The sequence below is a fragment of the Lepidochelys kempii genome, chromosome 8, assembly GCF_965140285.1.
Source record: "Lepidochelys kempii isolate rLepKem1 chromosome 8, rLepKem1.hap1, whole genome shotgun sequence".
In the NCBI taxonomy this organism is placed as follows: Eukaryota; Metazoa; Chordata; order Testudines; family Cheloniidae; genus Lepidochelys; species Lepidochelys kempii.
Window position 1 is genome coordinate 46,048,683 of NC_136387.1, and position 53,095 is coordinate 46,101,777.

A 53,095-nucleotide genomic window follows, 5' to 3' on the forward strand; every position below is an offset into this window, starting at 1 on the left:
CATTCTTAAAACTATAATATCCACCTGGGGAAGTGAGAAAACAGACTGACAGAGCGAGACAGGCCCCAGAAGTCACCTACTACAGGACAGGCCCAACAAGGAAAACAACAAAACACCACTGGCCATCACGTACAGCCCCAGCTAAAATCTGTCCAGCACATCATCAATGATCTACAACCTATCTTGGAAAATGATCCCCTGCTCTCACAGGCCTTGGGAGGCAGGCCAATCCTCGCTTACAGACAGCCCCCCTACCTGAAGCAAATACTCACCAGCAACTACACACCACACCACAGAAATACTAACCCAGGAACAAATCCCTGTAACAAACCCTGTTGCCTTCTCTACCCCCGTATCTACACCAGCCACCGCATTGGGGCTCATTCACCTGCACATCTGATATATGCCATCATGTGCCAGCAATGCCCCTCTGCCACGTACACTGGCCAAACCGGACAGTCTTTATGTAAAAGGATAAATGGACACAAATCAGACATCAGGAATTCAAAAGCCAGTAGGAGAACACTTCAATCTCCCTAGACACTCAATAACAGATTTAAAAGTAGCCATTCTTTAATAAAAAAAACCTTCAAAAACAGACTTCAAAGAGAAACTGCAGAGCTACAATTCATTTGCAAACTTAATACCATAAGTTTGGGCTTAAATAGGGACTGGGAATGGCTGACTCACTACAAAAGCAATTTTCCCTCTCTTTGTACTGACACTTCCTTATCAGTTACTGGGAGTGGACCACATCCACCCTGACTGAATTGGCCCTGTCAACATTGGTTCTCCACTTGTAAGGCAACTCCTTTCTCTTCATGTGCCAATATATATTTATGCCTGTATCTATAATTTTCACTCCATGCATCTGAAGAAGTGGGTTTTTTGCCCACAAAAGCTTATGCCCAAATAAATCTGTTAGTCTTTAAGGTGCCACCGGACTCCTCGTTGTTTTTGTGGATACAGACTAACTCGGCTACCCCTCTGATACTTAAAAACATCGAATCATCAGAACTACTGAAATAGAAAAACGTAGCTCTTATTATCTATGATGTTACTTGACAAATTCCACATACATAATACGTGTTCACACAAACCAACTGCAGAATGACTAACTTTTATTCAAAGCCCGAGCTGTAGGACACAAGTCTCAGACCTTGTCTGTCTTTGCTGTAGTAGGATATGAGACATTTGTACCCTTCAGGATTGTAGCTAATTGCTTACAGAGCAATTTAGGGTTCCAACAGAGGGACTGCTTTCTCCGGTGTCAAACGTTAAGTTGCGCGAGGTAAAGCAACTCAACTTCTATATTATCCTGTAAGAAAGACTTCTTGGTGGCAGGGGCCTCTCTTTGGCCTGTACTGATGGGTCCACATAGGGTAAAAGCTAAGGCTTCAAGCTTGCAAACTTTTACATGTGTATTTAATTTAAGTATCCCGTCCTCTCCCCTGCCAGCTCCCCTCCCCTTCGCTCTCCAGGGCTCCGTTCCCGCCTCATCCGCCCCCGCTCCAGCCAGCCCCACAGGGCCGTGGCCCCAGACTCTCACCCTCCCAGCTGGGACGGAAGCCGGTAGGACTCAACCGGCTTGGAAGCGATCACTCGGCGCTCGCCTCCGCCTCTGCCGGGAGCGCCGAGTGCTCGATAGAGCAGCTGTGTCGCTGCTGGGCCCCTCCGCGCAGCCCCGGCCATTTCCCAGCCGGCCCGGAGCGGTGAGCGGGGCCGGGCAGGAGCGCGTCCTCCCAGCGGAGGGGCCCTTGGGGAGGGGGGCTGTCGGGGGCAGGGTTTGGGGGGGCGTGGGGGCCCTTGGAGAGGGGTTCTGGGGGGGCTATGGGGCAGGGTTTGGGGGGCCCCCGGAGAGGGGCTTTGGGGCCCCCCAGATAGGTGTGGCTGCAGAGCTGTTCTCCCTCTCTGCTGTTGCCTGGCGGCCCTGCGGGCGCTCACACTGCACAGGAGCTGGTATTAGGGTCTGCTGAGCGAAGCGGCTCCTTCCTCTGCTCCCAGGCTCTGTATTTTACATGGGGGTGGTGGGGTTAACCGGGGGGCGTTTCTGCAAGAGAAGCGTGGGGGAAAGCAGTTTCCTTGCACTGGGGGATCTCCACAAACATCTAGCTTCCTCCAGCCTGCGTCCATTGCACTTGTTTCTCCCCCGATAACTCCTGGCCTGGCCCATGGTATTCGCTGCTCCCTTGATAGCCAGCCTGTGCCTGTTGTGGTCTCTGCTTCTGTCCCAGCCAGCTAAGTGACACCCCCAACACTCCTAGCTTGTGACCATTGTACTCACTGGTCCCCGACAGCTGGCTGGGTGACTTCACCTAGAATCCCTAGCTTGTGCCTGTTGTGCTCCGGGGTCTGGAATGTTGTTCTTTACCTGCATTAGCAATCCCATCCTTCTGCTTGTGGATCACTAAATGGGGAGATATCTTGCTCTGTTTCTATATGACAGGCTGTGTTAAGGAGAGCAGACAGTGCTCACTTTGCTGGACCGTTTGCTAAATTTCCAGCATTTGTTGTATTGTCACAGCCTCTTGCTATCTGTGCAGTTTTCCCCATGTCCTGTCTCCAGGATGGAGGGTCCCTGGGATTTTAACTCTTAATCTCCACTAACTCCCTGGGTAGGGGAATGTGTTGGGGTTCAAACCAGCAAAGCCACACTCTGTCCACTTAGGGTGGAGCTGGGTGGCTCAGGGAACTACTGATAGTTGGATCCAGAACCTTTGACCTCTTGGTTATTGGGCCAAAGCCAATCTAGGTCAGTCATGCAAACTGTCATTATCTTTCAGTGATTGGTATGAAATGCGGTGTTTGGTCTCTGTGTACTTCTTAGCTGACTGAAATGTACACGGCAGAGCTCTCCACCACAGTCGGCATCTGTGTTACACTCCGGAGAGATGCTGAGGGCGGGCAGTCTGTCAGGTTAGGGTTGAAGCACATTGGTGGAGTAATGTTAGTGAATTTTGCACACTGCTGCTGCCTACATGTGAAGGATCTGTCCTGTGGATAAAAGGGGTTTAGCACTTCAGGGCTGCCAGCTGGGCACCTTATTGGCACTAACATTAGAATGGGGGACAAGGTGGAAAAGAGAGAGCAGACTGTACTCGGTCAAAAACCTTTGTCTCTCTTAGGGTTTTATTGCTCTTTTCTTTCCTGTTTCAGTTCCTCTTGTTTTTTTTTATAAAATTGGTTTCTGTTGTTTTTGTACCAAGGGACTTTCTGAAGCCATCCAGCTATGTGCCGGGTACTTTTCTACAAAGATGTAGAAAAACACAGTCCCTGCCCCATAAAGTTTAAAGGCCAAGGCCCTGATCATACAGACACTCACATGTGGCACTCAGAGTCACATGCTCAAAGATAAGCGTGTACCTTTAAGTGTTTCCAGGATCAAGGCCTAAGAAATTAGACTAAACTAAATAATCTGTTCCGTTAAGAAGTGTCTTTGGGTCCACGAAAGTATAATAATGCTGCTGTAGTTCATTGATTTTTCATTCTCTTGCCTGTGGCAGTTGTAGGTGGATTCTGTTTAACTTGTAAGTGTTTTCCTGAGCACTGGAGAAGGGGAGAGAGTGACTAACTCTTTGCATGATCTGATAGAAAATTGTATTCAGCACAGTTAGATCTCAGAGATGTTTGTTTCCCTCTCCCTTCTAGGTAGTGTATTTTTCTGCCACCTCCTTGTACAGGAAGATCAAGACCATTTTTGTGAATAGAAAACATGCCTCCAAAATTCAAGCGCCACCTAAATGATGATGATGTCACTGGCTCGGTGAAAAGCGAAAGGGTGAGTGCCTGACAGCCAGTAGCCTTCTGTGCATTTATTGATGTTTTGTACCTAGCCCCCCTTGTTTTGCCTTAATTAAGAGGGATGTATATTTACTAACTCCGCACTCCCTGGCGGCCTGAGAGCCATCTTGGAGTGAACTTAACCACACAGCTTCATCGTTGATGACTTCAATGCCATTGAAACAGTGGAGGGCATGTTTAAAGTGGACCGCAAATGGATGAAATCCACCAATGCTGAATAGCCCAACCAACAGCCTAAGGGGGGCAGTCAGTGTGTTAGGTGAAAAGGCACCTTTTCAAAAAGTGTGGTGGGGAGGACCCATTTAATTCTTCTGTCTAGCTCCACTCAATGCTGATTCCATAGAATGCATTACTCAGTGACTTCACAGCTATTGAATAACTCCATTGGAATGTGGAGCCAGCTTGGGACAGAGTGCTGTGTGTGTGTGCTAAATCATTTCCTTTTTGTAAATGATGTGTGTGTCAGTGTTTGTATTGAGGAGACACACCAAAGATTTAAATGCCAGAAAAGGGATTTATTTGATTTTCTTCCCCACCCTCAAAGGCTGCTTCATGTTCCATTAGGGGTCTCTTGTAACTGTGGTGTAACCCAGTGATATATTATGGAGTGCCACAGCTTCATGGACCTGGCTGGTGGGATATAAAAGGAATTAATGAAGTGACATTATTTTGAGATATGCTGAATAACTCCTCTTAGCCTGGCAGGTGGCGAACATTCAGTACGCTTGGTGAGGTAACTCGATTTATTTTTATTTTCAGGTCACTTGGTTTAGCCTGCTTATTTTGGAGGAAATATTAGATATAAATAATATGTAACAAAGATTGTAGGTTTCAGAGTAACAGCCGTGTTAGTCTGTATTCGCAAAAAGAAAAGGAGGACTTGTGGCACCTTAGAGACTAACCAATTTATTTGAGCATAAGCTTTCGTGAGCTACAGCTCACTTCATCGGATGCATTCCAATGAGGTGAGCTGTAGCTCACGAAAGCTTATGCTCAAATAAATTGGTTAGTCTCTAAGGTGCCACAAGTCCTCCTTTTCTTTTTAAAGATTGTAGGGTGGTTCTTACTTTTAAACAGATTAGCTGCATCTGTTAACTACATAGTGCTATAAGTGTGAATGGCTCTTTATAGATGGGGAGTGGGAAAAAGAGCTTGATATCAGAATGTCCCAGTCATCGATTATTTGATTGTGCAGAGTGCTGCTGCAATAAAAGAGTTACGGTATTTGCACCCCTCACCATGAAGTGTAGCATTAGACTAGTTCAAGGCAGGGTGTTCAGCAGTGCTTTTTATTACATTTCTCTTTGCAGCGGAATTGCTATACTATAGGATTCTCAACTTGCATATTTTCTTGTGTAATTTATTTGTAATCTGCATGCAGATTTCTTTTATTCTGGGCACTTGCACTGTAAATGAGCATTAAGGTAACTGAGATAACTAGGCTGGGAATTAATGACTTGTGCCATGGGAAGGGCAAATTGCAGCTTTCTTATCTGCAGCATCCTAATCGCATAGGTCCTTAAGATAAGAGACTCTGGTATAGCTTTGTTTTTAAATGAGTCTTGTAATTTGTGCATTCTCTGTTCAGTTAAACTAGTCTGTAAAAAGTGACACATTAGGGGTTTTTTTGCAGACTCAGTAATAATAATGTACAGTTGTCTCTCTCCTTTACTGGACCTAAACAGAATAGAAACAAAATAAGGTGCTTTACAAGTTCTTCTTTTTGTTGTTTGTTTTTTTGGTTGCTGTTGGGTTTTGTTTTGTTTTTTAAAAGACTTGCTAGCTAGTAAGTCTGCTCCTGTGAAAATTGATATTTGTAGGGGTGTTAATATTGCCTTTCACAGCAAACTTACTCAGCCTTGGCAAGCCAGGGGACAAATTAAGCTCTGAATAGAGAGGTGGGTAGGGAGGCAGTGGGGGCCAGGGGCAATGGAGGGCTAGTGATTACTATATCGCAGTGGAATTTACTTTCTGTATCAAAGGCCCATCTATGCTGAGCTTGGAAATATATGTGCTGAACTGGTTTAAATCGTTATTACATACAAAGTGGATTTGAACGTGATTTGTCTAGCCAGAGTGCAGGGTGTCAAACAGTATTTAAACCGAGCCTGGAAGCCAGGCTGTAGCCTCAAATACTGACTATTTTAGCTTATAATTACTCCTAGTGAGATGATTGACAACTTGGCTGCATGGGGAAGTGCTTTTGCACCACAAAAGTCCATACCTAGGCTAGAACACGATTTCTAGACTCTGTTTAAACTGGTTCAGCAAATGCAGTTTAAGCTGTAGTTTAGATGGGAATATGGGAATTTAAAACCAAACACAAGGGGAACAGCATCTCTTAGCATCATGAGGGTGGGGTGAGATCTGTGAGTCCAGTGCGGGACAGAGAACCCCAAAGGATTTTTTCCTTCTCAACTATTTTTTTAACCCTAAAAAAGGATATAGACCTGAAGATTTGGAGCATCTGTTATGGATATAAAGCATGCCAACAGCCCCTAAAAGGAGAACCAAGCCAATGTCTTATTTTTAAAGCAACCTTACAAGATTGTCATGGAAATTCTCAGCGCAGATGCCCACTCTACTTGGCTCTCCTTACTATGATGATGATAAAATCTAATGATGTTTTAGCTGTCAAATCAACTTTTGGTACAGTAGGATTTTTCAAGACTGACTTAGAAGGTCAGTCCAAGGATTATCCACTGATTTGTAATGGAGGCCAAAATGCATTACAAAAGAGTGTTGCGGTAACTGTGCAGCATGTAACATAAGAGAGTGTGAAAATAACTCCACTACCAGAAATGTACTCCCCTCACCAAGACCCTGTTGCTGAACAAGAGGAAAATCCAGCTGTCAAATTCAGCTCCACTCTGTGTATCTTCGTTGCAGTTACAGTATGGGATACTATAGGAACTAGTTGCTCAGTGCAGAACATTCTAGTCATAAAATCCATTAATAACCATAACCCCAATGTAAAAATTGAAAAGGTTCATCCTCTCTGTTAACAATCAAATCCTCTCTGCTGGCAGGGTGGGGGAGCAGATCCATTAACTTTAATCCTCATTCCCATTCTTTATATCATCAGGTGACAGTTTATTTAAAAACCACAGCATCTTCCGAGATGGAAATGCATATGGTCTTCCATGTAGGTAGGACAAAACAAAGTAATTACATGAGGTATAAGGTTTTGAAAGATTTTAATAGTTAGTGTGGTTTGAATTTAATGTTTTACAGATGGGCCCTTTGGGAACGGATTGGGATTTAATCTGTATATGGAAGTGCTTTAAGGACTGAAGTACCTAGGAGTTTTACATAGTCTTATTTTAAAGTGAATTTGGACCATACGTTACATAGAGAAACCGGAATTGATAGAAATCCTTTGTAACTGACTTCATTTTCACCATTAAAACTGGCCACAAGAGAGCTCAGCCAATGGCTTAGTAGCAGTTCTCTGTAGTGCCATGCATTCACTGAACTGGCAAATGTCTCTTGTTTACTGGTAATGGTGCAGAGACTTCCAGTTCAGCCTCTGGGAGGTGGGGTTGTGGCTGAAAAGAATACCCCCTCTGGTCATTTAACAAGGAGCATTGATGTGTTCCACAGTCATGTACAACCGGTGGTGAGAAGGATGGTGGGTATGAGAGTGGGAAACTCTGGTTTCTAATTGATTGAAGCTAACCTTTTTTCTGTGTTTGCAGAGAAACCTTTTAGAAGAAGATTCCGATGAGGAGGAGGACTTTTTCTTGTGAGTAGCTATATGGGTATTGTGTGGGTGTTGTACAAAGTGGGGGGATGTGCTATACCCTGGGCCAAATTGCTGTTCAAACCAGAACTGGGGAAATTGAAAATATAAGGCAGCTCCGTCTTACTAACAGGTAGAGCTGATTGGAATGAAACATTGCCATCTGTTTCTGATTCCTGTGGAATGATTGATTCAGCAGCTGTGAGATCAGGGGGAGCACTAGCAATGAATATAAATTAAGATTAAGGAAATAAAATAGGGGCAACCCACCCACCAGTTAGGGGTGGAAGAGACCCTCTGGTTGGGATCTGGTTTGCTGATGGAGGATCATTTCCTGTTGCACGTGCTTTGACTTAATTTGAAATGTCACCCCTTTGTGAACCCTGTGAAAGACCTAACCATTTGGGTCAGACAGGCTTTCCTGTGTGTATTGGATTCATTATCACTGTGTCTGTTCTGTGCTGGCAGGAGAGGACCTGCAGGACCAAGGTTTGGACCCAGGAATGACAAGATCAGGCAGTAAGTTCCTTAGAGTTTGGATCCATAGTCCAGATACCATTTTATTTATGTATTTTTAAATTGTGCTGCTTTGTTACCAGAAGGGTGACCAGATGTCCTGTTGTTATTGGGACTGTCCTAATATTAGGGGCTTTGTCTTATATATGCAACTATCCTCCCTTCCCGCCCGCCCGCCCCTCCCTCCCCCGAAAAAAAAATAAAAGGTGCCCGGATTTTTCACACTTGCTATCTGGTCACCCCTAGTTACCAACATGTTTCTGCTCAGTCTTACAATGGGAATGTAACTCCTACTTAATCTTTTCTCACTAGTATGCCCATCTGCCTTCAAGGAGAGGAAATTCAATTCCCAAGTTATCAAAGAGCTAATTGCGTTCTAGCATGGGTGCACAGATTGGTTTGTAGCACTATAGCCTGATGTGCTATTGAAAACTGTTGTTCCATTTGATGAGTAACCATTTAACATTCATAACAAAACTTCCTTACAGAATAGTAAAGACAGTGTTTTAAATTTGAGCCACTATTGTGCCTCCTCTGCTGTTGCCTTTCCCATCCATTCTTGTCCCATCTTTTGCCTTATTATTCCTTTCCTGTCCGCCCCTTGGTGTTCCAAGTAGATCCTTGTGCTCAGGAGTGCAGTGCTACCCAGATTTCTCATATACCTGGCAGTCCTTTGGACTTCAGTGTACCATACAGGGAGCAGATCCTTGTGACCTTTGGAGACCGGGAAAGATTTACTAGGATCAAAACAGCTGAACAAACAGGAAACAATTAAAATTTGGATTCTAACCATCCATTATACAGAACAAAAGGGAAGAAACTAACAAAACTAGATCCCTTCTCTGAGAGTAATTTCCTGGCAATGGTTTCAGTGCTTCTGTTTACTGCAAGTCCCAGTTTATTCGACTCTATAATGGTAGCATTTGTTGCACAGTGACTGAGGGGAAAGGTTGGCCGCAGCTGGAGAATGTGTGTCATAAATGGACCATCAGTTTGTTGAAATATATTTGTGTTTCCTGAACATTTCATTCTTGAGAGCTAGAACAGAAATTTCAGAGGGGAAATCTAGATGGCAATCAGCTTTGTGTAAACCAGATTAGATCATCTAGTTTGTGGCTTCAGAATCTATATTCTTCTTTGGTTTTATGTGAGGTAAAAGCCAGTGCATCTCTGAGATTAGTCTATATTAATCCCATGTGGTTAAAAGCAGTTCTGGTCAGACCCGAGTCATACACCTGCAGAGCACAGAAATTTTGACGGGATATGGTTCAGATTAGGAGCGATAGATAGATACTGGGAAGTTGGCTCTCCTTATAAGCTGTTCTTCTTGCAGACCATTGGAAAAGGTGACGTGATGTTCCATAGTGCTAATTACTTTGGGCTAGTCAATTAGAACTGAATAAGTAGGTAGAGTCACCTAATTGCCAGTCTTCAGTTACCATCATCTGTGCAGACAAGTGTGTATAGTCATGGTAGAAGCAGATTATAGTCACTGCAACAAGCTAATGTCACTAAATATAATAACTGAGATCTTACCTTCCCTGTCAGTGCTGTCTCTGATTATTAAATTAAAAGAACATCATCTGTTGTGCTCTTTCGTGAAAGTCCTAGTGTCTGGAAAGTGGCAAGTGTTAGTAAAAGGAGTGCTTCTGTGACAAAGGGAAGTAGCACCAAATCATCAATAGCCTCTAGAGGCAAGGGAACCAGGAATTGTCCTCTTCCTGGTATCTTTAACCGCTGGTCAGGAATGGGTGTTGAGCCAGACAGCAGCCAGGGGGTATCAAGTCTGTTCTCCCTGGCAGGAGTCTCCTTTGGGACATTCTGTGGGAGATGGAGGATAAAGACAGAGGTTGTGATGGGAAGAAAAATGAAACTGGGAAGAGTCTGTAGTGTTTGATGCACAAACACTACAGACTGGAAATAAGGTATAAATTTGTAACTGAGAGTATTCAGAGTAGCAGCTTATGCTCACATAAATTTGTTAGTCTCTAAGGTGCCACAAGTACTCCTTTTCTTTTAAAGGAGAGTAATTAACCACTGGGACAGTTTACAAAGGGTGGTGGTGGATTCTCCATCACTGGCAATTCAGAAAAACTTCCAAATTTGATTTTAAAAAGATCTGCGCTGGGAATTATTTTGGGGCAGTTCTCTGACCTGTGTTATACAGGAGGTCAGATTAGATGATCACAATGGTCCCTGCTGGTCTTGGAATCTATGATCTTGGAACAGTCACTGCTCCACCAGAACAGTTTAGATGCATACTCTACCTGCTGGCCAGAGGAAGGTGCAAGCTCACAATGGTGCAGATTTCCCCTTAGTTGTGTTTTTGGAGGGGCAGGAGGTGGGTGTTCAATTGTTACTGAAAGGCTGCAAGGGAAAGATGATTTTGGGCACACAGGAGAGCCTGTTTGAGGTAAAAGGGGCAGAATGAAAGAAGATGATAGAAGGATGCAAGGGGAATAGGTAAGAAGGAGTAATGGGGGAGTCGGAGCAGAGATGGAAGAAAGTTGTGGAGGGCCTTGAATGCGAGAGGTAGGGGGAATTGGTGAGGGCTCTCACAGAGGGGAAGGAGACGGTGCGAGTTGTCAGAATGGAGACTCGAGCAGCAGCCTGTAAGGTAGAGCAGAGAGGCAGGGAGGTCCTATTAGTTGAGGTGAGGGACATCAAAGGCATAAATATGTTGTCAGGTGTAGGCGAAAGGAGAGATTTAGGGCATCTGCTCACCCATGTGGAGCACGGGCGTGTTTGAGGTCATGCTTTACAATAAGAAGTGGCTGGTGGAGTCGCTTCTTTCCAGTCCAGTTTCCGGGTTCCTGAGGGGGAGTTCGTACCCTTTACACTGGGAAACAGCCCAGTTGGGCCTCTTAGATGCTCTCTGATATCTGCCTACGTTTGTAGGGTGGACCGAAGGAATTTCCTCCCATAGGGCTGTGGTTTGCTTCTCCTTATGTAACTGTTCGCTCCTTTGTATTCAGCACATTCCTAGTAGTTCTGGAAGAAACCTCCATGGAAATTGGCTTCTCACTACTGTTCAATGAGTTGGTGAATCTGACTGATGCTAGTAGGTGGGTGTCCACTTTGCATTTGCCTCTAACTGGTGGTTTTGGCAGAAAGGTGAAGGTGGAATGGGCTACATAGCCTAAGCTATACCCTTGCCCCTAGTGCTCAGAATTAAAGGTGACTGGCACGGGATTGTTTTTAAATTGAGTTTGTGCCCTTTTGCTGATATTTATGATGTACTTGTGAAGGAGGCCTGGAAGGTATTTTAAACCTCCAAAATATCAGGAATGTCTAGTGTAGTCTTCCCTAGTTTTGCTTGGAGAACTTTTGGGAGGTCTTGGAGTGACTACTGTGAGCTCTTAATGCCTGAGCTGAAGGAGCAAGGGTGTTGAATATTTAACACAGACTTCTTTTATGCGGAATGTTAACGAGTCATTGGCATTAAACTTTTGAGCGATCTGACTAAAAATCCCTTCCCCTCTCCATTGCTTAGCTCTCACTCTAGAAAGTCGTAGAGTCTAGACAAGAGTTTATGTTCCTGCTTTAACTTGAGTTAATTGTTCACTAATTTAACTCGCGTTAACAACACGATTATGAAGACTAGGCTAGACACTGCACAACCATTTGTTCCAAGAAATAAATGTGGTTTACCCTAGGACCTTGGCCCTCACGTTGTCGTCATTGTGCTAACTCTCCAATCATAAGAATGTATTCTAGCTAGCGAAGGGATGAATGTCTAATGTAACCAGGGCTTGAGTCATGCTGAAATGTTGCAGAACGCGGTTACAGCATTTATTTGGGTGTTTAGTGCTTCCGGTATTATCACTTAGAAGCAATAGTGCTGGAACGCACTTTTGGTACTTCTTTTTTTCCGAATCTGTCACTGAATGTAGCCAACGAGCAGAATTGAACAGCCCCCAAACTTTTCATGTTTCAAGAGAAGCTAAAAAGGACATAATCCTAATGCTGTGTTCCCTTCTGCAAGTCACCTTTTCGGGTGCACTGATGAATGGGTGGGGAAGCATGTATCACTGCCCGTGTACCATACCTGTTCTGCAGAAATGGCACTGGAATCCAGGGCTCTGAGAGTGGCAATTCTCACCAGTATTAAACATTTAAAGGGGATGTTATTAATATTTACTTAGAATTTTATTTACTGGAATAATCCAAGGCTAAGCACATGAGATACTCGAGCTGGGTGGGATTTTAAAAAGCACCTGAGGGATTTAGGAGCAGAAGTCCCATTTAAGGCAATGAGATGTGTGAGCCTAAATCCCTTAGAAAACCTCTCCCAATGTGCTAGATTTATCTCCACTGACTATAAATATTGTATCACTCTTGAGGCTATTTCACCTTTCACAGTACCTCATTACAATTCACTCACACAAGTTGACGTTAAGCAGATTTCTTAGCTATGCTAATGAGCTGGGCCCAGTGGATTCTGCAGCTCTGGAGATTGCTGCCAAATTGTGCTTCGGAATCAAGGCTTTCATTGAGATGACGATTGATTCTAGCCTCGTTTTTAAACTGACCTTAAAAATTTGAATTGAACAGAAACCAGTGTAGCGTTTGTCTTTCTGAATATGCAAAGTCTGAAACAGTTGCTCCTAGAGTGCATCTGCACTAGGAACATTAGCACTCATATTACAGCCACAGCAGAGCTCTACCAGTGTTTGACTACTACTGTAAAGAGGACTCAGTCATTTATCAATGGATTATGAAAAAATTGCTCCAGGCAGGTTTTTATGACTCAGTGGTAAAATCACCTGAGTCCTTTCTGTTTGCAGTGTTGTAGCCATGTTGCTCCCAGGGTATTAGAGAGACAAGGTTAGGGAGGTAATAGCTTTTATTGGACCAACTTCTGTTGGTGAGAGAGACATGCTCTTGACCTGAAGAAGAGCTGGAAAGCTTGTCTCTCTCACCAACAGAAGTTGGTCCAGTAAAAGCTATTATCTCTTCCACCTTGACTCTTTGATTCCTTTCTGTTGTTGCTACCAACTGTGCAAAAGCACCATTGCTGTAATATGGGTGCTAACCTTTCTAGTGTCTACAGGCCTAACGAGAGGTGCAGATTGCCTCACTGATTGCAGTTGTGTTGAATCTGAAACCTGAGAGTGGCCTTTCAATGATCAACATGAACTGTTCACTACTGATCATTTTTGCAGAAGCATGCAGCAACTGTGTTTCTTCTGCACCCCAAAATGGGCCATACATCCCCCCACCCCCTAGTGCTCTAAGGTTCCGACTGCCCCTTTCTTAGCTCTAGAAACCCTCCAGTCATATTCCTTCTGCCCCCAACGACTTCTGCAGTGTAGTTTTGCATTGTCAATATGAAAACGTGAGCCATATTGGAAATGTTGGAGGCTGTGTGAAATAACATAATGTCAAAATGCATAAAAGACGTCTGCTTTGCTGATTGTATAAGTCAGTTTCATATTCATTTCCCTACCTTCCAAGTGGCTGTATCAGAGGTCTAATGTGCCACAGAGTACATGGGACCTTAGTGATAACATCCAAGTGTACAACACATCGCTGAGAGTGGGAGGGGACGTGCAGCCAATGCTGCCTGCTAGAAAACTGACTATTCCCAAAAACAGGCATGGAGAGAACGCCCAGGTCACATCGGTAGCATGGGGTCTTCGTCACTCGTCTCTGCCACTTGAAGAATGTGGCACCTTCTTTAAGCCTGGCAGTATGAATTGCACCTAATATTAGTCAGTTCACAGCCCAGTGGATCTAAAAGGGAAAGGTAGGTTCCTTTCCTTCAGAACTTGGTAGACCATTAAAGCAGACACTAAATCAAATTAAGCTGAGTGATCTCATTGCTGGTGTTCTGGTTTGTGTGATGTTCTGTCCTTATTAAAACCAGCATCTTTGTAGTCATTAGTCTAAAGTGGGGCCATGGGAGACATGTATGCTTTTGTTTTACTCATTTTCCTGGCAAGGATGAATTCAATTTTTTCCACTTGGAAACCTGGCAGGATACAGACCCAGGAGCAAAATAATTGAAAAGCCAGTAGTTCTCTCCCTGTAAATACATTTCTTTCTTGGCAGGGGAGTTGACTCTGATAAAATGAAAAATGTTTTGTTTTCACTATTGCTTGAATTTCCAACGTGAAGCAAATAGAACTAGTTGAAATAGTAAATTTGCTCCAAAACTGCACTGTGAGTAGACACCTTTGTGATCTTTAACTCTCATACTAGAGAGGCCTCTTTGGCTGGCAGCGAGAAAGGTTAGTTAAGGGACTGAAGTGAGGTTCAAGTTCTGGGTTTAATTCCTTGGTCAGTCCCAGACTCTGTGTGTGACCTTGGGTTAGTCACTTACGGTAGGTGTACCCTGCAAATGAATGTAGGCATAATTGGGCTAGCTTTAATCTAGCTAGTACAGGTAATAATAGTAATGAAGATGTGGTGGCTTGGGCTTTAGCACAACTGAGGAACCAGAGAAGGTAACCATGGTCCCTGGCGGGTGTGTCATCTGGTTCCCAGCCGGTGCCACCACGTTGTCTTCAGTGGTTCCCTGTGCTCGCTAGATTAAAACTAGCATGGGTATGCCTCCCTGGGCTACAATCACCCCTTCGCTTGTGGCATAGACAGCCCCTTAATCTGTGTTTCCATTTCCTGTCTGTAAAATGGGGATAAATAATCCTTCCTTTCTACTGCACTTTGTCTTGTCTATATAGATTGTTCCTTGGGGCAAGGGCTGTCTCTCTGACCATGCATGTGTACCGTGCTTAGCACAATGGAGGCTTAATGACGATTGGAGCCTTGAGACTTAACTATAACACAAATAAATAACGATCTGGAGCACCCAATGCATAGCTTTTAGCTGTAATCAGAGGACACTGGGATGTTGAGATATGAAGTGTCCAACTTTTAGTCGTCTGGAGCTGCATAGCCATTTAATACAGACCTTTTTCAGAGGTCGTCGTGTATGACAGATGCTTTGAGTCTTGTACGTAGCATGGATTTACTTGAACACCTTCCCTCACTTTGAGTCCTCTCCTTTCTGACTCCTAATGTAACATCGCTTGCATCCCTTATACATTCCTACTGGTGGTTTGAACCAAGAGAATTTGGTTACAGACCTGTCATTGGGAGGATTTTTCATTATTTTGAAGCCAATGAATAATTTTAAGAACATCCACATACTGCAAAGCAAAGTAAATGTGCCTCAAATGTTAGCCCTGAGTCTGCTAGCTCTCCACGTGTGAAACTGTGAGAGTTTGGTAAACAGAGGGCTAGTAGGATTGGCCCCTTCATTTTTAATTTTCCAGTGATTGTTTTTCTTCTCTCGTCACCCATCTTAGGCTTGGAAGCAGTAATTGCTTGTGAGTCACCCAAGTTTGTCCAGGGCTTATAGTGACACCAGAAGTCCTACTGCCTACACTTTGTGATAACATGACTCCTTTTTGTTTAGGTGCTGGTCGTGAATCACTGTTTTAATTATATGGGTATGTGGGTGTGTGCATCCAGTGCAGAACAAGTGCATCTGCTAGCCCCTGGGTAAGCTCAGCGTGTCATGATAAAGGAAGAAATAAATTAATTCACTAGAAGTGACTCTGATTTGTTTAGTAGATAGTCTGTTTGGAATAGCTTGCACCACTTCTACTATCATGTTTCGTTTAGGAATGTGAAGTTAAAAAAAAAAAAAAAAAGTCTGTTAAGATTGCCTGTGTCATGAGTCGTATATTGTTTTCTTTATTTAAGAGGCAGCTGGTGAAACATTGGGTGAGTATCCAGGCCTGTTTCATCAATATGGGGAATGGTAGACAGACAATAGATTTAGCAGCTCTTCCTGCCCTTCTGTAGTGGAAGATTTCAAGCAACTGTGGGGAGTCAGGCTTCTACCTGTAGCAAAACAATTCATGCTGAATTTATGATATGCTGCAGAAAAGGGCTAGTTTCTTTTTTGTGCTACGGTAGAATAATGCTTTGTGCCCTGTTTTCATCCATATAAAAATACCGCCTCTCCAGCTCAACGTTAAGCCAGCAGTTTGCTTCAGAGGGTTCTGCTGATGACGGGAACTACAAAAGTGCAGCTGCAGTGGTTTACGAAGCCTGGCATGAGACGCCAAGACAGATGCGTAACCCTCACTATTTAATTAGTGACCGCCCATGGCTATGCCCCTGTGTTTCCAGGTTTTTATTAATAGTGGTTTGAAAAGCCAAGTGCTGCTGCTCTGTTTTTTGCTGGATTTCCTTTTTCTCTTTTGGAGCAATGAGCACACATGGGGGAAATTTTCAAAGGCACAAAAGGCAGTTAGTTGCCCGGTTCCTATTGAAAGCCCCCAGAAGTGGGGCACCCAAGGGACATTTGCGCCTTTGAAGATCAGCCCTACAATTGTTGTGGGGCTGGGTTGGCTTTCGCTATTCATCTCGAAATGTTCGGAACTTCCGTTTTAATAGTTGCAGTTGCATCTCTAGGCCTCTTGTGTCTGGCGAAGTTTTGATGGCAGCTTCTCTGTCTGTATGCTGTATATTTTAAATCCCTTTCAGATTGTAAGACTACTTGAGCTGCAGACCCCCAAAGCTTTTTCTTCATTTATTCCGAACCCTTATTTTTTTTTCAAATCTGCAGTTTATTATAATAGGAGTTCTTATGCGTGCCCCATGCATAACTAGCCCCATAATATCTTCTGCTATTGATGAGAGGAACGTATGGGCTCAGGAGACAGGAAAATTAGGTGAGTGTTGTGACATTGCACCCTATAATGCTTTATAGAAATATGATTATGAGTGTAAATATGACATAACTGAAATATGTTTTATGCTAGATATGCCATGTAACATATCTTTGCAAAGGTTAGGATTAATATATTCAGTAGCTCTTATTTGTATGCATGTATCATTTTTATATCTGAAGTTATGAGTGTTGGCTCTATGCTTGTATTTAAAGTGTTTCCTGTAGGAAGCACATAAGGCAGATTTGGTTAACATAGTGTGATGGGGTTATTCAAGTAATTGGGAATACTTAACTAACAGTGGACTTTGGGAAACACCAATCCATATCTGAGCTATCCTGAGAACAGTTCAAACTAACATGTAAACAATGGCGTCGGCCTGCAAAAAGCTGAATCCTTTATAGACATGTGACTTGCCCAGGTGGCTAGAGACTCCATCTTGTGGCTGTGATGTTGCACAAGAGAGAGAATATAAAAGGCCCTGGAAACCCCTCCATTTGGTCTTCAGCTGGCTCAAAAGATAACCTCTCTACCCCAAAGAGGTGCCTGAAAGAAACTGGAACAAAGGACAGTAACTGTGGGGGTTGGAGTGATTGCTGGACCCAGACTAGGAAGGAACCCAGTCTGTCAAAGAAGCTTATTGGAACATCTCTGAGGGTGAGAGTTACCTGCATTTAGTCTCCTACTGTATTAGGCTTCAGACTTGCGTGTTTTTGTTTTATTTTGCTTGGTAACTTACTTTGTTCTGTCTGTTGTTACTTGGAACCCCTTAAATCCTACTTTTTATATTTAATAAAATCACTTTTTGCTTATTAATTGACCCAGAGCAAGCAAGTAATTTCTGACGGAGCAAACTGCTGTGCATATCTCTCTATCAGTGTTATAGAGGGCGAACAATTTATGAGTTTACCCTGTATAAGCTTTATACAGAGTAAAACGGATTTATTTGAGGTTTGGACCCCATTGGGAACTGGGTATCTGGATGCTGGAGACAGGACCATTTCTTAAGCAGTTTTCGGTTAAGCCTGCAGCTTTTGGGGGACGTGGTTCAGAACTGGATCTGTGTTTGCAGCAGGTGAGCATGTCTGGCTCAGCAAGACAGGGTGCTAAAGTCCCAAGCTGCCAGAGAAAATGGGCTTGGAGGTAGTCTCAGCACATCAGGTGGCAGTCCCAAGGGGGTTTCTGTGACCCAACCCGTCACAAGTGTGAACTAGCGACATAGTGGGCTAAAAGAAAGACCACTGGACTGAGACTTGGGAGACCTGGATTCTATTTTTGGCTCTGCCACTGCTCTTCTGGGTGACCACGGGCATGTCACTTCTCCTCTGTGCCTCAGTTTCCCCATCTGCAAAGTGGGGATAATACCTCTTGTAAAATGTTTTTGAGCTCTACTGATGGAAAGCACTGTATTCGTGCCAGCTAGGTGGTATCATTATTATTAGACCTATTCCTCTGTGACTTGAGGCAAGTCACTTTTCTGAGTTTCTCCATCTGTGAAATGGGAAGGGATAATACTTTCCTATCCCACAGCCGTGTTTCAGGGATGAAATCATTGGTGCTAGGTGTTTTGAGATCCTCAGATTGTAGTTGCTAAGGAAGCATGAATTATTAGCTATTGGAAATGTTCTTTGATGTATCTTTTGCCATAGGGAAAGCATTGGACCTTTTCCATTAGTACATCACACGTATATCCAGGAATATGTGGGAATGGCTAGTTTTTCTCCTTCTCAGGTTTACATCCAGCTTTTCAAACTATGCAGACTCAGTATACGCAAGACATTTAATGTATATTCAATGCATGCATTTTATGAGTCGAAGAAACTGAACAAAATAATCTTAGCAGAGGAAGAGCCTAGAACCTACTTGCATTGAAGAAAACACTGGTTTTGTCCAGTGCTTAGCTTTTACTGCCTCAGAGACAACTGTTCTTGCCATTGTCCCATTAGGCCAGTACATTTCATATGACGAGTTATATTGCAGGGGCCCTAAGCTGTTTCTCATTTCCATCTCCAGTAAAGACAAACGTGCATTATCTCCAAAATGTATTTAAGTACTTTTGTTACATGTGACTTTTGAGTGTTATTTTATGGCATCGTCCATTAACTTCTGAATTTGCAGTAGCCTTAGGGATTTGAACCTGGCTACTGTGCAGCAGAATAACTACCTGTATTGTTGACTAACCTCTGGTACGGAATTCAGAAGCTGAGATATGATAGGTTTCAGAGTAGCAGCTGTGTTAGTCTGTATTTGCAAAAAGAAAAGGAGTACTTGTGGCACCTTAGAGACTAACAAATTTATTTGAGCATAAGCTTTCGTGAGCTACACTCACGTCATTCTAAGGTGCCACAAGTACTCCTTTTCTTTTTGAGATATGATAGTTCATCTTAATTTACTTTACCTGTTCCTTTGAAATTTGTTTGAATGCATTTTGGGCAAATGCAACTGATTCTTCAAATACAGTTGTAGACTTCCTTGGGGAAGTCCTTCCTTCCTGATGCTTTCATCCCCAGGCTATTTAACAGCCCTGTGATGAGGTTTAGCACTCCAGAAAGGACATAGTGACTGAGGTTATAAAACAAAAGAAACATACTACTCTGCAACAAAAGAGCCTCCATGACAAGCTCTTTAAAAGGCCACACTTAACTAACAGACTTCCTCAGTCCTTGCCAAATCCCAGCACCCCAGCAACAGCAAAAATAGAACAGATTTAATTCTCCAACCATTGTTTGAAAAAGTGACTCTGGTATTGAGAATGCTTTCAGATCTTCCATTTCATTGCTCTCCTTTTGATAGGAAGACAAAGGCAGAAATCAACTCACTCAGCTCACACTGACTTTCAGTGAGCTGGATGCATAGTTCCATAAACCCCTTTTTAAAATTCCCGATCTGAGAGACTGAACCACTTTCATACCCCTCTGCAGTGTGGAGCGAGTCCTGAAGGTGACCTGGAGGCTAAGGCAGGGAGACCAGAGCGAGGTTCTAGCTCAAACTCGACATTGAGAGATCTGAAGCTGGATTAGAAAAGTCAAACAGCACAATATGGCAGGAACTGCAAGAGCAATAAAATGCTATTAAAGCTCCTTCCTTTTCCTCTGAGAACAGAGTGCTAATATCCTTACTCAGGGTAAAATCACCCTTGAGTTCATGGACCAAGACTATGCCTCATCTATAAACATATTGCTCCAACTTTCCAGGCAGTTGGCCTGAACGTGGGGTGAGGATGAGAAAGTGTTGCAGAGTAAATGGCGCTATGGAGAGAGCCCCCCTATCTCCTGGGACAGCATCACACACAGGGCTAATCCTGCCCACCACAGACTTTCTCAAATGTCCCAATGACCTTTCCGCTGTTGGGTTTGTCTGTATTACTGGTGAACTGCTGCTCATTCTTTCCGTGCCAACAGCTTTCGCCGAAGCACTGGTATTGGAATATAGAGTTCATAACACCTGGTACTGTTAGGCCTGTGTGATTTCTAAAGGCTTTACTTTCCTGTAGTGTCCAGAACCAGGTGGATGAAGTCATTGACGTCATGCAGGAGAACATCACCAAGGTGATTGAAAGGGGAGAGAGACTGGATGACTTACAGGATAAATCAGGTGGGAATACTTAATATTCTAGAACTCTCTTCCTGCCTCCTCTCCCTCACGTTGAGTCCTGGGGAACAGCATTCTCCTCTAGGCAGCTTTAAAACACCACTGTGAATAACCTTAGTGCAGGGATTGAAAGTCCTCTTCTTTCCCCTGGTGATTGTGGCTATTTTGCTGCATCCCTCTCTGCCAGGGAGTGGTGTTAGATTGGTTCCATTTCATGACAGTAGATTCTAGAAATCAGAGAGAGACGATGACTGCTAAAGCACATTTCCTCATGGGCCCAGGGCAGGAGTGTTTCCTACAATATCCTAATTACGTAGACTTTAAGGTCAGAAGGCACAACGCAGGCCACAGAATCTCACCCACACACTCCTGTAACAAACCCCTAACCTATGTCTGAGCTATTGAAGTCCTCAACTCGTGGTTTAAAGACTTCAGTGTGCAGAGAATCCTCCAGCAAGTGACCCATGCCCCATGCTGCAGAGGAAGGCGAAAAACCCCCAGGGCCTCTGCCATTCTGCCCTGGAGGAAAATTCCTTCCCGACCCCAAATATGGCGATCAGCTAAATCCCGAGCATGTGGGCAAGACTCACCAGCCAGACACCCAGGAAAGAATTCTCTGTAGTAACTCAGATCCCACCCTATCTAGTGTCCCATCACAGGCCATTGGGCATATTTACCACTAATCCGGACAAATCTGCTCTATTTGAAGTGTCTCCATGGATACACCACTCCCATTGGGAGACTGTTTCCAGCCTGAGACTGCTGATCTTACTGTCTGTTGGGAAGCCAAGCCTCCCCTTTTCCACTTTCATCCCTGTACTTCCTTGAGCCTCCCTAAACATTTCCTTTCCCTTGGTGCTTATAACTTGTCGCGTATAATTTTCCTCCCCCGGCTTCATCTCTTAACAGCCCAGGAATAGTTCTCTAAATATTCCTCCTTCATTGCTTCTTCCATCCCCTTACATGGGATAGTTGCACTTCATGTTCCCTCCACTTGTTACTCCTGAGAGCATTCTGTGCCAAAAAAATTTCTGTGCACAGTGTTTTAAAATTCTGCAAATTTTATTTGTCAAATAAATATGGAGGCTTTAGCATGGCATTGTGGAGCATAGGTCATTGGCTGCACAGAGGTGGAAGATCACTCTGCAGCTCCCCCCGGGACATGGACTCAGCAGTGAGGCTCCACCCAACCTTGACACTGCAAGGACTGGGCCTGCCCCAGAAATACCTCAGGGCCCATTCTCATCTGTACCAGGTGTAGGCAGGCAGGCTCAGAAAGGCAGGATCCAAGGGTGGAGGGGCTTTTAGTGTGGGGGGATCCAGGTGTAGGGTGAGAGTTCTCTGTGAGCCAGTCTGGGTGTGGGCAGCTCAATGGGGGATTTGGGTGTGGGGGGGCATCTGGAGGCACACGGATTTGTTGGGGGGTTCTGGGTACAATGGTAATGGGATTCTGCAGGGGGGTCCAGGTGAAGGTGGTTGGGGCTCAGCAGGGGTGTGTGTGTGTGTGGGAGGGATAGAGCTCAGCAGGAGGGTCTGGGTGTGGGGAGTTCTGTGGGGGGTCCAGATGCTGAGGGAGTGGGGCTCAGTGGGGTGGGGATCCAGGTGTAGCTGGTTGTGGCTCTGTGGGGTGGGGGTGTGGGTCACTCATTGGGGTGGTCCAGGTGCAGGGGGGCTCAGCAGGTGGGGTTCTGGGGCGCTGAGGCTTGGAGGGAGGGTCTTGGTATGAGTGGGTCTGGATGCATGGGGGTTGGGTGGATGGGGGAGCAGTTCCCCGTATAGTGATCCCTCTCCCTGTAGCTGAGGAGTGATCGGCACAGGAAGCAGAGTGGAAGGGAGGGAGTTTGTGGAGCTTCCTGCAGCCTGGGGAGAAATCTGGGGGTGGGTCTGACCAGGCCCTGGATGCTGTGCAGGGGAAGAGGAAGTCCCATGCTCCCCCACACAACTGGGACTAGCAGCTGAGCCTGGCGCAGGATAGGAGCCACCAGCAGGGCCTTCCCCAGTCCTGCCCCACAGTGATTTACCTCTCTGCTGGCTGCCGTGGGCACCCAAAACCCTGGGAGGGTCGCATGACCGCTCTTGTGGCTTCCCTGTCAGAAAGTCATTTTTCTTCTTGGAAACAAAGAAACCTGGGGGGGGGGGGGGGGGGGGAAGAGACGTGAATTCTGCACACGTGCAGTGGCGCAGAATTCCTCCAGGAGTAAAGACTTGGCAGCCTGCTGGTATTCAGCCTGTGTGCTATGCTCCGTATGTGATCTCAGCAGAGCCCTATATAAAAACACTGTTACCGATTTGGGTCATGACTTGGGGCCAGATTTATTAAGTTATTTAGGTGCCTAAATACCTTTTGTAAATCTGCCCTTGGTGCCTCTGCATTGATTTTCATGGCCCTTAAATTGGAACTGTAAGTTCTTGTTTACCAGCTCTCGCCCCTACCCTTTCTCTGGGAAGACAGGAGTGTTGGAAGAGAACCTCCCTCCCCGGAATAGCTGCATTTCAGATTAGTATCCCCCCAATGTATTGGCTTTGCATTTTGCCAGCTTAAACTTCATTCTATTGCTGTCCAGATATTTAACCTCTGTAGGTCCCTTTGTATAGTTTTTCTGACCTCGCTGATGTTTGCAACACCTCCCCAGTTAGTATAATTTCCAGATAGGGGTAAGTCTCCATCCTGTCATGGCTGTTCTCTTCACATACCTTCTAGATTTCTGTACCTGTCATCTGTTGCTGCCCTGAGCTGGTCACTTGTGGCAACACTTTGGGTTTTTGTTTTTTTTTCAGTCCTACTGGATATTTCAACTTAAATGTAATTCTCCCTCTTTCAGCCTTTTGTGTTTTTAATCTGAAGGGTCCACTTATAAAAGACTTGACTTTATATGTTATAATGTATTTGGGACCCTTACAAGTTACTGTGGAACCTCACTAATTCTTGTTCTGCTATTCTGCAGAGCTAACAATTCTCATTAAACGCTTGGCAATTTCACCTTGTGTTTCAGGAGAAAGGCGTAAATGCAGAACACTACAATCAAGTCTTGTGCTGATTTCCATTAGTTTTACAGTTTCTAGTATACTTATGGTGTTGCCACAGTTATGCAAACTAACAGACCATTTTGTCTTGCTGTAGCCTTGATTTTTTTCTTGTCTGTTCACTTACAATTTGTCAAATACATTCCCCATTTATAATAGTTCTCCTAGTCATTGTGTTGGCAAAGTTCTACTGTGTTGCTAGTGAAATTCAGCATGTTGATGAAACGCAGCATGCTAAATTTCAATATAATTATGCAGAAGCACTTGGCAATTGTGTATATTCCCTGGTTGCCTAGTTTATAGTTTAAAAATAAGTGAATTTGCAGAACCAGGGGCCTTTTTTCTGATGTGCTTGTGCTTCTGGACGTGCCCATGCTGCTGTGCCTTTAATTCTTTTCTCTCTCCATGTGATACAGAAAGTTTATCAGACAATGCAACAGCGTTCAGCAACCGATCCAAACAGCTTCGAAGACAGATGTGGTGGCGAGGGTGCAAGGTGAGTAAATGGAGAGGGGAAGGAGTGGATTTTTTAATGCATGTTCTCAAAACTTGGCCCTACTAAGAGTAACGTGGGCAGGTTGCAAGAATCTGAGATTTTTATCTAGCTTGTATGAAGATGGGGCATTTTGCAGCCACTCTTATCTTGAATCCAGAGCTGAGGCCGGCAGAGACCATGAGTACCAGCATTGCTCTGTCTACTTCAAGCAGCCTTTGCTTGGTGAAGATGGGAGTATCATGTGTTTGGGGAAGATAATCTTTGCAGGCCTCAGCTCTGTATTGAAGGCCGTGCTTCTGCTATTCCTGTATTAATGTATTGTACTTACGCCTGTTGAGGCAACAGTAGTTGTGAGTATGTCTTTAGGAGAGACACAACTGGAGGATAGGAATCCCAGCCACGATAGTAACAACTCCTCTTTATTCACAGGGGTATTATGTGGTCTACAAGAGTATTTTACAAAGGGCTTTAAAATCGGAGGAAAGGTGATATGGAAGGGCAAAGTGGTAGTGCGAAGTAATAGCAATGCAAGGAGCAAACCCTTCAGCATTGTTACCAGAAAACAACTGTCTGAGCTCACTGCCACTTTGCTCTGTAGTTGCCTTTCTAGATTTTCTTTGTACATCCTTAACTGAGATATCAAAATGCTGAGATTATTTTATATTGAGGCAAACTGAAATTTTGTACAAGACATTAACTGAACAATTAAAAATTAGGGCTGTCAAGCGATTAAAAAAATTAATTGCAATTAATTAATCGTGCTGTTAAACAATAATAGAATACCATTTATTTAAATATTTTGGATGTTTTCTACATTTTCAAAGATATTGATTTCAATTACAACACAATACAAAGTGTACAGTACTCACTTTATATTTATTTTTGCTTACAAATATTTGCACTGTAAAAAACAAAAGAAATAGTATTTTTCAGTTCACCTAATACAAGTACTGTAGTGCAATAACTTTATCATGAAAATTGAACTTACAAATGTAGAATTATGTACCAAAAAAACTGCAATAAAAAATAAAACAATGTAAAACTTAAGAGCCTACAAGTCCGCTCAGTCCTACTTCAGCGAATCGCTCAGACAAACAAGTTTGTTTACAATTTTCAGGAGATAATGCTGCCTGCTTCTTGTTTACAATGTCACCTGAAAGTGAGAACAGGCGTTTGCATGGCACTGTTGTAGCCAGCATTGCAAGATATTTATGTGCCAGATGCGCTAAAGATTTATATGTCCCTTCATGCTTCATCCACCATTCCACGGGACATGCGTCCATGCTGATGACGGGTTCTGCTCGATAATGATCCAGAACAGTGGGTGTTCCTGGACTGTGCTGTTCTAAGGGAACAAACATTTGATAATAGAGGGCTCTTCAATGTAGCAGACAAAGGTCTAACAAGGGCAATGGCTGGAGGTTAAAACTAGGGAAATTCAGACTGGAAATAAGGTGCATATTTTTAATTGAGGGTAATTAACCTTTGGAACAACTTACCAAGGAGAGTGGTAGATTCTCCATCACTGGCAAATTTTAAAATCTAGATTGGATGCTTTTCTAAAAGATCTGATCTGGTTCAAACATGAATTGAATTAATTCAGGGAAGCCTTATGGCCTCTGTTATGCCAGAGGTCAGACCAGATGATCACAATGGCGCTCCTTCTGGTCTTAGAATCTATAAACTATGAACAAGTGGCTTTGTGTTCATCTGCAATGTAGAAGAAATTCCAATGCAGTGCAGAGTGCTTGGACACCATTTAAAATGTGTAATTAATAATACAGCCTTGGCCCATGAGTATCCACTAAACATGGTGTTGGTTTGTCTGGGCTGGCTGCACTTCCAACTGAAAACAACAGTCATGTCTATTCTAGCAGCACATGGTGTTACATCTCCAGTTGTGCTGATTATCTTCTAGTCCAGTTTCCATCTGTGTGTAGCACTAATGTCAATTGTGCCCACACACATGGCTGTAATTCAGTTGACCATCAATGTCACTCTATAACTCGGACCCAGTCACCATCTCTGCTCTTTGAGATGGATAGCGGTGCAGTGCCCTGTACTTCCCCTCTGCAGAAAGCTTTGCTCCAAAGGTGATTCAGGATGACAGAGCAGAGGGAGAGCGTTTAACTCAGGCCAGAATTTTCAACCCTTTGCAAATCAGGCCACTGTTACATGGGAGAGTGTTACTTTAGGTACTTAGGCTTGAAAAAATTTGGCCCCGGCGTTTGAGATATCAGGGAACATTTTTCTAGTGCCTGATAAATGATGTATATGGTCACATCTATATACACTCTTGTGTTGATTTATTGGGTTGCTTTTTCCAAATCAGGTATGCAGCTTACCCCAAACTCCCCTCTTTCTTTCTGTCTTCTAAACCAAGAGACACCAGAGAGCTGGTGTAGGAATTGGTGTCAGCTAAAGTGATTTGTTTGAAATACACTCCCTTCCGTCTGGTCTGTGGAGTGGCATCAACAGTATTCTGGGATAGGGGAACAGATATCTTGTCCTGGATCTAAACAGGAAGGTGACTCATTTAATTTAGAACAAGCCAAACATGTGGTCTCATGTCAGGAAGGTAATTCCTGCCTGTCTTTGCACTCCTCTTGCAGATGAAGGCCCTTGTAGCTTTGGTTGCTGTCATCCTCTTGCTAGTGATCATCAGTAAGTATTGACAACCCTTTCCTGCATGGTTGGTGGGTGGTTCTTTTTACATTGAAACATTTTGTTTGCTGTAAATGTTAAAATAGACACTTAAAACTTCCTTGCCATCCCATGTGACCTGATCAGTAGCACTTGAGCAGAAATTGCCAGTGACCCCAAGTCTTGCTCCTTAGGGATGTTCAGTCACATGCAGCCAATATTTTAACCAGAGACTCCCTTTGCCTGTGCTGAACCCCTGCCATGCTGGGATTACAGGCAAGTATGTGGGAAATCTCTCATTTAAGCAAAGACCTTCTAATAACCATTACCAAGGCAGGAGATGGAGTTGCACTTTCTCAACAAAAGAGATACCCTATTCCTGGAAACTCAGCGTGTAGCACCGTGATCAGCTTGCATAGTATGATGAAGGGAGATGGACTGAAGACCCAAAGGGTCTGGGGTACCTTCTCTCAGAAAATGTTTGAAAATACCTGTAATCTATGGCAGTTTTTCTATTCCGAGACAAAGCTCCCTTCAAAAGGGGCTTGTATAATAATCTCTGGCACGCAGTGTGGGCCAGTGGCTTGAGTATAGGACTGGGATTCAGAGCTGGGTTCTATTCCAAGCCCTGCCACCGACCTTCCTGTGTGATCTTGGGCAAGTCACTTCCCTCTCCGTGCCTTTGTTTCCTCTCCTACTCTTAGCCTGTCATGTCTATTTAGAGTGCAAATTCCCTGTCCTGTATGTTTTCTATAGCACCTAGTGCAATGGGAGCTCTAGGCACTATAGTGACATAAACAATAACCAGAGAGAGCGCTCCTCTGACGCAGAGAAGTCATTCCACCCTTCCTCTGAGAGGAATGGCTGAGTTTTAACAAGGGGCCCCCAGGAGGCCGCACAACAGCAAGGTCCTTCCTGTGCTGCTGACCTTGGGAGAAAATTCTCCCATCCATGCAGGAGCAGCGGTACAGGTGTAGCTTTATGCAAGGCCCCGCCTTGGCAGTAAGCAAAAACCTGATGAGATAGTCCCTAAGGATATCCTGCTGAAATGTACAGTCAGGAAGTGAAAGTTGGAGCCAACAGCTGGAATGCTAGCAACTGGAGTGACGTTGACGGACAATCCCATCAGGTTTGGTTTGGGGAGTTGGAAATGGATGAAAAAGGCAGGGGGTCTTGTCCCTGTAGCATTTGCGGAGGATGCAAACTGAATCCATTTGAACAAGGAAATAAACTTTCACTTGCGGTCCCGTGGTTGACTAAGGAAATCTGGTTCTTCTGCAAGTAGTGTCCGTATGGGTACTACACCTTAGGTGCACATACACCTCCCTAATCCTGGATCGGAAGTTTTCCGTTAACAGTGTCCATTTGGCCCGCACATACACTCTACACAATTTTGTGCTGCATGCTGAGGGTATACAGGGCTGTGTGGGAGCACCACTCTGACTTCCTTCTCTCCTGCCTTGGCCTGAGACAGAGCACTAGCATGTCCACCTCGTGCACATCTCGGTGTGTTTTGAAGTTATTTAGTTCATGTCGTGTTTCTAATTAGGGTTAGTTGTTGTTAATACAGAATTAGTTAAATAGCTGTGAGAGGTTTCAGTTTTTCCTCTCCCATTTTTTCTGGGGAACTTATTTGGCCAGTCAGGACCACACAATTAAGGAACTATCCAGGGGGCATGCCTGGCTCACCAGGTTTCAAATGCTGCGTCTCTTGTCAGTAGGCTATCTCAATCAGCGACAGCCTCTCTAAATGTATCTGTTGCTTGTGAGAATCCCATATCTCCCAGAGGTGTAACTATCGCCTGGCTCTAAAATCTAGAGCTCAGAAGAATGGGGAACCGAACTGAAGCTGCTGCAGGTGGAGCGCTCCCTTTGACTCACTTCCAAGTCAGGTCTGGAGACATCTGCCCCGTACATCTGTCTCCAGGCAGATCCACTGCCCCTTCGACTTCAGCTAAGGTCTCGCCTAAGAGGGGGAAGATCTCAGGGGATTCAGGGAAGGCTCTGAAGAGGAGGAGCTTGGTCTCCCACCATGCAGCCAACTCCCAAGAAGTCCTGATCTTGTGCTAGGTCTACAGTGTCAGAAGTCTTGACTCTTGACTCGTACCAGAGAGGTGAAAGATTCCTCCTCTGGTACCAGTGGACCAGGGACATCCCAGAGCACTTCAGAGAAACACGGCACTGGCAGGGCCCCTGTATCAGCTGCCTCCAGATCAGCACTGTCTATTTCAAACTTACCAGCGGTGCCTTCCCATTTGGTGCTGTTGGTACTGACAAAATCAAAGTACACATCTTCAGCCCCGGTGCCTATGCACTGCAAACCTACAGTACTGTCCAAGCCAACTGCTGCATCAGCACTGACCAACTCGGTACCGCAGGTGTTTCATTACTTCAGCGACATATCAGTGTTAAACGAACCAGTGTCCCTGCTCTTTATGGGTTCCAAATGACTCTCAGTAGCAAAATGCCAGTCTCTGGATGACCAGTGCTCCCTGGTACCACAAGATTCTCTACCCTTTTTTACTGGGCCCACTGGAGGACATTACAGAGAATGAAGGAGACATTCAGTCTTCTCCTTATCAGTGCAGGAGTCCCTTCTGCCTCATTACTGGAACCCATACTTTGACAAAGCTCCTTGCCCATGCCTGGGATGGTGGGATCAGTCCTGGGTACCAACCCTTCTCCCATATCAGCCTCCCCACTGGCCGCTTATCAGCTTATCAGCAGCAATTTGCCAGATTTCTGGCTCCGCCACACCAGGAAACTAGAGTGCCACATCCTCTTCCACCAAACCCCCAACACAAGGAGGCTTTTAAGGACAGGAAGCTAGGGCGTACAAAAAGACTACCACTCAGGCCCCTATTTTTTTCATCTTCACCTCCAATTGAGGCAGACATGCCTCCACCATCGATGGCAATGCTCTTAGTCAATTCCAGGACCTTGTAAAAAGGGTGGTGGACACCCTCTAGATACCTTTCGAGGAAGTTACACTCACATCACAAGCTCCTGGATGTTCTGCAGTCGGCGACACTCACTTGGGTTGCACTGCCCATTAATGAAGCATTCCTGGCTCCAGCAAAGACTGTGTGGCAAACTCCTGCCACCATACTGCCAAATTGTAGTGGGGCGGATAAAAAAATAAAATGTTTCCCGAAGGACTGGGAATTTTTGTTTTCCAACCCCCACTGGTGGAGGATGCTTGTAAACGAGCATGTCTCCTAGATGGCTCATTGGATTAGAATTCACCTGCTTGACAGGAATACAAGAATTACGAATTATAAGAACATAAAAATGGCCATACTGGATCAGACCAATGTTCTATCTAGCTCAGTATCCTGTCTTCTGACACTGACTGGTGCCACGTGCTTCAGAGGGAATGCACAGAACAGGGTAATTTATTGATTGATCCATCTCCTGTTGTCCAGGCCCAGCTTCTGGCATTTGGAAGTTTAGGGACACCCAGAGCATGGGGTTGCGTCCCTGACCATCTCGGCTAATAAACACCGATGGACCTATCCTCCAGGAACTTACCTAAATCTTTTTTGAATCCATTTGTACTTTTGGCCTCCACAACATCCCCTGGCAATGAATTCCAGAGCATTGTGTGAAGAAGTACTTCCTTTCGTTAGAGTTAAACCTTCTGCCTATTAATTTCATTGGGTTATATGGAGGGGGTAAATAACACTTCCTTATTCATTTTCTCCACACCATTCATGACTTTGTAGACTTCTATTATATCCCCTTAGTTGTCTCTTTTCTAAAATGAACAGTCCCAGTCTTTTTAATTTCTCCTTGTACGGAGGCTGTTTCACACCACAAATCACTTTTGTTGCCCTTCTCTGTACTTTTTCCAATTCTAATGTATCTTTTTGTTGTTGAGATGGGGCAACCAGACCTGTATGTGGTATTCAAGGTGTGGGCATACCATGGATTTATATTGTGGCATTATGATATTTTCTGTCTTATTATCTATCCCTTTCCCAACGGTTCCTAACATTGTTAGCTTTTTTGATTGTACTGTAGAAGTCTACTGTTTTTACTTCTAAACAGTAGAAGGGCGTCAACTCGAATTACTTACCTTCAGAAATAGAAGAGGTTTCAGCCACTGGTGTCACCATCACTCCCTTGTGCCTGAATCTTTTCTACTGTCGGCCGTCTTGGATTATCTGATGGATTTTAAAAAAATTGGGTTTATCATTTATCCCAAAGGTTCATCTCACTGCGATATCAGCTTTTCATTCCCCACCAGAGGGGTTTCTACTTTTGTGCACCCTGTGTCCTTCAGATTTATTAAAGGTCTGGGGAATCTTTATCCCCAGGTTAAGGATCCTACTCTGACTTGGGATCTCAATCTGGTACTCTGATACCTTAAGGGACCTCCATTTGAACCTATGGCAACCTGCTCCTTGCTTCACTTATCTATGAAGATGGCCTTTCTAGTAGCTATCACACCAGCCCATAGGGTTGGAGAAACTGGAATCTTGATGGCAGACCCCGCATTTACAATATTTTTCAAAGACAAGGTCTCACTATGACCACACCCAAAGTTCTTACCTAAGGTGGTGTTGGATTTCCATCTTAACCAGTGTATTCATCAGCTGGTACCTTTTCCTAACCCACATAAATCTCAGCAGGGGACTTCCCTTCATACAGTAGATGTACAGTGAGCATTGGCCTCCTATCTGGATTGGACCAAGCAACTTTAGAAATCACCTATACTTGTCTTCATTGCAGAAAGATCAAAGGGGTCCATGATCTCTTCACAGAGACTTTTGAGATGATCTCTGGGTGTATTACCACTTGCTATGATGCGGCTGGTGTTTTGCCACCCCAAAGGATAATACTACCATATCACAAACAAGTTCCACAGCATTACTCAGAAACATTCCTGTGTCTGAGATCTGCAGAGCTGCTAAGTGGACCTCAGTGCATGCCTCTTCTAAACACTATGCCTTGGTTCATGCCATCGGATCTGATGCAGTGCTTGGTTCTGCTGTACCGTCTTCAGTCTTGCACTGGATTCTGAAGCCCCTGCTCCTGGTGAGGATACTGCTCGGGAGTCACCTAATGGAGCGTGCATTAGGACGCCACTTGAAAAGGATAAAAAGGTTACTCACCTTGTGCAATAACTCTGGTTCTTGGAGATGTTTCCCTACTGGTGCTCCATTCCCGTCCTCCTTCCCCTCCGTTTTTGTTGGACGTTCGAATACAGAAGGAACTGAGAGTGGTTCACCCGTACAGCCCTATGCCGGAGTGCGGCACGAGCTTGTATAGAACGCATGTGTGGACTGAACGGACATTGCTAATAGAAAATCTCTGATCAAGGGCTTGCGAGGCGCATGTGCACCAGAAGTGGAGCACCCATAGGTGGACACATCTGGAAGAACCACAGTTACTGCACAAGCCGAGTAACCTTTTCTTTTTCTCGTCTGCAGCTCTGACACTGATCAATGTTAGGTTTGTATATGTATGGTTTTAAAGACTTGTTTTGTTTTTTCCCTCTCTTACAGTACCTATCATCCTGAAATACCACACTTGACTTGATGGCTGGAGATGTCCGTGGAAGCGGCTCTGGGATGATAAGAACTGCTGTGTAATTTAAATGAAACATATGTATATAGCTGAGGTGATCTTTTTCAAGATGGCAAAAGAGGCAAGTAGCCAGTTCTAACTAGGGCATTCTGAGAACTGCCAAATGACCCTTTTTCACATACATTGATTTATAACAACGTTGAATGCTCAAACCCTATTTTTTTGCTATATTCCAGGAATCCCAGTTTGGAACTAGCTACTTGCTAATACATTTTATTTGTATATATAGTTAAGTAGTAATGAGGTTATTTATAATTTAAACACCGTTTCCTACCGCCAGCTGCCGAAGGTAGGAGCTCAGTTGTTTCATGCAAGTGAAGGAGGAAGAAAGTAGTATTATGTTAAAGGGAATCTAACCATTCTGTGAATAATTGCAAGGATGTCATTTTCTCATGGTTTTTTTAAAAAAACAATTAGGTTCTGCAAACCAAGAGACGTTCTGTACTGTCATGGAGATGTGCAAGCTAAGTGTTTTCAGTATCGCTGCTTACAGCTGTGACTAAAGACATTCCACTAAACCTATTTTTGACTGTAAGTGTGGAACTCCTGGTCAATCTTTTGTGGCTTTCTGCGGGGGGGGGGGGGAAATGCATCTTGTGATTTGCAGAATGCCAGAGTGTGACAGGTGGCAGGAGAAGATTTGAAAAACATGCTGGTTTACCTGTCTGTAGTGGGGGGTCAAGTAGTGAAAGTGGTCATAGGTTATCAGGAATCCAGAGGAGATCAGCTTTCTGCTATCTTATTACACCAAAGTTAGATGGATGATTTTTAAATATGATCAGTTTGATGCCCTGGTGACTGAAGAACTGCATTAGAAGTGTGCCTGCATTTGTGTTACTTTTTAACTTGATTGAAGGAACATGTCCTCCTCTTGGGCACATAGGTGTGGGAACTAGAGATGCGGGGGCAGGGGGTGCTGCAGCACCCCCAGGTTTTACGCAGGGCTCCGCTTCCAGCCCTGCACTTAGGGCTCCACAACCACACCCAGCCTTGGCCCCCTTACCACTGTCCACATCCCCTCTTCCCGGAGCCATGGCTCAGCTCTAGGGAGCAACGGGGGGCGTGGACAGATGTTATCCCCACTCTAAAAGTTCCAGCACCACTTCCTGGAAACATGCAAAGTCTCTTTAACTGCTGAATAGGCGACTATCCGTGATTCTCAGAGCTAATGTGCATATTTACCTTCCCACTGTTTCATCTGTACAGAGATGCAAAAGTCAGAGCCACCCTTCCTCTCTCTAAAAATCTTAAACATGTAATGCGTAATGGTAAAGAGGAGTGTGTACATAGAAAGCTGAATGTAGGAGGGGCTCAGAGGAAACATGCTAGTTCTCCAGTGCCACTGTTGAGAAAGGGCTGCTGTAAGATGGACGGAGATGTAAATTTGAAAAGGGTAGGTTAAAGTCAGCTGCAAAGTGAGGCCATAAGGGCTGCAGTAGCAGGTGCTAGGACCTGCAGAGCTCAGCCCATATATAAGAGCTGTGTGTTTCCCTCACTGTTGTTCTTCCACTCCCCTACTGCTGTCAAAGCTATAGATGTGTGTTCTAGCTACCCATTGGTAATCACATCAGTTAGGCTATCCTATCAACTCTCAGAGAACCAGTCTGGCAGGAAAAGGACTCTGGCTTTAGCTGAAAGAGCCAGCTATTGGTCCAGTGGAGTTTTCATAGCTGAGGACTGAAGCTGTGGAAGACCCTACTGTTTGAATTATGACCTTTTTTTAGAATACCTCTTCAGCCTGCAGTTACCCAGGGGCAAACACTGGGCTGCTTTGCTATATGAATTCTCTAACTCCTAAGGTATGCGAGGCTGCCAGACTGCAGTGAGTTTGTGACCAAACAGGTTTTCACAGACCACATGGCTGCTGCCAGGAACTGGTCCTCCAGCAAATGTACCATGGAACGCAGAACACTACATGGTCCTTGGCAAAAGCCTGGCCCAGCAAACAATGGGCAGATAGCACTCTGTGTGAGGAAAGTAGGAATGTCAGAGGTGACCAAGCCTGATCTCTGACTGCCCCTACTGTCGTGACAGAAAACCTGCAGTCCTGCTACAAGCTCCTGGGCCATATCTCATCCTCTGCACAAGAGTGGTGGTAATGCCCAGAATCTTCAAGATCCCTGCTCCTGATGACCAGCTCAGACTGAAAGAAGATGAGTGAGACGAGGTCCTGACTGATGATCTGAAGCTCATGGCAGGCTACTATAGTCAATGGCACCTGTAGCTGAGCTTTTCCAAGACCATTTCTAGCATATTTGATTTGCATAATGCAAGCACGAGCTACGAGTTAAAGATTTTCTTAAATGGCCCACGCCTGCAGGACAGCCCAGACCTGGTTTACCTCCACCCCACATTGGATACATTGTTGATGTCCCACAGCCACTTGAAGAAGACAACAGCCAAAGTTAGTGCCACAGGTGAGTTGGAGATGTGGTTGGGGCATTTAAAATAGAAATTCTTGCAGACTTCCTGTGGGCTCAGGACTGTGACCATCAGCTGAGGCAGCAGCAAGAATGCTCTCCTCCAACTTGCGGTGCCAGCTGGTGCCGGCCCCTCTGGGAAGGTAGAAAAATGATTGGCTATAAGACTTCCTACGATCCTATCTGGTTGGCACATAAGGAGATTTCACTAGTAGATGCCACACCAGTCCTTGTTAAGCCTGGGAGAGACTGTACTATGCCAGTTCTGTAGTTTTAGTTGGAGGCACTTTCATAAGCCCCTATTTTCAGTCACGTCACAGCTTTTCCTTCTACCCCTCTGAAGAGTTGCCCTTCAGGCTGAATCCTCCTGGTTATTCTGGGCTCTGAAGTCAGTGTTCTGAGAAATTGTAATCTGTTTGCTTGGCCTTTTGAGATCAAAACAAGACAGTGTTTTTCATGCTTCAAGAAATTTCAGCTGCCTCTTTTTTCCTTTGATAACCAAAGCCATCATTGCTCCTGGGTGGGACATAGTCTTCTTAAGCGTACTTTTCATCTGTCTGAAGACACTCAGTTGAGAGATGAGTGCTAAGTGATGGGCCTTGTGAGAATTCTCACTCTATTCTTGATGTTTCAAAGAGCAGGGCTTGCCAGACAGATGTATCTCTACGCACTTGTACAAACAGGAGTGAAAAGGATGCATCATGGAGAAACCAGAGCCAGGAGGTCTAGACTACAGGGGAAGGATTAAAAGTTTCATTTTCACAGTCTCCCACTACACCATACATCTGGTGCTAGATTACTGTGATGGGTCACACGATGGTAGTCAAACAAAATGTGCTGCCTAAAAATAAGAACAGCATATTAATAGCAAAAATGCTGTCCACTCCTTGCACACAGCTCCAGCTTCTACGAGAGAGCAGCTCACTCCCCAAAAGTGGTGAAAAATAACACGGCATGGTCACGTTACAGATCACAAAACCCATTTGCTCAGGTCACATAGAAAGAGATGGCTTTTTTAAACTGCCAATCCTGCAAACTTAGCCTGGGATCTGAAAGTCAAGCTGGGGTTTTTCCCCTGCTTATGCATAAACAGTTACAGAGATCCTGGGAGCAGAAATCATGCTTTGAAATGGAAGAAATAAAAACCTCTTGCTTCACAGTTTCAGTCATTCCTACTAGAAGGGATTAAGATGAAACCTTCCTGAGCGAAGAGTATTTTACATCTGCCTTTCGCCAGATTCTTTTAGCTTCTTCTGAAGCATCTGAGATAAAACTGGATTAGATGGACCATAGGTCTGAGCAATTCCTACGCTGCACCTGTGCAACTGCAGTGTGTATTCAGTGGGTTTGCATGGGTGTAATCAAGGGCAGACTTTTCCCTTGCTCCATTGGATTTTAGTTAGTTTTGCTGATGTCTAAGTAAGTATTCAGGTCCTTCTCTCAATGCTGTATGAATGGGAGTAAAAATGAATTTGTCACTATGGGAAGCTTATGTGGTACTGAATTCAAACAGAGAACAAGTTTGAATTTAAAAAAAAATTACTTATAAAGTTCATTTGATACTCGTGAGGGAATTCTGCACCAAAAAATAAAAATTCTGCACACAATATTTTAAAATTCTGCATATTTTATTTGTCAATAAATAAATGTGGAGGCTCCAGCATGGCAGTGGAGATCACCCTCCATTCCCCCTTGCCCAGCACATGGACTCAGCGGTGACACTGCAACTGACCCTGACGTAGCACAAGGGCCAGGCCTGCCCCAGAAACATCCCTGGGCCCTGCCCCTCTGCACCAGGTGCACTGTGATAGCGAGCGAGAGGGATAGAGTCTTGCATTCATGACCAGCCCTGGCCCCCAATCCAGGTGTGGGGCAGGCAGGCTCAGCCTGGCAGGATCCAAGTGTGGAGGGGCTTAGTGTGGGGAGATCCAGATGTGGGGTGAGAGGGTTCTGTGTGGGGCAATCTGGGTGCGTGTGGCTCAGTGGGGGGTCTGGGTGTGGAGGGGCTCTGGATGCACAGGGGCTCATTGGGTGGGGTCCGTGTGCAGGTGGTTGGGGCTTGGCAGGGGGGTCTGGGTGTGGGGGCTCGGCAGGGGGTCCCAATGCTGGGGGAGTGGGGCTTTGTGGGGTGGGGGCCTTGGGTGCAGGTGGTGGAGGGCAGGGGGCTCATCAGGGAGGTCCAGGGGTGGGGGGTGGAACTTGTCAGGGTTTGAGTGTGGGGGAGCTCAATGGGAATGGTCTGGATGCAGGGGGAGAGGGGCTCAGTGGGGGGTGATCTGGGTGCAGATGTGGGGGTCTGGATGCACGAGAGGTGGGGTTCGGCTGGGGGCCTGGGTGCAGAGGGTGAAGCTCAGCAGAGATATCTTTAGCGTGTTTTAGGATCCAAGATAATTTTTAGGAATTATTCTTGGAGGTATAGTTAGCTATGCATTAACTTCCCTTTAAAAGTACTTCCTGGTGCTACAGTAACCTGATTAAGGTTTAATGTGCAATCCTAGTCCATAGTCACACTCAGGGTTCAGATGGGGAATGCATGAGAATAGAAAGCCTTCTATTATCTATACAGCCCGTAGCCTTCTCCGTGCTTGTGGCCTTGGAAAAGGGCCTCTTCCTAGGTTCCTGAGCTCAGTCCTGGACCCACTTCTCTCACTTTCCGTGTAAGTGTAACCCATTGTTCTCAGGGAGTGATGTTGATTTTTATACTGGTGACGGTAAGAGCCGAATCGGGCTCACGTGACTGTGCTTTCCAACATGGCCAGTGTTGGTACTTCTAGCAAAGAGACATCTTTGTTAAACTGAGCCGCCTATGTGAATACTACGGCAGGCATCACTGACCTGGCTCTGAAGTGCAGCAGTTCAAAGAAAGTAAGTTACCGAAAAGCACCTCTCTTGTCTAGAAGCTTTTGCCTGCCTCCTGCAAGTTTTAGCCACTCCTGTCTATGGGCCTGGAAGCCCCCTCACTTCTAATCTAGGAGCAACCTTTTTTGTGGGAATGAGAGAGCCCTGCTCAGTCCATAGCTGATTGAGGGCATCATTCCTGGGTCAACACACTCCACTGAATCTTCTTCTTGCACTTGGTTGGATTAGGTCAGTATTTTTTTCTGTGTACAAAACTAACTTGTGTCTCTGTATTGGCCTCCACTAAAATTTTGTCCTTTTCCAGTTTTAATTTACATTGTTTTCCTGTAAAAAATATTTTTTTTCCACTTCAGTAGAATCCTTTGAGCTAAGGAGTGACAGTCCATCGAGCTGGGGTAGCTGGATACAAAAATGGGTATGAATTTCTCCTTTAATTAGTTTCAGGGGCTGGACAAAGTTGGTTATATAAAGGCTCGTTATTTTTCTCTCTCTGGCAAATCTTTGCCTGGAACTCATTCCTGGAATGAATTTTCTATTAGCATTTCAGTTACTACTGGCTCCCTGCTGTGTGGGGAAGGAAGGATGGTTGGGCAGGGATACCCATGTTCAATTCCCTGCTCTGCCACAGACTTCCCATGTGACCATGGGCAAATCACTTAGTCTCTTTGTGCCTCAGTTTCCCCTTATCTGTACAATGGGATGCTAATGCATCCCTGCCTCCCAAAGGTCGCAGAGAGGAGATGGGGCACAGATGGAAGAAAGCCCGCCCATTGAAACGTCATGAAATGACACCCCAATGGCTGGGCCAGTCACGTGATATACAGAGCCCTGTTGAGGAAGATACAGACAATCAGCGACATGTTTAGAATCACGGTTGATAGGGAGGGGAGGAAACCCTTTCAGTGAGGCTCTTTCCTGTGCAAGGGGGATGATACATCGTTTTAATATGGCTAAATATCTACATCTGGGAAAAAAGAATGTAGGTCATATGTGCAGGATGGGGGACTCTATCCTGGGAAACGGTGACTCCTGAAAAAGATTTCAGGGGCATGGTGGATAATCAGCTGAACATGAGCTCCCCATGTGACACCGGCCAAAGGGCTCATGCAATCCTTGGATGCATCAACAGGGGAATCTCGATTATGAAAAGAGAGGTTATTTTACATCTGTATTTGGCCCTGATGCAAATGGAACCCTGTGCCTAGTTCTGGTGTTCACAGTTCAAGGGGATGATGATAAATTGGTGAGGGGTTAGAGAAGAGCCACAAGAATGCCCTGTGAAGCACCTTTTCCTTTCATCAGTCTGTTGTGCCCAGCAAAGGGTTAGAGGTGACTGGCTGGCGGGCTAAGTGCCCACACAGAGAAAACGTTTTTAGCAGTGGGCTGCTCTGCCTAGCAGACAAAGGTATCACAAGCTCCAGGGGCTGGAACTGAAGCTAGACAAATTCAGACTGGAACTGAAAATTCATGCTCGAACGCGGAGGGTGAGTAACCACTGGGACAATTTACCAAGAGTCAGGGTGGATTGTCCGTCACTGGCAATTTGTAAATCAAGGGTGGGTGGTTTTCTAAAGGATCTGCTCTAGGCGTTACTGTGGGGGCAGTTTTCTGGCCTGTGTTGTCCAGGAGGTCAGGCTAGATCAGAGAGGACCCTTCTGGCCTTGGAATATACGTTCCCATTTCAGTTAACACAGTAGCCAGTTATTCAGAAAAACTCTCCTGAATTAGATGACTTCCCATAGGGGTGGCTAGACTGGGTCAGCCACATGCTTCAGCAAGTCCAGGATCCTGTCTCTGACTGTGGTCAGCACCAGATACTTTCAGGAAAGCTGCAGGAAACCCTGCACTAGGTAGATGTGAGATAATCAGCTATGAGGCAGGTCTCATCCTAATCCCTGTAGTTCTAGAATGGTTTAAATCCTCGTTCTATACATGGCATGGAGATCATTCCTGGAATCCTTGCAGACCATGCGTTTTAATTTAACACCCTTTGATATTTGGTGGCCTCTGGCTCTGGTGTTGCATTTAATTGTAGAAGCTTTAAAAAAGTTCGCCTTGTATTATTCAGGAGAAATAAATTTCTTCGTTTTCTAATGTCTCCCTAACTTCACAAAGGAAGCATCAGCGAGAAGAGTAGGCTGGAGCAGAAAGTATGTTAATTACATTAAATCTAGCCTACACGTTTAGCTTCAGACAGTTCCTCAGGTCAAAGATTTCCATTATGTTTTGTGTATGTTGTCTGGTAGTTATCCCTTTCCACGTTATCAAGCTCTATAGTTCATAAACTTGTTTGTTAAAAATCTAGGCCTGGATCCTCAAGGCTACCTGGGCACTTAACTCCCACTGATTTCTAGGCTCTTTGAGGATCTGGTGAATACATCAAAAACACTCCTTGAGGCAAGTATTTGCAGAAAATCTGTCTGCATAATTGAAAACCACAGCAGATTATCCAGTCATTTGCCACATACCACCCCAAAGATGATGGCAGGGTTGGCCATCAACACGCTACTCAAACCCCGAAGTTTAGATCACTGCCTCGTTCCACTCACTGAAAGATGGAAGAGTCACCTCATTAGCCACAGGTTGTGTAAAGTTTCAGAGTAGCAGCTGTGTTAGTCTGTATTCGCAAAAAGGAGTACTTGTGGCACCTTAGAGACTAACCAATTTATTTGAGCATAAGCTTAAGGTTGTGTAAAGGCACCATAGTTTTTCTTCGTGCTCTTCTTGCTACCCCTTCCATCCATTGGAAGCTGAACAAGGAAACCGATTCAGCCTCCTCTATTGGCAAAGTGGTCAGCCCTTCAGCTTCTTCATAGGCTTTAGAGAGACCTTCACCAGATTGGAGTCTTTCTTCATTTCTCTCTCTTTTTTAGGATAACATATGTTTAAATGGCACCTTCCTGTCTAGGTTCTCAAGTCCACTTTACAAACCCACCTGAATTAAGCCCCATGTCATTCCTGGGAGGCTAGTATTTATCCCTGTTTTACAAAATTCTATGCTAGAATTTTAATACGCGTTCATTGACTGCTGAATGATGGCCAATGACCTGTAGCATAGACGTGGCCAGAGAGCAAGTGATTTTGCCGTGGTCATGTAGCATATCAGTGGCAAAATAGGGATTAGAACCCAGCTCTTATTCCGAATCCTGTCCTCTGGTCATTACAACATGCTCCCTCTCCTTCCATGGGGTCATCCCATAAGAAGCTCAGTGCCTCTAGATACAGCTGGCAAGATGCTCAAATCTCACAAGCTGGCCAAGAAACAATCAAGCAGCTTTCTGGGTTTTCAGCTGTAAAAACTCCATAACACCAGATTGAGACTGGTGGATCTGCGTGAGCCCGTGAAGAATTTTGGCCACCCCTACCCCCAAGGACAGGAGTAGCAGGATGGAGCATGTGGTAGCTCCCATGCTGGCTGTTGTGCCACCTACCTAGTTTAACTGCTGCTCCTGGCACCTTCTGTCAGCCCTTCTTACCCATGGTCAGGACAGAGTCTTCCCAGGGTGCTCTGCCTTCCTGGGCACTGCCCCTGTTGTTCACCTGCAATGCTGTGTAGCCATGGGCTCTCCTGCTTTCCACTCAGGCAGCAGGCCCTTTATTCCAGGTGTGGCTTTGTGAAGCCTGCTGATCAACAGTGAGCGCTAGCATCTGTCACAGCTTCGCTCTTGTTGCTTCATGTCCAGAAGGGAGAGTTCCAGTGGATGGGATTGCCAAAGGAGACAGTAAAGGTGTGTAATTGTGTCTCTCAGCTGATAGTATTCTGGTGGGATTCCTTCCTCTTCAAGAAAGCCCCCATAGCCCCGCACTGGCAGCCATATCTGGCCACATACCATCTCCGGACACAAAACAATCAGCCACCAACCATCCCACCTGACCCCAAGCAGAGCTCTTGCCCTAGCAGAGCCAGGGAGCCATGAAGTCCAATAGAGCCTTCACTACTGCTGTTATTTTAGGGGGAAGGTGATCCGACACCACGGTGATGGGCAGCAGTATAAAACAATAGGATAGATTGGATTTTTGCACTCTCTCTCTAACCTCCCGCTGGCATTTGGACCTCTCTCTGTATTAAGCTGGCACTGAATTTTTGCACCTTGTTTTGTTTTTCCCAGGCATGCAGACCATTGTTTATCGACTAGCTTAGTTGGGGAGGTTTTTTTCTCCATCCAGTCATGAACTGACTGGCATGTTCCAGGCGAATGAATTAAAGCTAGGGAGGTGGCATGCCATCACCTATAAGAAACCTGCCACTCCCTTGTCTCCTCCTTCCCCTCCCCACACACTGCTGCCTTTAGAGGCCAAAATTTGTGGAGCTGGAGGAGTTCTGTCAGCTTGATGGCTCCATCGAGATGCTGTTCAGAGATACAGAATCATCACTCACAACTCCCCCTTCCCCCATGCATCTACCTGGGAGGAGTTGGCTTTGATCACATTTTCAGATGACAAAGGTTGGATTTTTCCCCTCCTTCCCAAACTATTCAGCAAGTGCTGCTCCCGTACCCGTGGCAGCAGGCTTTAGCCAATGGCCCTGCGGTGTACCTCGCAGCCTCAGACCGTTACATATAAATCAAAATAATTTTAGAAACGTGAAGGCTGGAAGCAACCACCATGAGCCAAGGAATTGCTAAGTCACAACTCTCTCCCCAGTGCCCCCTGAGGCCCTAGCCAAGTGATCAGCTTTGCTCTGGGCAGGTTGTGGTCCCAGCTGTCCTGCAGGCTGGGGATTGAGTTGTTTCAGCTAAGCCTGTTTTGTGTAGTGCCTGAGCTGCTCCCACCAAGTGCAATACAAACATTCCCACGAAATCGCGCCAACCCGTTGACACGCATGGAAGAGCAGCCGCAGGCAACTGCAGCCCTGCCAGTGCCTGGCTCATGCAGACATAGGCTTGAGAGAGCGTCCAAAGGCAGGCTCTGGGGATAATGGGTGTGTTTGAAACACGGGCACTGTACACATTTTTGCCATTAAGAGGACTCATCGCTGCATCTTGCCTTGTGCCGGGGGAAGAGGGGGACAGCACCTGCTTTGCGTTAGCCCTTCAGGCAGCACATTGCAGAAATATGGTGCCCAGGGCGAAACATAACAGGAGTGGACAGTAGCCAGCAAGGTTGTGTGGGCCAGCAGACAGGGCTCAGGAGAGCGAGGGGCTAGTCCTAACTCTGCTGCCTATACAGCCAAGGCCCAGAACCCATATGTGGTTGTGATGCCCATTCTCTGCCAGGAGCCACAGACAGCATCAAGGAGTCCCTTCTGAAAACTAGCCTCTGTCACCCAAGTCCTCCAAGTATTTAGGCCCCTAATGCCCAATGATTTCAGTAGGAGTTAGGCACCTACATATCTTTGAGGAGTGGGGCCTAGGCAACTATAAAAGTTGAGGAAATCAAAGTTAATGGACACTTGAAAACTGAGGAAAGTTGATTGATGGCTCTGTCCCATTCAGTCAGACAGGAATACCACCTCCCGCTGGGGTATTTAGGTAAGGCAGCTGCAAAATGCTGTACAAATAATTAGGGCAAAATCCAGCTAGTTGTTTGGCAGTGGCAGGCCCGAGCCCTAAAAACACTACATCACTAGCAATCCTACAGGCTCCAACTACTTCTCTGCAGGAGGCTTAGGATTCAAACAGCAATACAAGCTTAGGGAGGGATGGTGCCATAACAGCAAATGCCCGGTGGGGTTTTGTATGCACTGACATCGCACAATAAAGTGCAAAGGGCGCCTCCACCAATACAGTCATTACAAAGGCGTGGCCAGTAACGAAACCCAGTGCAAGTCTGCTTTTAATGCTGGAAGCAGAAGTTGCCAGTGTGGTGAATGCTCAGGGAGAGCCAGCATGGCCAGCCAGGAGGTACTTATCGGCATTATAACATATTGCTTCCTTCTGCCTCTACAAATCCTCCCATAACTGGCCCGCATAGCTGAAGGCTAAGGCGGCTCATCATGAGCTACAGGCTTTGAGGAATGTTTATTCAGAAAGGGGGCTAAAGGATTGAATGGCTTATTGGGGGCAGGAAGTCGCTTTAGAAGCGGAGATCTCATATACAGCCACCTCACCGTGTGCCGTCCCCACCAAGGGCATTGCAATGTAGTTGCAGCATGTTTACAGACCTATCTTTGTACAGAACTTGCAGTATGGTAAGGATGTGGGAGTGGCTGCTATTTCGAATAGGGTGTACCTGTTTCCTACACTCATTTGGTTTGATTATTTATTTGAGCTGGCTGGACTTTTCTGTCAAAATATGTTTTTCAATGGAAAATGGGATTTCCACACAACTGAATTTTTCCACAGGAAAAAGTTGATTAGACCAAAATTTTTCCAGTGGAAAACTGAAATGATGGTTTTGCGGGGTGGAGGGGGAGAACAGGGCAACTCTAAATGTTTGTTTGAAAAACAGAATCAAACTAGATCCACTTAGCTGCCATGGGGCCTCATGGGACTTGTAGTTTGAGTGTGCTGGGCTGCCTGCATGGATTACATTTCTGATGATGCATTGTGGTCTGCCCTCTGACTGAGCCACCCCAGTGCATCATGGGAGTTCCAGGGCTACAGTGCGTGAGTACCCCAGCAGCTCTGCTTTGCACATGTTGAGACAGTTCCTGACTCAAAGAATTTCTAATCTAAGACAACAGGACGGCGCTAAGGGTGGGCAGAAGGAAGTGTTGTTATCCCCATAGTACAGCTGGGGAACTGAGGCACACAGTGATTAAGGCCAGCTTTTCAAAAAGAGGTCAGCACCCACTGTGCAGAGCCCCTTTGAAAATCGCATTGCCCATGATCACAGAGCACATTGGTGGCAGCACTGGAAAGCAAACACATCCCTCCTGAGGTCCAATCCAGTTCCACACGACACTCCCTTTCCACACAGCTACAAAATGAGGAACAGCTGGCTGGGCAGCAGCACTGCGGGAAAGGCTCTGGGGATTACAAATTGAATATGAGGCAATGGTGTGATGTAGTTGTAAAACCAAAAGGTACTAGCATCCTGGGGTGTACTAGCAGGACTGTCATACGTAAAACTGGGGCAGTAGTTGTCCCGCTCTACTCGGTACTGGGGAGGCCTCAGCTGGCGTACTGTGTCCAGTTCTGGGTGCCACACTTTGAGAGAGATTTGGACAAACTGGAGAGAGTCCAGAGGAGAGCAACAAAAATGATTGATAGGTTTCGAAAACCTGACCTGTGAGGAAAGGTTAAAAAAATGGGGCCTGTTTAGTCTTGGGAAAAGAAGGCTGAGCGGGGACCTGGTAACTCTCTTTGACTGTGCTAAGGGTTGTTATAAAGAAGATGGGGATCATTTGGTCTCTGTGTCCATGTACGAGAGGACAATAAGTCATGGACTTGATCTGCAACCCCATTTCTAATCTAGCACAACCCCAGCCCCGTACAATCCTGACCCCTAGAATCCTGCATAAATCCACAGCCTCAAATGAAGCCCCAGCCATAATCCCCCAACCCCTTATACATCCTTGGTTCCCCCGTGGACCTCCTGCCCCCCAACACCTATGAACTCCTCCCAAATACTCTAGGATCCCTCATCTACCTCAGTTCCCCACCTGCCCCAGGATTCCTTGGCTGGCTAGGTCTTCCCCCAGCACTCCCCTGCTTAGGGCCCTTACCCTCACACACTCTGCTGTGCCCTAGCTCTTACCCCCCCAACCCTCCACGTATTTGTATGTTCCCCCAGGCTGCAGGATCCCCCTCCTGCATCGCCCCCTCCAGAGTCCCCAAGTGCCCATGCCCCCTGGACCTCACCATACATCATACCTGGGCTACCCACATTATTCCCCCTGCCAAACCAGGAGATCCCCTAGCTCCCTGTGCAACACCTCCACTCCATTTCCACAGGCCCCCAATCCAGCCCCCTATGTACCTCAGTGTCCCCCCCCAATCTTCTCTTGTCCACCTTGGCTCTCCAGCCTCCCCTACACGCCCTGGCTCCACGTCCTCCCCTTACCTTGCCACTCTGGGTCACAGTGCTGCTCAGGTTTGGCCTGCCCAAGGGAGGGGCCGCCAGGGCAAATAGAAGGGAGTGGCTTTGTGACCTGGTACATGGGATGCAGTGTCATCAGAAATTTTGGCCAACTCAAAATGTGTGTGAAAACATGGCAGTGGTGTCAAGCCAGTCTTTCCATGACAAGTTTCCAGCTGAAAAGCTTTGACCAGCCCTAACATTGAGCCACAAGGAAGAAAGAAACATTACCGAGGGTTTTAAATAAATACTGGCACAAGAGAATGGGAAGTGATGCAAATGCTCCTCTAGAAGTCTTTGCTTATCTAAAGAGTGTGAGAAAGACCCCCAGCTCCCTACTTCACCTAGTGCAGTCACCCTGGTCACTGCTTCACAGCCATGTAAACACAGCTACATCGATTTCTGTGGCAGCAAGGTCGGAAAGTGGTGTGGTTGCATGCTCGGTTAGCCAGTGGGATGAGGCCCTCTGCAGCTATTTCAAGTGAGACAAGAGAGGAGAAGATGCCTTGATGAGCTCGAGGCATGACTTGCCCATGGGGCAGGCATCCCTTTAAAGGGAGAACATACGCAGTTCTAAAGGGCTCTTTAAAGCTAGCCAAGAAAGGCATAACAAGCAGTAATGGCTGGACGTTAAAGCCAGACAAATTCTAATGAGCACTAACACACAGTTTTAACAATGAGAGTGTTTAACCATTGGCACAAGCTACCAAGGGGAGTAGTGGCCTCGCCATTTCTAGGTCTTCAGTGCAAGACCGGACGACTTGTTGGAAGTTACTTTAGCCAAATTACTGGGCTCGATACAGGCATCATTGGGTGAGGTTCTCTGGCCTGTGTTATACAAGAGGTCAGATGAGATGCGCTAGGGCTCCCTGCTGGCCTTGCCATCGATGACGCCAACAACCGAAATGACGAGCCCTACAGCGTGAGGTGGGGCAGGCAGGGGTGAAAGTGAGCCAGTACAGCGTACTGGTAAAAAGTGGCTGTCGGTACCGGCCCATACGCAGCCGATGTTAAAATGTTGCCACGGCAGTGCTTAAGGACCCTGATTAAAGCGCTGCCCCTTTTGCCCCACCGCAGCCCCGTCAGTGGCCCTGCTGATGGGGCGGGGGAGAGGTGCAAAAGGGGCAGCGATGTTAAAGGCAAAGGACCCTGCTTAAAGCACTCCCCCTGCAGCACTTCAACATCATTGCCCCCCCGACCCCGCGGGCCACTGACGGGGTGGGCAAAAGGGGCAGCTGAGCTGGGGCTGGTGATTTAAAAGGGCTCCAGGAGGCACGGGCCAGGCAGCGTGGATGGGCTGGCTGGGGGAGGCTGACCTCCCCCAGCCCCACCCCTTCCGGTCCGAGGCCCTGGGTCCTGGTGACATGCAGCAGTGGTCGGAGCTGAGCTTGATTACATGGAGCTGAGAATAATTACACGTGTGTGACATGGACCATCTGGGCCAACGTCAGGCCTGGTGTACTGTACATGAAAGCGAGCCCTTCCAGGCAAAGATGTGTAAGCCATACGAATAACATACTGAGCCCAGACTTAGACTGATTGCCTGTAAAATGCAGAGCCTGTCAGCTCCCGTCCTTCTAACCCTACCTCTCGCCCATCTGGGGCCATGCTTTTCTCCTTGTCAAACAAAAGTATTTACAGTTAGGGAGATCTGTGGGGCTGGAGCCCTGCTGTGGCATTGGCAAGACACAGGTACATCTGTGTACGTTAATGGGATCCTACATGCACCACAGGCAAATTGTACTTAGACACCGGCAGGACATAGACAAGCGAGGCTACTTGTGCATAGAGCAGGGACTGCAGACAAGCTCCGGGCCGTGTCGTCTGTCACCACACGTCGTCCTGCTGTGGCCTTGCTGCTCCATGCAGCTCCTGTCTGTCAGCATGGCCATCTGCATGCTTTGACACACTGCCTCTGGCTTTGGGCCTGCCTTGTCAACCGCTTTAAACCGTTGGAGTGGGTGACAAGGCAGGCAAATTTCCAACCAGAGCAGCCTTGGAAAGGGTTAAAAGCTGAATTCGCATCAGCAGAGCCCAACTAGCGTCCCCCCCAACATGGCACTGTTACAGATCCTGTCCCTTTGAAAGCTGGATAATGTTTGGAAGGGTTAAGGGAATCCTATCAGTTTCCCAGGCCCTGGTCCCACCACCCAAGTTAGATCCCAAACAGAGGGCCAGTATGACTGTCCCTAAGCCAACTGCTAGGAGATGAGGAATAGACATGCCATGCCGCCCTTGAACGGAGGCTCATCTCAGACCCCGCCCTGTGCCAAAGAGCAAGCCAGCGACAGCCCTTTCTCCTGGGGTAACTTGGCTCTGAGGTACAGTGTCTCAGCCTTCTGGGGAACTTTATTTCTCAGGCTCAGAGCGGCTTGGGATGCATGTGTCTGGGTTTGGCAATGCAGGCACCTGAGGGTCCAGAAATATGCCCAAGGGAGAGGCAGGTGGTGTGTGTGTGTGCTGATGATGTTGTGTAGCTACAGATGGGCTGCTCTGGGCACAGAGCCAGACATTAGCTACACGGGCTCAGATTCTTAGCCGACTGCTCTGGGCCAAAGCAGTCGCTGGTTGCAGTGCTGAGCGTGCACATGTCCATCCCTGTCTATGTGTCCTCTCCCCCCGGCTCTCTCATCCCCTGGGTTCATGAGGCAGATTTCATTGCATTTTTAAAAAATATTAATTTTGCTAGCAGCTGTGCTAATATAAGTGCTGTCAGTCACACACAGTCCCTTCCCCTTGGCTTCAGCTGGCCCCACTGCAAGGAGCTGGGATGTTCTCTGTGCAGCAGGGCTAGCCAGAGGGGAAATGAAGAGATTAAAGCACACAAATCCTTAATAGATTTAAAACCATGGTATTTCTTACTAATAAGGTTTAACATGCACAAGGATGACAAAGGGAAGCGTGAGTCCTCTACTCAACACAGAGAGCAACTAGCCCAGAGGTGGGCAAACTACGGCCCACGGGCCACATCTGGCCTGCCACACCAGTGGAGTGGGTGTCCGTCTCCCCCTCTCTTAGGCAAGAAGCTGGTGCTTGTCGGCCCTCTGCCAGAGCTAGGAGGCCCAACTGTTTGCCGCTCAGCATGAGTGCAGGCCTGAGACAGAGACTCTTTGCTGCCCCAACCAGGGGCTCAGCTCTGTAACTGTGTTTGTTGTTCGGCCCTGATCACAGGCCCGAGCTGACGTCTCCCATCGCCCCGCTGATTCCCCACGTCAGGCGACCCCCCAGAGACGTAGTGGGGCAGATTGCTGCCCACAGACCCAGAGGGGGAGGAGCCACTCCCTCCAACAGACTACAGAAATGTAGTCTACTTATGAGGAAAAGCCAGGCAAGTAGATGTGGCTGAGACAGCTTGACTGAGTACAGGATGGGCATCCTTGTACACAGGAGAGTTTAGTGGCCAGGTGTGGCCCTCAAGCTCCCGCCTGGGAGTGGGGTCTGGGGCTTGCCTTGCTCCCGCCGAGGAGCAGAGTTGGGGGCTGCTCTGCGTGTGCCACAGCTCCTGGAAGCAGCGACATGTCCCCACTGCTATGTTTAGGGCAGCCAGGGGGCTCTGCATGCTGCCCCGCCAGCAGGCTGCACCCCCGCAGCTCCCACTGGCTGGGAACTGCGGCCAATGGGAGCTGCAGGGGAGGTGCCCGAGGACAGGGCAGCACACAGAGCCACCTGGCCGTGCCTCCCTGTAGGAGCCAGAGAGGGGACATGCTGCTGCTTCCGGGAGCTGCTTGAGGTAAGTGCCGCCTGGAGCCTGCACCCTGACCCCCTTCTGCACCCCAACCCCTGATCCCCAACCCCACTCCAGAGCCTGCACCCCCAGCTGGAGGGCCCCCCCACCTCAGCCCGGAGCCCCCACCCGCACTCTGAACTCCTCATTTCAGGCCCCACCCCAGAGCCTGCACTCACCCCCCGTGTCCCAACCCTGATCCCCCTCCAGCCACCCAAACCCCTTGGTCCCAGCCAGGAGCATCCTCCTACACCCGAAATCCCTCATTCCCAGCTCCACCCCAGAGCCTGCACCTCCAGCCAGAAGCCTCACCCCCTCCTGCACCCCAACTTCATGAACATTCGTGGCCCGCCATACAATTTCCATACTCAGATGTGGCCCTCGGGCCAAAAAAGTTTGCCCACCCCTGAACTAGCAGATGCGAGGACTTGGCGTAGCAATGAATCGGTGCATGGCCTTGGGGGAAGTCCTCATCTTTACAATGCTGCTGCTGCTATTTGCACACCCCTGTTAAAGTGCTTTGAGTGCGAGGTAAGTGCAGGGTATTTATCACTAAACCACGCTTCACTCTCAAAGCTTCTGCAGTCGCCACATGGGTGAAATTAAAGGATTAGAGGATTAATAAATATGCCTTAGACTCAAAGAGCTCAATCTCCTCTTTGGTAAACTAAATAGATTAAGGGGTGACTTGATCACAGTCTAAAAGTGTCTACATGGGGAACAAATATTTAATAATAGGCTCTTCAATGTGGCAGAGAAAGTTCTAACACAGTCCGACTGGAAGTTGAAACTAGACAAATTCAGACTGGAAATAAAGTGTAAATGTTTAACAGTGAGAGTAATTAGCCATTGAAGCAATTTACCAAGGGTTGATGCTCCATCACCGACAATTTTAAAATCAAAATTGGGTGATTTTCTAACAGATCTGCTCTAGAAATTATTTTAGGGCAGTTATCTGGCCTGTGTTACACAGGGGGTCAGACTAGATGATCACAATGGTTCTTTCTGGCCTGAGAATATCAATCTATGAATATGAATCTGACAGCTAGGGAAGGGCCGGATTAGATTTCCAAGATTACTCTGCTCAGCTACCATGTAGGCACCTAATGGAAACAGCCAATGGGAGTTAAAAGAAAAAACAAACCAAACAAACACACGATCTTAGTGTTTTATCCTGCTGCCCAGTACCATAGTAGCAGAGCACCTTCCATGTGAAATCCATACCAATAGCTAAGGCCCTAGTGGATTTCATGGAGTCTCTGGCACTGCTACTTTCATGCGGTTGGGAAAATCTGTCCCTGAAATCAGCACAACCAACTACAAGTGTTTGCTAGAAGGTATAAACCCAGAAACATCACTTTGGCTTAGACCACCATCGAGAAGATTTTATGAATTGGCGTCACCAGATAAACTGGATGAACATTAACCATGTGACATTTAGGACAAAAGGCCATGTCATGCTGCAACACTGGCAACCTCCCCGCATTCAAAAGTCCTGGATCAGGTCTCCAGAAATCAGGAGTTTGACTTAATTTTGGCCTTAACGCTTTAGTGTGAACATTGTCACATTTCCACATAACCGTGAGAGCTAGAGACTTGCTTTAAAAAAAAAGGATGCATCCACCTGTGGCCCCTGGGGCTGTAAGAAAAAACAAACAGAACCCCCCTTCCCCCCCCACACCAAATATCATGAGTCTTGCAGTAAAGTCATGAGTTGGCAATACCACCACTGGGAGATATTAGAGAGACGATGGTGTGCAAGATGAGCAAGTAATTATTCTGCTACCATTAGGTAAAGCAATCAGATCAGTTTTGAGAGCATGTTATTAAAAAGATAGGGTCAACACAGGAGAGAAAATGGCACTAAAACGAATGTGGTGTCAGAGGTTGGGTATGCTGAGGCTAAAGAACTAAAACAGAGAGAGGCTAAATTGCAGAGAACCAGCGGTGGAGGTTATGAAGAGGGCAGGGAGAGATTATTCACTTGTTAATCAAAGAACAAGAAGAAATAAGCTTACGCAGCAGAAGGGAAAATTAAATATTAATAAGTTGGAGTGCAGGAAAGTAGGAAGAGTTAATCAATGGAACGAACTGCCAAGGGAGGCTGGGGACTCAGCATTACTGGAGAGATTGCAGGCTGAGCCCCTGTGCCAGCAACAGAACTCAGTCTGTTGTCTCGATATTCCCACCATGCAGAAAGGGGAATCTGAACACATCGCCGAAGCCTGCAGACCTTGGAAAGCCAAGCTAGTGCTGCAGGGCAATGGATCAGCTTCTCCAGAGGCATCAGGGTGCAGGCTTTAATGCAGCACCACTCATCCAGCTGACTGGCTGCTGGAATACCAGTGCTGCTCCTCGGTCGCTGCCTCCGGCTCATGCCTTACAGCAGATAAGCACCAACTGGTTCAACTACCCTCCTATCCATCTCTCTCAGGGCTGCTCTACACTACACAGTTAGGTCGACATAACCTGCCTTACCTCAACCTAACTATGTCTGTGTCTCCCCTCCAGACTTGCTCCCGCTGATGTAAGTGCCCTACAACACCGACATAACTCCACCTCCCCGAGTGGCATAGGTCTTATATCAATGTAGTTAAGGTGACTCAGGAGCTGTGGAATTGACAAGAAAGCCCCTCCCGCACCACCCAGGCTCCCCTGGAGAAGCCTGAGGGTCCCAATGCCCACCCCCTGCTGGGAGCCAGGCAACCCTGAGCTGTGAAATTGACACGGCTGGCCGGCTCCCTGTGGGGAGCAGGCAGGTGGGGGGGGGGAGAAGGGGAAGAGGGTCAAAAAGCCCCGAGTGGCTTCCCCTGGCTCCCAGCAGGGAACAATGGGGGGCAAGAAGCCCCAGGCAGCTTCCCCCACTCCCTGCGGGCAATGGAGAGCAGCGAGGGCAGCCTACCGTTAGCCCAGGAGCCTGTGGGGCAGCCAGGCTCCTGACAGGGAGCTGCCGACAGAGTTGAGAGATTGGGCTCTCAGCCGCCCCCTCCCCACTGCCCCTCTTAGGTCAGTGGAAGTGTCCCTGGTGAGGATGCACACCACTGAAGGAATGTTGATATGAACCACCACAATAATTACTGTGTGGGCTATAAGTCAATCTAATATAGGTCAACTTACAGTTGTAGTGCAGACATACTCTCAGTCTCCGCTATGTTCTCTGAATTCCAGCAGTCATGGACCACGATGCCACTGTGTTAGGTGCTGTACAAACAAAGAACAAAAAGATGGCCCTGCCCCAAAGAGCTTCCAGTCTATATTCTGGCACCATTATCGTCAGGCATTTACCAAGTTACCCCATGGTCAGCGTCTTTTGTGAAAAATCCACCCCTCTGAGCAACGTGGTTACACCAACCTAACCCCCTGTGTAGACAGCACTATGTCAGCGGGAGAGCTTCTCCCATCAACACAGGTACTGCCTCTCGGGGAGGTGGATTAACTACGCTGACCAGAGAGCTCTCTCCCGTCGGCTTAGAGTGTCTTCATTAAAGCACTACAGCTGCATCAGTGCTGCTGCACCAAGGCCATGTTTTAAGTATAGACTTGCCCTCAGGCAGAGAGAACACCTCTACATGTCTCCAGTCACAGCAAATTTGGAGGGAGCTAGTCTTAATAAATCCCCATAGGAATGTTGCTGGCACCCAGTGCCAGAGGTGAACAATAGTGGGGGGTCGTTACCCGGTGTGCGTCACCCAATAATCACAACGGGGTGGAGAAGCAGAAAAGTTTATTTGCAGCTGCAAACAAGGTACAGGGAGAACAAAATCTCAAATCCTGCACACAGAGTAGGAAGTTACACAGGCTTTTATACATCCTTTCTTCAGCATACTTATCCAATAGCAAACTGCTCTAAGTATCCATATAGCCAGTCAATCCAGTTACCAGCTAGTTCTCTCCACCATCTGTTAAACCATACATAAAGCTGATTTATTCAGCATTGTTCTTCCATATCTGCCCTGTTTGGCCTTGTTTAGTTTCAGGCAGTCTGACTCTGCAACATATTGTTGCAGATCCTCAGCATAACTGCTGTGAGTGCCTTCAGGC

At 46.3% G+C, this 53,095-nt stretch overlaps 1 protein-coding gene across 2 annotated transcripts; it reads left to right on the plus strand.

The window, feature by feature from the left end:
• Positions 1-1,594: 1,594 nt before the first annotated feature.
• Positions 1,595-36,116, plus strand: VAMP4 (vesicle associated membrane protein 4). Of its 2 annotated transcripts, none has more exons than XM_073356331.2 (8): positions 1,595-1,712; positions 3,649-3,778; positions 7,500-7,546; positions 8,012-8,062; positions 20,237-20,337; positions 23,775-23,854; positions 26,467-26,518; positions 32,008-36,116. In XM_073356331.2, exons 2-8 carry the CDS (start codon positions 3,713-3,715, stop codon positions 32,034-32,036), a joined length of 426 nt encoding a protein of 141 aa, XP_073212432.1. In that variant the 5' UTR covers positions 1,595-1,712; positions 3,649-3,712; the 3' UTR covers positions 32,037-36,116. The 2 variants fall into 2 exon arrangements, with proteins under 2 accessions (XP_073212432.1, XP_073212433.1); XM_073356332.2 differs by lacking the exon at positions 1,595-1,712 and adding an exon at positions 2,096-2,752.
• Positions 36,117-53,095: the final 16,979 nt, after the last annotated feature.

Excerpts from the sequence above, each read along its gene's own strand:
- VAMP4 (XM_073356331.2), top strand. The coding sequence starts at position 3,713 with ATGCCTCCAAAATTCAAGCGCCACCTAAATGATGATGATGTCACTGGC. Across the intron at positions 20,338-23,774 it reads TGACTTACAGGATAAATCAG|AAAGTTTATCAGACAATGCA; the intron begins GTGGGAATACTT and ends CATGTGATACAG. Across the intron at positions 26,519-32,007 it reads CCTCTTGCTAGTGATCATCA|TACCTATCATCCTGAAATAC; the intron begins GTAAGTATTGAC and ends CCTCTCTTACAG.